The sequence below is a fragment of the Octopus bimaculoides genome, chromosome 24, assembly GCF_046866305.1.
Source record: "Octopus bimaculoides isolate indiv1 chromosome 24, ASM4686630v1, whole genome shotgun sequence".
Classification (NCBI taxonomy): domain Eukaryota; kingdom Metazoa; phylum Mollusca; class Cephalopoda; order Octopoda; family Octopodidae; genus Octopus; species Octopus bimaculoides.
The window spans coordinates 11,045,511-11,117,599 of record NC_142951.1 but is presented as its reverse complement, the minus strand read 5'-3'; the positions used below and the strand labels follow the sequence as shown (position 1 = coordinate 11,117,599).

The 72,089-nt window shown below is 38.9% G+C and overlaps 2 protein-coding genes across 10 annotated transcripts in view; one reads left to right on the top strand and one right to left on the bottom strand.

The window, feature by feature from the left end:
• The window catches only part of LOC106872957 (eukaryotic translation initiation factor 4E transporter), a 117,512-nt gene extending 85,745 nt beyond the window's left edge, over positions 1 to 31,767 (bottom strand). For all 8 annotated transcript variants that reach the window (XM_052976794.2, XM_052976795.2, XM_052976796.2 and 5 more), the window contains exon 1: positions 31,407 to 31,767. The gene's annotated coding sequence lies outside the window, so the exon portion shown is untranslated. The remainder of the gene's footprint in view (positions 1 to 31,406) is intronic.
• An 11,583-nt stretch (positions 31,768 to 43,350) lies between these two features.
• LOC106872956 (developmentally-regulated GTP-binding protein 1) lies at positions 43,351 to 62,939 on the top strand. 2 transcript variants are annotated; one of them, XM_089340909.1, is made up of 10 exons: positions 43,351 to 44,199; positions 48,568 to 48,733; positions 50,945 to 51,075; positions 51,940 to 52,009; positions 54,118 to 54,287; positions 56,055 to 56,240; positions 56,609 to 56,721; positions 58,929 to 59,051; positions 59,738 to 59,881; positions 62,438 to 62,939. In XM_089340909.1, exons 1-9 carry the CDS (start codon positions 44,161 to 44,163, stop codon positions 59,835 to 59,837), a joined length of 1,098 nt encoding a protein of 365 aa, XP_089197035.1. In that variant the 5' UTR covers positions 43,351 to 44,160; the 3' UTR covers positions 59,838 to 59,881; positions 62,438 to 62,939. The 2 variants fall into 2 exon arrangements, with proteins under 2 accessions (XP_089197035.1, XP_089197036.1); XM_089340910.1 differs by having other exon boundaries at positions 43,393 to 44,199; positions 62,441 to 62,500.
• The last annotated feature ends 9,150 nt before the right edge of the window (positions 62,940 to 72,089 follow it).

Genomic DNA, 72,089 nt, shown 5'->3' with positions numbered 1-72,089 from the left:
TAGACTGTCCGACCCATGCAAACATGGAAAAGGTGGCATTTAAATGATGTGATACATATACAAACTAATACAAATGGGGGTTAAGCCCCATTTTTGTTTTTTTTATATCTATGCTGCAACTAGCCCCAGCTCTGAATCCGATCTGCAGTTAACTGGATTTGGTATTTACATATCTACAGTATGCCACCAACATGATACCCTCATGGTTGTTTTAACTCACTATGAACCCCATTTTTGGTATACCCTGTTGATGTGCCTAGATTCTAATGAATTCTATAACTAACCTATCTATATATAGGACCTGGTGCCAGTCCTGCTGCTCCTCAGTTCAAAGATTTGAGCCAAGTCGACTCCAGCATTGGGACCAACTTCAAGCAAGCATGAAAGCACACTGGTAAAACACTCTTCTAAATGGAAACCTTACTGTGGTACAAAGCAAAGCAGGCCTAGCCTTCCACTCAAGGAAACACATAGCAAATGATCCACAAGCACTCAAGCAAACTGAGCCTGCAACTTGTTCCTTTTGCCAAAAGGTTTGCAAGGCACCAGCAGACCTCAAGAGACATTTGCATCCATAGAACATGATTAATGCTTTATTTTACAGAACACTCATTTGTCGTTCACAACAAGAGAATCCATCATGTGTATCAGTGGTTCCCAACCTTTTCACTACCAAGGACCCCAAGGAAAACTCATTTAAACATCATATATATATATATATATATATATAAAATTTTGAATTTGTGGACCACAGGTTGAGAACCACCGAGATGTATCTCAGAATTTGAACCACTTGAAACATCTGGTTTCACCAATGAATAACTGGTTGTTTAATCAACAGGATTACTCATTGAATTGGCACATAAGCAGCCAAGCATTCCACAAACAAATGTGCTCATAATGCAAACCTCAAGTTGAATCAGTATATCTGTGACAAAGCCGGACCTTTGAGTAACAGATATAATCGGTCTGAGAAGCTTCCTCGCTGATTCCATCTTCCAGATTTGACTTGCAAGGTTTGGGACAACACAGGACAATAAAAGGCACTTGCCCCAAAATACAATGCAATGGGACAGAACCAGAGACCTTGTAATTGTGAAAATTATTCAGCCACACTACAGACATACAACTAACATGTTTATAGACTCCATGGTGATCGCTCTGGGAAAACAACAACCTCTACGATTGTTTGATACACTAGAAACAGCAACCAAATCTCCCAGAAATACCCTACAGTTCAGCACTCACTCACAAATTGGATAAACTTTGACTAAAGATTTATTTATTCAGAAATTACTCAAGGTTAATAACTGGTGGTAAAACATGTGAGACTGGTTTCATTTCTGACTAAGCTATTTCCACTTGAGTTATTTCTTGTATCTGATTTCAATCCATGGTTAATAGCCTTTAAAAAAATATCCATGTGCATCAGCCAGGACAAAACCAAAATCTTTATCAGTAACAAAATAACCCCTATCCATCATATGTAAATTTCACAATGCAAATCATAAACACTGTCCCACACCCCACAAAAAAAAGTGACAAGCTTGAGAATTCCTTAAGTGCTCAAGTATCTTGGTTTTCATTGAAAACCCAGATTTCAATGAAAGCTAGCTCCTTTCAATGCCAGTATACCAATGAGCTAGAGAAAGTGCAAAGGGGTTTTGAAGTCCTGTGCACTCAACAAATTTAACTTTTGCAGTGCATTTTGAGATTGGTTTAAGAAAGGTGAGTGCTCATGATATGGTCAGCCCTGGTCTGAATGCTTGCAAAAGAGTTCATTCCACTAAAGGTACCCCACAAAGGCCAAGCTGGTGTTAAACTGGGAAATGTAACAAGTTTGTCACCCCGAAAAAGGTATAATCTGTCTGACAAACTTCTGCATAGTGAGATCAAATCCAGAGCCCCCATGACTGTAAAACAAAATCAAAGAGCCATGATGGTGTTAAAATACATTTTTCAAACAAGAGAACCACCAATACAACAATTACAAAAATAAATTGGGATGAATTTCAATAGGCATACATATAGTTGTGTGATTTGTTGTTGTTGTTGGAACTCCGTCGCTTACGACAATGAGGGTTCCTGTCGATCCAATCAACGGAACAGCCTGCTCATGAAATTAACGTGCAAGTGGCTGAGCACTCCACAGACACGTGTACCCTTAACATAGTTCTCAGGGATATTCAGCGTGACACAGTGTGACAAGGCTGACCCTTTGAATTACAGGCACAACAAGAGTGAGAGAAAGTTGTGGTGGAAGAGTACAGCAGGATTCGCCACCATCCCCTGCCAGAGCCTCGTAGAACTTTAGGTGTTTTTGCTCAATAAACACTCACAACGCCCGGTCTGGGAATCGAAACTGCGATCCTATGACAGCGAGTCCGCTGCCCTAACCACTGGGCCATTGCGCCTCCACTGTTGTGTGGTTAAGAAGCTCACTTTGCAACCATGTAGTTCCCAGTTCAATCCACTGCACAGCACCTTGGACAAGTGTCTTCTACAAAAGTTTCAGACCACCCAATGTCTTGGGGAGTGAATTTGGTAATTGGAAATGTGTAGAATTCCATCATATATATGTATGCTTTTGCTCACTACCACCACCACCATTTGACAACTGGGGTCGATTTGTTTACATGTCTGGTAATAGAGACTGATAGAATAATGTAAAAAACTTAAAAACAAACTACTGGGGCTGATTAGTTCAATATTTCTGGAGTGCAGATATATACAAATTCCTCATTCTTAACTTTTAACATCCAGTAAACCATTCAAATGAAAAAAACAAATCTTGGGAAGATTAACCAAAAATAATAAAGTGATGATTTGTTGCCAACTTAATGTGGCAGTTCCAGGAAAGGGAAGAATGATACTGCTATTTAGCCCCAGGCAACACCATTTCCAGTTGGCTATGTGACACAAGCGTTCTGTGTCCTGATGTTTTCAAACAGGGGAGATAAGCACCTCCACCCAGCAAGAAAAATACAAATTAAGTTCAGCCACAAGAAAAAAAAAAAGAAGTCCAATAGTATGGCTGAATGGTTTAAGACAGTGGTTCCCAACCTTTACAGTAATTCCCAGCCCTTTTATTCATGAGTTTTCCCACAAACCCCTTTTAGTATGCTTGCGTGTGTATACATATATGAGATTTTGAATTGAGTTCACAGACCCCCAGTACAACTTTTACAGGCCACCAGGAGTCTGTGGACCCCAGGTTGGGAATCACTAGTTTAAGAGGCCGATTTACAACCACAATCTCCAAAGTTCAATCCCAGAGAGAGGCATCTTGGGGAAATGTTATTTTCCATAGCGATGAGGTTGACTTATAGCTCGAGTCTACAGAGAATCTTGCCAAGTGAATTGTTCATTTAACCATTTAGCATTCAAGCCGGTCATATTTGACCCAAATATTCTACTGGTTTTATGTTTAAACTAGCCAGTTCTGGTCTCTTACACCTACCCTACAATGTCAGCCTAAAAAATAAATAATCACACCATTAAAATTCCAGAGCTACAGGATAATGTACAATTAATTCAAAATAATCTGAACAAACAAGCATTACATTTGATAGAGTCATCTGAATGCTAAAGGGTTAAACATCCAATTTTCCATGCTTGCATGGGTTAGGAGAAATTTGTTGAGGCAGATTTTTAAAAAAGCCAGATGCCGTTTCCTTCACCAACCCTCACCTGTTTCCATGTAACATAATATTTCTCCATGGACAGATGTTTTCCATGGAAGACCAAAAGAGGAAAACAAAAGATGAGATTCCCTAACAAGAGATATTCCGCTACTATTTCAAGCAGCTACATAAAGATTTTCACCTTGAAAGTGTTAAAGTAGCTATAACATGTGACTAGCAGCTTCAAGAGACAATTCATTAAGAATATTCAGAGACCGATATTAAGTTAATCACTAGAGATGTCAGATATAGTTACTTTCATTTAAGGACAGATCAGCAGTTCTTGACCTTTTTGCAACAAAGCTATCCCTCTTCACTGAATAGTGGTTTACAAACATGAACAGGTTTAACTCTTTGGCATTTAAACAGACCATATCCAGCCCAGATATTCTACCTGTTTTATGTTCAAATTGAGTACATCCAGCATCTTACACCAACCTTACAATGTCATACTAAAAATAAACAAAAACAAATGGGTTAACCCTTTAGCCATATCGAGTCCAAACAGTTTACCTGTTTTATGGTCAGACCAACCAGATTTGGCCTTAACCCTACAAAGTCATTTTAAAAATAAACTCATAGCACTGAAATCTCAAAACTACGAGGTAATGCCAGGATGAGTTCTAAAACAATGTAATGTGAATAAATAAGCATTACATTTGACAGTAACCTGAATGCTAAAGAGTTAAAAATACCTTTTGTTTGAAAAGCATGTTAATCAAAGAGAAGTTAATTTGGGAACTGTGGCTTATTATAACATTAAACTATAGCATCTGCCTTGTCTTGTGCCCCACATGCTAAATTTTTGCAGAAATTACAGTAAAACAAGGTCATAACCCTTTAGTAATCAGATTATCCTGTCAAATGTAATGTTTATTTGCATTGTTTCAAATTTACTATGCCTTATCTGTTAGTGTTGAGATACTGATGTGATTGTTTTTAGAATGACGTGGTAGGGTAGAGGCTATGAGAGGTCGATCAGGTTGGTTTGAACACAAGTAGAATATTTGGGCCAGTATGGTTGGTTTAAATGTTAATGGGTTAAACAAGGAAATTATATTGAACCGTGGTTTTCATCAGTCCTGTCTCCGCTCAACATGTTTCAGCCATAAGTTAACATGTCTAACCATAATTTCAAAGACTTTTTTTTTTGGAAAATGCATTTAAAATATAAGCATTGTGCATGGCTATGTGACAAATGTTTGCTTCCCAACCATGTGGTCTTGGGTTCAAACCCACTATGTGGCACCTTGAGCAAATGTCTTCAGTCTCGGGCTTACCAAGACCTTGTGAGTAAATTTGGTAGATGGAACTACAAAGAAGCCTGTCGTGTGCGTGCATGCGCATATTTGCGTGTACCCTTGTCTAGAAGTGATGGTTGTAAATGAGCAGCATCACCATGCAAGCTAGATTCTTCATTTCCAGTCCCATGCAAAATGTCTAGCTATGGGAAAATAGGTGGAAATAGGTGAGGATTGCCAACAGAAAATCTGCCTCAAACTATCTCACACGTGTAAACATGAAGTAGTTGTTAAATGATGATTATGATGTGCCTGGTTGAAATATTTTATTTCCAAGAAAACTCACAACCGCTTCTAAATACCCAACTTCCTCTATTGAACCTCATTGACATTCCATCTTCTCCTCCCCCATTCTGGTGAGTAAACAATGCTCTCCCCCAACACACACTACCATCCACATTATGATATAAATACACAGATGCAATATTAGCTGGTAAATATTTGTAAACAAAATGCTTCAAAAAGGTTAATTTTACAGTTGTATAATTCTTTACAAAAGAAATAACCCACTCACACAATATGCATTTTTCTGTCATTCAAAACCAAAGTGTCAACTGCCTAATTTCAAATAAATGAAGAACTAACATGTTAAATATTGTTTTTGTCTATGACATACAGAGACAGTGGCTGTGTGGTTAAGAATTTCACCTTACAATCATTTGGCTTCAGGTTCAGTCCCACTACGGAGAACCTTTGTGCAAGTATCTTATACTAAAGTCTTATACCAACTAATGCCCTGTGAGTGAATTTGGTATACAGAAAAAGACCAACAAAGTACCGGATGTAAATAAGAATTTGGGTCAACTTGCTGGACAAAATTCAAGGCAGTGCTCTAGCATGGCCACAATCCTATTATTGAAACAGGGAAAATATAACTAAAAATAAAACTATAATTATTGAAATATTTACACCAAAGAAATGGTACATCAACTACATTTAAATCTAGAACCATTTGTACATGCAGAAATTATCTTTTAAAGGGAAGTGGGGGAGGGGGCTAAATACTACGCTCTTAGGTTTATTTTACCTCAGTTAAAAATAGATAAAAGACCTCGATTCCAGAATACATGGTAATATAGCTGATTAACGCAACATCACCATTCACAATATTTTGGAAGTGGGTTACATGTGAAGCTGGGGCTTGATAAGGAACGTGGAAACCCAAAGGTCAATGGGTCGTATATCATCTCTAGCACAACATTATCAGACCGTATCAAAAGGTTCCTAGACTAGTTATGTTAAATAAAAAAAAAAACATTTACCTTAGTTTTAATGTCATCTCCTTCGAAATAGTCACCTTGCATAGCAATACACAGGGCCCAGCAGTCCTGCCACTTCCGGAATCCGACCTGGAAGTCAAGGACCTTCTGTAATTCACTATGGGTCTTCACTATAGTGTTAAAACAGCGACCTTTGAGCTGCATTTTCATCTCAGAGATCGAAGTCCGCAGGTGCCAAATCTGGTGAATAGGAAGGATGCAGGAGCGATACCATGTTTTTTGGTGAGAAACTCATGAGTGACGAGAACTCTGTGAAGAATCCAATTCTTCATGCTCCACAGATCCAGTTACTTCCACCAAATGCCCTCCCTTAAACACTTCAAAACATCACAGCAGAACTCTCGATGCACAATACCATATTTCCAGGGGACATTCTTCCGCTTTAGAAGCACCCATACCATGCCACTTGAAACATAGTTTACGACCTATTGCCTTGTCGCCACAAGGCTTGCTGAAGCATGCTCAATGTCTCTGTAGCAGACTTCCTAAGTTTAAAACAAAATTTCAGGTTGGCTCCTCGTTCCTGTCCATGACAAAATTGCAGACTACAACATATATGCAATCACAAAAACACAAATTTCACAACTTGAAGTAAGCACATCACATTCAAGTGATGTCACTTGGGCACACTGCCTCATAAAGGTCACTGCTAGCTCTCATTGCACGTGCAACTGTGTTCTGCCATTTGTTGGCACGCTATGGAAATAGTCCAGGAACTTTTTGATACCACCACATGTTTTGCATGAAGCATTCCATAGTGCAACAAAGGTTGGGGCCGGTTGCTTTAATGAGTGCTATTTTCAACTGGTGATTATAATTTATATTAAAATAATTTTTATCATTTTAATGTCCACTTTTCCATGATCACAGAGGTCAGACAGAACTTGTTGAGATGGATTTTCTATGGCTAGATTGCTCTTGTTGCCAATCCTTACCCATTTCCAAATCAGGTAATATTTCCCCATTGCCAGACAGGTTTTCATGGAGGACCAAAAATAAAGGACACCACTTGCATGATGGCGACTTTTACAACTCTCAATGTCAAGACCAGGAAACAACCACACACACAAAACAGGCTTCTTTCTAATTTTGTTTACCAAATCTACACAGGGTTTTGGTAGACACTTGCCCAAGATGCCACATAGTGGGACAGAACCCAGAATCATACAATTGTGAACCAAACTTCTTAGAGTTACACCTGCACCTATTTATATAAAAACCTTAATTCATACACAGCATTTTACTAGTAAATTAACCATTGTATATCAATTTCATTTTTTTAAAAATTAGACAATCTAAGAACACAAAAGCCTTGTGAAACAGAGTAAAGCAGTATTATGAAATTGAATTTAATTAAATATATAATTTAAGAGAATTATTTTTCAATTTTAAAAGGGGAAAAATACTGATTAAACATACAAATTAATAACTGAGCTAGCTTTAGGCCAGGACACTATGGCATTGAATTCTGTCTCTGCACATTCTGAATCAACACCTCAACTGAGAGCAATGGTGTTTATACCTGTAGTATATTAGTTAACTTCAACTACACTGAATATAGGTCACATCAATGTTAATTACAACTAACGAAGACCAAAGCAAACGAACCATGTTAGCAATATGGATTTTTTTTTCCTGTTATTATTAGCGCAAGTAATAAGGCGGCGAGCTGGCGGAAACGTTAGCACGCCAGGCGAAATGCTTAGCGGTATTTTGTCTGTGTTTACGTTCTGAGTTCAAATTCCACAAAGGTTGACTTTGCCTTTCATTGTTTCAGGGTCGATAGATTAAGTACCAGTTGCATACTGGGGTCGATCTATTCAACTGGCCCCCTCCCCCAAAATTTCGGGCCTTGTGCCTAGAGTAGAAAAGATTATTAGTGCAAGTATTGCTATGTGGTCCACCCCTCAATCTACCAGTTGGTTCAACTTCAAGAGTATCTTGCGACTGATTTTCTTGTGATTCCAACCCACACGTCTATAGTACCAGAGCTGTAACCTATCAATGCAGAGAAAAATTGGCTTAACCTAAAGAGCCTCCCCTAATCTCCAAGCCATGCACCCTCTCATGTACCATTACTTCAAGGATCCTTCAGAAGAAACCCCCATTTCAGCCACTTGAATTAGTAATCATATTCTTTCATTACCATAAGTCTGAATACACACGGAAACGGAATTGAAAAGGTTGGTGTTTGTACGAACCTCTCCACTTCTGCAGATCAGATGCTGAAGCTGGTACATAACTGCACCAGCACCTGCAAATTCTAGCATCCAATTCAATCACCATTCAATAATTGTAATTACTCGCTTTGTTAAAAGTGAACTTCTTTGTATGTTGATAGGAAATAATCCTGCAAGGTTCCAAAAATAACCCAACAAGAGAACAATTCATTCTCTAATTAAGATAAAGAATTTATCTACGGAATGATAATTTATCTTTTTACGTATCACTGTTTTGATTTTCTGTTATTTTTAATCATGACGAGGAAATAATAGTGTTGAGGTTCAAATACTGGACTATTGAACACATGACTAAGAGTTCTAACCTTACCAGTGATTACTATTGTTCATTGGAGCAAAGCTGTTGCACTTAGCCTGCTTGATCTGACAAATACAATCTCAATTCATAAGAGCTAACAAGACAATGTAAGCAGGCATTCGGGTAGCTAGAAATAGCAACCAAAAATCTACCTTACATCCTTAGCATTTAAACTGGCCAAATCCAGCCAAAATATCCTTCTTGTTTTATGTTCAATCCAGCCAGATCCAGCTTTTCACACCAACCTTACATCATTCTAAAAAAACAATCACATCATTGATATCTTATCACTCCATGATAATGTATATTTAATTCAAAACAACGTAAATAAGTTTTACATTTGACAGAGTAATCTGAATGCTAAAAAGTTAAGCATTTAAATCAGCCATCATCATCATCGTCGTTTAACGTCCGCTTTCCATGCTAGCATGGGTTGGACGATTTGGCTGAGGACTGGTGCAACCGGATGGCTACACCAGGCGGGCCAAATACTCAACAAGCAGACAGACAGACAGAGCAACAAACAGCTTGTACAAGGTTGTTCAACTTGCCTGAAGTAGCAGTCAAATCTCACAACTATCTTCTAAAGACCTTCGCTAATATATTGTTAGATACATATTATTGGTACAAGTATTGCTGTGTGATTAAGACCGGATTTCAGGTTTGGTTACATGGTGCTGCACCGTAGGTAAGTGTCAACAATAGCCCCAAGTTGACTAATGTCACACAAGGGAATTTGATAAACTACAGGAAGTCCATCAAATGAGTGAGGGAGAGAAAAAAAGGGAGAGAAAAAGAGACCTTGAACATCCATACTTTATGCTTGCATGCATACAGAATCTGTTGAGGCATATTTTCTATGGCTAGATACTCTTCCTGTCACCAACCCTTGTTTCCAAGTAAAGTAATATTCCCCCACTGACCAGACATGTTTTTCAAGGAAGACTGGGAACGAATAACACTGTAAATGAGCATCACTGTTATACATGCATTCATCACATGTCAAAATAAGAGCCTGCACTAACACTAACACTAACACTAACACACACACACACACACACACACTAACACACACACACACACACACACACACACACACACACACACACACACACACACACACACACACACACACACACACACACACACACACACACACACACACACACACACACACACACACACACACACACACACACACACACACACACACACACACACACACACACACACACACACACACACAACTTCCTTTCAGTTTGTCTCCTAAATCCACTCGTAACGCTTTGGTTGGCCAGGGGCTGTAGAAGCCACTACACTTGCCCAAGTTGCTACGCACCAAAAAAAAAGTAAAACACAAAAATTTCTATATACAGAGGGAAAGCAAGCAGGGGCTGCCAGAAAGATACTTGAGACACAGCTGAGAATTGCTGTTGTATGCAGGGTCAGCCTGTGAGAAACAGCAGCCTAATCCCTCTCAAATCATGACCTACTGAACATGGTTAAGAAGCAATGTGTGTTTATGGGAGGGGGGTCATATTCTAGGTTTACCACTGCTTGAGCAAGTGGGGGGGGGGGCTCACATTGACATGATCAATCTTGCTTGAGAGGAAGGGGCAATGTGAAGGGCCATCTGACCACAAAATCCAGTCTCGGTTAACTCTGGCATAGAAAAAAAAAAAAACTGAACAAACAGCTGGAACATCCCCAATCATAGGTTAACTTGGTCAAGGTCATTATGGAACCTAAACACATGAATGACGAGTTTTATTTAGTAACTATAGCTTCATGCATCAGCAATCACTTGAACAACATATGTGAAACTAAACTGTAGTAGAGGTAAAAACTAAATGAAGAGGGGCGCTGTATTTTTCCTGATTGCAATGCATTCGGGAATGCACAAAAGGCCGAAGAAAATTTGACAATGACAATCACATTCATCAATGTTTGGACATCACTATCTTTAGACATGCTGCTCAGAGTCACTTACCCAGTTTCCAAGTGACCAAGATCACAATTATACCAACTGAATGGAACACCAGTCCTACGCATTTACAGCAGAGGGGTCTAAAACAATTGGTGCATCAAAGTTGCATTGTTTTATGCAAAGGTGTCTTGTGAGATTTGATGAAATAAAAAGGAAAACATTCATGTAGTGGGCAGAAGCAATATGAAATGAAGTGTCTTGCTCAAGAACACAATACACTGCCCAGTCCAGGAATCGAAACTACAATCATGTGATCACAAGTGCAACACCCCAACCACCAGGTCATGCACTTTTACTGGCACAACAGCATGATATATAAAAATGAGACAGGGATGAGCAATAAAAATATTGCTGTACAGTATTTCAAGTAAAAGAGAACATTTATGAAAATAATCACAGGTGTAGCTGTGTGGTAAGAAGCTTACTTCCCAAGCTCATGGTTCCGGGTTCAATCCCACTGTGACACCTTGAGAAAAACCAAAGCCTTGTGAGTGGATTTGATAGGCAGAAACTGAAAGAAGACCATTGTACAGATATCATCATTATCCACATATAACGTCCATTTTTCCTTGCAGGCATGGGTTGGACACTGAAAACTGGTAAGCTGCACCATGTTCCAGTCTGATTTTGCATGGTTTTTACCACTGGATACCCTTCCTAATGCTAACCACTCCAAGAGTGTAATGGATGCTTTTTACATGCAACTAGCACAGGTATCAGTTACGCAGCACCAGCACTGGCCACTGCTATGATCTCACTTGGCTTGACAGATCTTCTCAAGCACAGTATATCGCCAAAAGGTCTCAATCACTTGTCGCTGCCTCCATGAGGCCCAACATTTGAACAGTGCCTTTTACACGCCACTGGCATTGGCCACGACTGCAATTTCACTCACCTCGACAGGTTTTCTCAAGCATGGCATATTGCTATATATATTTATATATATGTGTGGCAATATGAATGCCACCCTATAGGCTAGGCAAGCAAGCCAACATTTACCCCCGATCAGAGGGTTAGTTCATCACAGGATGATTACCCATTTATAGCTAAGTGGACAGGAGTCATATGAAATAAAGTGTTTTGGTCAAGAGCACAGTGTGTAACTGGTCCAAGAATTGAACTCACCATTGTGAGTGCAACACACCTAACCATTAGGTCATGTGCCTTCACATGTGAGTGCGCATGTATACACACACACACACACACACACACACTGTATGAGAGATTGGCAGGAAGTTGGTATATCTGTTACAAATATTTCTGCAATTGATAACCAAGACTAGTGAATAATCACAAATTATAAAATATAATGAATAACATATTTGCATAGTAATGCAGCTAAGAAGTTTGCTTTTTCCAATCATGTGGTCTTAGAGGTTCCAAGTCCCACTGCATAGCACCTTGGGCAAGTGACTACTAGGCTGAACAATGCCTTGAGAGTGGATTTGGCAGACAAACGTTAGCACGCCGGGCAAAATGCTTAGCGATATTTCATCTGCCGTTATGTTCTGATTTCAAATTCCACCAAGGTCGACTTTGCCTTTCATCCTTTCGGCGTTGATAAATTAAGTACCAGTTATGCACTGAGGTCGATGTAATCGACTTAATCCTTTTGTCTGTCCTTGTTTGTCCCCTCTGTTTAGCCCCTTGTGGGCAATAAAGAAATAACTAAAACAAGCCTGCATCTGTCTCCTACCACTGTTTCACAACCAGTGTTGCTATGTTTACATCCCTATCACTCAGCAGTTTGGTAAATGAAACAATATCAGTGCCACAGACTTTACAAAAAAAAAAAAAAGTACTGGAGGTCAATTCAACTAAAGCTTTCAAAGTGGTGCTCCAGCATGGCCATAGTCCAAGCAAAAAGATAAAACAAACAGATATCAGTTTTCAAGTGCATCTTCAAAATAGGGTTGAAATACAAACTACTACATGAATGCTTATGAAATATATTGGAACTGAGGTGGAGGGAGGTCAGTGGTTAGCGACAATAGGTCAACAGGATGTTTTGGACCTGTGTGGTGCAGAAACAAAACCTGGCAAGAAACAGATCAGATTACTAGAGGACAGTGTGGTATAATAGATATGTACCAGTATAAGATTGGTTATAAATTACACACAGCAGGAATACAAATGACACATTATGCAAATGGTTTTCAGCTATGTACACACACAAAATAGAAAAAAGCCACACCCTCTTTCAAAGTTAAATGAGCCTTTCAGCTGGCCAACCACAATTAGTTCTTGTCAGTTCTCTCAAGGTAGGCTGTTGTGCATTCACTAGCGCACCAGTTGTTTTGTTGTTATCTAAGTTCTGGCTGTCATCCAGTTAGACCATGGGATCAACCTTTTTGAAATTTGCATCCACATTCCCGAAATGTGGTTGTGTGGAAAGAAGTTTGCTTCCCAACCACATGGTTCAGTCCCATTGCATGGCACCTTGGGCAAGTGTCTATTACAGCCTTGAGCTGACTAAAGCCTTACGAGTGGATTTGGTAGATGGAAGCAAAGAAACTGATCATGCGTGTCTCCCGTCACTATTTGACAACTGGTCGATTTGTTTACATTCCTGTAACTTAGTGGTTCAGCAAGAGAAACCAACAGAATAAGTACCAGGCTTAAAAAAATAGTTAGGTCGATTCATTCAACTAAAAATTCAAGGTGGTGCCCCAACATGGGCACAGTCTATTGACTGAAACAAGCAAATGGTAAACAATGGTTTGTTCTGAGTGCATACAATAGACCAAGGGGCCCCCAAACACTAGGCTGTAGATCATTTGGTACTAAGCCACATAAAAATTGATCTTTAATTTTTATTTCTGTTTTATTGACTATCGCATTCTACAAGGTGTTTTTGGATTAAATATGTAATTAGATACGTGCATGATCCCCCAGTTCATGAAAAAATTGTCCTGCATGAAACTGGCCCATTGATGCGAAAATGGTTGAGAACTGTTACAACAGAGAACTAAGGATCACAACTACAGTGCCCTGTAATAAGCACAGTTCAGCTGAGAAATCCCTAGTGAAAAAAAAAAAAATCTGGCATTCATTTTTGTTTTCAGACAAACACCATATATCCACTTTGTTTCAGTCTTGACATATTTTTGAGATCGATCAATGACAACTGAACTCTCTGACCCGCAACGAGAGCGCTGATACTTTGCCAGTTGTTAAGCATGGAGTTCACTGGAAACATTGTAAAAGCCCAGCGAACTCTTTGTCCGCTATGGGTATCACATATGATACACAGGACATTTTTCCATGCATCATATCTGATGCACATACCCAATTTTTTTTTGGCAGGGGGCACCAGAGTGATTTGGGACTTATACTCTTACTCTTTTACTTGTTTCAGTCATTTGACTGCGGCCATGCTGGAGCACCACCTTTAGTCGAGCAAATCGACCCCAGGACTAATTCTTTGGATGCCTAGTACTTATTCTATCAATCTCTTTTGCCGAACTGCTAAGTTACGGGGACATAAACACACCAGCATCGGAAAGGAAAGTTTTATATTACTCAGAATGCATGAAACCAGAGTTAACTAAATATCTGAAAACAAACATGGACATTCAGGGTAAACTTAAAAAAAAATAAAAAAATAAAAAAATTTAAAAAAAGGGGGCTTACGAAAACTTAGGAAAAGTAATTCTTGAAGCTTTACTGTTTTACCTATCCAAAGAATTTTCACAACTTTGAAAGGTCTGACCAAACTCCCACCTTCCTGAATAGATGGCAGGTGAAAGGGACTACCAGTCATAGCTCTGAATCGGTACCATTTCTGAAATTCACTAGATTTGAATTGGTGCCCATTATTACAATTATTTTTGGCAACTACCAAGCAGTGCAAACACATATTGGAATTTCATCGATTTCATAAATAGCAGTACTGCCCACTTGCACAACTGAGGACCTTTTGATTGTATATATTTAAATACTTACTAGAAAGCCGCATCCTTGTACTTTGCCAAATCTAAATGGATTTATTCTCAACTTTCAGCAGGTGTAGGACAGTAGACCATCATTTAACATCCATTTTCCCCATGCTTGCTTGGATGAGATGTTATTTCAAAGTGTCTGCTCAAAGGTAATACACCTTTATCTGTAACCTTCACATAAATTCAAACTGTTTAGGAATATTTATTCCAGTGCTCAACATTCTTAATATCCAGGCCACATTCAAAACCTGGATTTTTTTCTTAGGCGTAGGAGTGGTTGTGTGGTAAGGAGCTTGCTTCCCAACCACATAGCTCCAGGTTCAGTCTCACTGTGACACCTTGGTTGAGTGTCTTCTGTAGCCTCAGGCCAACCAAAGCCTTTTGAGTGGATTTGGTAGACAGAAACTGAAAGAAACCCATCATACACACACACGGGCGAAATGCTTAGCGGTATTTCGTCTGCCGTTACGTTCTGAGTTCAAATTCCGCCGAGGTCGACTTTGCCTTTCATCCTTTCGGGGTCGATTAAATAAGTACCAGTTACGCACTGGGGTTGATATAATCGACTTAATCCGTTTGTCTGTCTTTGTTTGTCCCCTCTGTGTGTAGTAAAGAAATAACACACACATTTGTGTGTGTCCCCCACCACCATGCCATCACTTGACAACCAATGCTGGTGTGTTTATGTCCCTGTAACTTAGCAGTTCAGCAAAAGAGACCAATACAACAAGTACTAGGCTTACAAAGAATAAGTCCTGGGGTAGATTTCTTCAAATAAAACCCTTTAAGGCAGTGCTCCAGCATGACAAATGACAAAAGAATTTACAGAGGGAAGACCATGTGGAGGGGGCTGCCAGAAGGATGCTTGAGGGCCACATGCAACTCAGGGAGCCACAGTTGAGAACCACTGCTCTATGCAGTCTCAACCTGCTAGAAACTGCAGCCTAATCCCACTCAAATCACAACTTACTAATGTATTTGCTAGTCATCAAGCAGACATTTTTTTAAAGTTATGATTTGTTTAATTTTAAACATTGCAGGTATGGCTGTGTGATGAAGAAGCTCACCATGCAACCATTTGGTTTCAAGTTCAGTCCCACTGCATGACAGTTTGTGCAAGTGTCTGTCTGAGGCTATAGTAGACTATAGCCCCAGGGCTGTAGTCTACTATAGTCCCCACCACTAGACAGATCAATGCTTCTGAGTGAATTTGGTAGATAGAAAATATGTGGAAGCCCCTTCTGTATGCAGACAGAGACATACATTATACATATATATATATATATTATATATACTAGCAGAAATACCCGGCGTTGCCCGGGTTAAAGAGAATAATGAAATCTAAAAACGCCGTCTAGACTACGCATCATCTTTATATATAGAGATGTATATATACACACACGCACCCAAACACACGTATATATATGTATATCAATATAAATATATGAAAGTCAATGAAGTTTCGTAAAAGAAGGTGATCATGTACATACTTACTTGCTGTTGTGATTATAACACCTCATTGTAAACTATGTTCCTTGTTTTCCCTTGTGGAGCATATACAAATAGGTTTTTTGTTGCTGCCCACTCTTGAGCAGCCAACATACAGTTGTCCATGTGAGAAGCAGGGCTCTTCCAAGAGAAGACCAGCTACAGACAGTGTTTGACCCTGATATTTGTTTATGGACATGGCAAAAGTCACACGAAGGGGGAATTGTAGTCTTCTGAATGTAAAAGGAATGTCTGCTCCTGATGGAGTAAGAGGAATTCTTGGAATAAAGACGTCATCCCCTTTTGCACATCCAGAAAGAATGGTAGCCTCGATAACGTGTGACATCATTTTCTAAATAATGCTCATCTGTTATGTTCGGGTTAAAATTTCATCAACATCAAAAATATATGAATTTTCATGGGAGTTATGGCCGTTATGCAAAGAATATAATTTCCAAATTTCATAAAGATCCATTCAGTACTTTTGACGTAGTTTTGGATAAGAAAACAAATGACTAATGTGTGTGTTTGTGTGCATGTGTGTGATGGGTGTATATATGTATAGATATCTGTATGCATGTATATATGTATATATGTGTACATATTACATGTACATCTATATATATATATACATCTACACATGTATACATATACATGTATGTATAGATCTATATATATATATACATATACGTGTACATCTATATGTATACATATACATCTCTCTCTCTTTCTCTCTTTCTCTTTCTTTCTCTCTCTCTTTCTCTTTCTTTCTCTCTCTCTTTCTCTTTCTCTCTCTCTGAAAGTATCTGTCATTACAGTATCGAAATGGTGTACATATACATGTATATGTATACATCTCTCTCTCTCTCTCTCTCTCTTTCTGTCTCTCTCTTTCTGTCTCTGTGAAAGTATCTGTCACTACAGTATCGAAATGTGATTGTTTCAGTTAGTGGAATAGTTTCATTTTTAAAGTGAAAGTATTTGACATGAGTGTTTTTGTTTCACTTTTGACACGTAATACTTAAATAGTGGAGGAGATATTATGTTGCCGTGTGCTCGAACTCTGCAAGAAGTTAATAATTTTTTTTGACTAAAACACAACTGGAACCCTAAGTAAGGCATGTGTAAAATTTGAATGAAATTGGTTGCGTAGTTCTCGAGTTTTAGGGATTCACAGACAGACACACATTCTCATTTTTATATATATAGATATACACACACACACACACACACACACACATGTGTGTGTATCTGTGTGACACTGTCTACACCCCACAAAGCTTGGCAACCAGTGTTGGTTTGTTTACATCCCCATAACTTAACAGTTCAGCAATAGAGACTGAAAGAATAAGTGCCAGACTTAAAAAAGTATGGGAGGGGGGGTTCAACTAAAACCCTTCAAGGTGATGCCTTAGCATGGTCGTTATCCAATGACTGAAGCCGGTAAAAGACAAAAGACTGTCATTGATGGAAACAAAGGGATAGATGTACAAACTCCTTAAGTGTGCCATTAGGCCCAGGATTTGTAAGGCTGGAAATTAACCCAGTTTCCAGATTACACTGCTCTTCTCTGGAAAGGACATTGGTTCACTAAGGAACTTGCTTCCCAGCTAATTGCTGGAACTCATTTACCGTTGAGTGGACTGGAGTAATATGGAAGCGATTTGCTCAAGTATACAATGCACCACAACTGGTCCACGATTTGAAACCATGATCTTGCTATCATGAATGCAAAACTTAACCACCAGGCCACGTCTCATCACACAAACTGCATACACCCTCTGCAAATATCACAGCAAGTGACAAAAATAGAGGAAAAAAAAAATACAGTCAATTGATATTTCATAATTTCCACGTAAGGATGGGTTGGACATGTCTGTTACCACATACTAGCAATTCTCTAAACGACATTTTACAAAGGTTTTACAGAGAGAGAAAAGATAGCATTTTAAATTGAAGTGATTTATTATTCATATTTCCTTATGTTATCCCATCCAGTATGTGTTTCTTTCAAAATATTTGTGTGGATTAGTTATCCTGTGTCCACTTCTTATGAAAATTATTAGAGGCAGAAATTTGGCCAGTTGCTGGTGACATGTAAAAGGCACCCAGTACACTATTGGCGCAGGAGTGGCTGTGTGGTAAGTAGCTTGCTTACCAACCACATGGTTCTGGGTTCAGTCCCACTGCGTGGCACCTTGGGCAAGTGTCTTCTCCTATAGCCTCGAGCCGACCAAAGCCCTGTGAGTGGATTTGGTAGACGGAAACTAAAAGAAGCCAGTCATGTATATGTATATATATATATGTGTATTTGTGTGTCTGTTCCCCCAGCATCGCTTGACAACCAATGGTGGTATGTTTACGTTCCCCGTAACCTAGCGGTTCGGCCAAAGAGACCGATAGAATAAGTACTAGGCTTACAAAGAATAAGTCCTGGGGTCGATTTGTTCAACTAAAGGTGGTGCTCCAGCATGGCCGCAGTCAAATGACTGAAACAAGTAAAAGAGTATTGGCTGGTTAGCATTAGGAAGGGCATCTAGCCAGAGAAAGCAAACCAAAACAGACTGGAGCCGCGTGCAGCTCTCTGGCTTACCAGTTCCAGTCAAACCGTTTAACCTATGCCAGCATGGTAAACGGATGCTAAACAAGGAATATTGAGCCTTTTTACATCAGTCAGGTTTCTGCTCTTAGATAACACACTCCACCTCATAACCACATTTAAAATTAGGTTTAAACTTTGAAAGCAAGCACCGATGTTTAGGTCAAACTTATGCAAATGTGTTGGATACACCAAGGATTAAATGCAATAACTACACAGGATTATTGTTGTTGGCACTCCGTCGCTTACGACGTCGAGGGTTCCAGTTGATCCTATCAACGGAACAGCCTGCTCGTGAAATTAACGTGCAAGTGGCTGAGCACTCCACAGGCACGTGTACCCTTAACGTAGTTCTCGGGGAGATTCAGCGTGACACAGTGTGACAAGGCTGGCCCTTTGAATTACAGGCACAACAGAAACAGGAAGTAAGAGTGAGAGAAAGTTGTGGTGGAAGAGTACAGCAGGGTTCGCCACCATTCCCTGCCAAAGCCTCGTGGAGCATTAGGTGTTTTCGCTCAATAAACACTCACAACGCCTGGTCTGGAAATCGAAACTGCGCTCCTACGACCACGAGTCCGCTGCCCTAACCACTGGGCCATTGCACCTCCACACAGGATTAATGTAGGCCGTAAAGACTGTGCTGGAAAAATTTCCATTCACTCATAACCAGAAGTCCTTTGATCCAGTAAAACTGGTCAGCTCAAATAGGGTTTCAGTTGATGCAAACAGTTCTAAAAATTTATTGTAGGGCATTTTAAAAGACCCCCAAACACTGACTCACCTCTGTAACAGTTAATTTCCTCGTTAGATCACTTGGTGCATATGTGTATTTGTTCAACCTTTAGTTACCATTGGTCCTCCGCATCTATCTACCATCAAAGACTTTCCAACCATAACTTCCTCCTATATTCAGCTTTTGTTTTTATTTAAGGCTGTAATGAAGATTTGACTGCTTTGTCTAGCGAGTCGAGTGAGTGCATTGTTTTTTTTAAATGGCTTGAGAGTGGTTCGGCTTGGTTAATATTGTCACAAAACCAAATTTGTGTATTTGAGTCGTCTCCCCTGGAGAGTGTTTGTCCCAAGACCATTTTGAAAGAATAACTTTCATTTTGTGCAAGTGTATGTATATCTCGTCACTTGCAAGGATCAGATGAAGTGTGTCGAGACTGATTTTTCAATGGTTGGATGCTCTTGCTAACTCACCTGTCTCTAAAAGGTAACACTTCTCAGTAGAGGCCGAAAAAGAAAAATTGGGGATACGTATCATAAAACACATGGATGCCAAAGAATTATGTCCAGTGCGTCCCACACGATACACAAGACAGGTAAGGGACAGCATGTAGTTGCTTTGAAGGAGATGAGGTTGCCATTTCTAGCACATCTAATTACCACACAGAGCAGTGGTCCTACGAGTTACATTCAAAATAGGCCACTATGAAAATTATGAGGGTGAGCCGAAGAGTTCACAGGCTGACTATGAAGGAGTGATGCAAGAGCGGTGATACCTTGCATGCATTAATTTCAACCCTTAACAGATTTTTTTTTTTTTTTTGTCAGGTAAACTGTCATCTGACTGTTTAAAGAAAACTTCAAAGCTAACTAGTAGCAATGTCTCTTGAAAAATGGACAAAATGTGGCACCGTAGTGATGGCCTCGGGTTGTTCGGATGCAAAAGGCATTGTGTTTGACAATCTTCAAAAGGGTCACACCATCAATGAAGAGTACTATGCCAACTTACTGAGACAGTTACAAAAGGCTATCAAGACCAAATGGCCAAGAAAACTGACAAAAGGGGTTTTGTTTTATCAGGACAATGCTCCAGCACACAAGTCCATGGTTTTAGTGGCTGCTGAGCATAACTGGCTTTGAACTGGTAGATCACTCTCACTATCCTCCAGGTTTGGCCCCATCTGACTATCATCTGTTCTCCAAGACACTTGGCTGGTGGGGGGGGGGGACCAGTATCACAATGATGACACATCTACTGTTGGTGACAATTCTGAACAACAGGACGAAAGCTTCTTCACCAATGGAATCCAAGCACTGCAACACCGATGGAAGAAGTCTGGAGCGCAAAAGGGACTATGTTGAAAAATAAACGTCATTCGGTCACATTCCACGACACTATCTTGATCAGCCTATGAACTTTTTAGCTAACCCTTGTACTGTTACAAAACTGGGAAAACAAGTTAGGTAATAAGCATTGTAACTGGAGTAGACACTATTCAAAAATCTGTGGCCCGTGGGAGAATCCATTTAAATAAGGTGGTCCTTTGTAGAGAAACAAAAAAAGCAGGAACCACTTATTTACAGCCTATTATGTTGGCTTGAGGTGAATGTCATTAGTGGTATATATATATTTTTGTTGAGAAAAAATGCTATACACACACACACACTACAGGCATGGCTGTGTGGCAAGACATTTGCTTCCCAATCACATAGTCCCAGGTTCAGTCCCACTGCATAGCACCTCAGGATGACTAAAGACTTGGGAGTGGATTTGGCAGACAGAAACTTGAAGAATGCGTCACCATTGCTTGACAACTGGTGTCGCTTTGTTTATATCCCTGTAACTTAACGCTTCAGTAAAAGAGGTTGATAGAATAAATCCCAGGCTTTACAAAAAAAAAAAAAATACTGGGGTCGATAAGTGCGACTGGAATTCAAGGCAGTTCCCAGTATGAGTGCAGTCGAATGACAAACCTTTAACAGTTGAAATATGTGACAAACATATTTCAACTAACCTAAATTGTGTTTATATGTAAACACTGCTTAGCATATTTACTCCTATATATATATATATATACACACATACATACACACACTTATTTTACTTGTTTCAGTCATTTGACTGCAGCCACGAGTCAAACAAATCGATCCCAGGACGTTCTTTGTAAGCCTAGTACTTATTCTATCGGGTCTTTTGCCAAACTGCTGAGTTACAGGACGTAAACACACTAACCTCGGTTGTCAAGCGATGATGGGGGGGGGGACAAGCACAGATACACACACACACATATATATATATATATATATACACACACACACACATGACGGGTTTCTTTCAGTTTCCACCTACCAAATCCATTCACAAGGATTTGGTCGGCCCGAGGCTATGGTAGAAACATGCCCTAGGTACCACGCAGTGGGACTGAACCCGGAACCATGTGGTTGGGATATATTTATGTGTGTGTGTGTGTGTGTGCGTGGGCATGGCTGTGTGATTATGAAGTTCACTTCGCAACCGGGTTCAGTCTCACTGTACGGCAGCTTGGGCAAGTGTCTTCTGCTGGTTCCAGGCTGACCAATGCCTTTCGAGTGAATGTGGAAGGAAACTGTGCAAAAGCCCGGTATGTATGTCTGCGAGTGGATGAGGGTGTCGATTACCTCATCATCCACTCACTGTTTACATCATTAATTTAAAGGTTCGGCGACAGAAACCGAAAGTACTAGACTTCGAAAGTAAAAAAAAAAAAAAAAAAAAAAAAGACTGGAAAAAGAGGTGGTCAGTTTGCTCGACTGAAACTTTTGAAGACGATGTCCCAGCATGGCCGGAGTCGAATGGTTGAAAGAAAAATATTGTAAAAGATAAAGCTATTAAAAAAAAAAAACCGTGACTATGACGAAATATAAGGCTTCCATTTCGAAATTAAGAATTTGGGGACGACTTAATGAGGGATAAACTAACAGAACCGATATGAGAACCAGTCCAGTTGCTGGAGAGAAAATTATGATGGAAGAGTGAAGACTTTTAAAAGAGTTTTCTTGTCTAAAACACTAGAAGCGGGTTTGATGTTAAAATGGGGCTAAAATGGAACGAAAGAAAAATTATTCATTCTGAAAGAATTTAAAATAATATTCCAAGACGCTTCTGCAAATATTTGCAGCAACGAAAATGATGGATACCCGGTGTTAGAGAAAGAAAGAAAGCGAGAGAGACAAAGAGACAGACAACGAAAGAGAACGAGAGAGAGAGAGAAAAAGAAAGAAAGAGAAAATGTGTGCATGTCTACAGCACACACTCGTTGTTGAAGAACTATGTTGAAGGTTTTAAACAGTTTTAAAAAATATCATTAAGTTTCTGTAAGTTAAACCCGTCGTCTATTCGATCTAAGTTTATATACAAACGGTTTATTAACCATTTCATCCATACCGCTAAACATTTGAGAAAAAAAAAAACACATTTCATATAATAAACACACACCACTTGACTAAAACATGAAAAAAGAACCTTTCTTAAAGACAAGTTTCTACACAGAATTATTTTAAATTTAACAAATGTCTGCAACAAGCAAGCATACCCAACATCCAGTATTCGGCGACTCGCCAAAACTAATTCCGTTGAAATCTTTTAACAAAGATCTTAACTTAGTGGTTTCTTAATTTCAATTATACATACATACACACGTATTAATCAGCTGTAAAGTTATATAAGTGACCTTATTTTTTATTTAAGGGTCGTAAGTTTCCTGCGATGTACTTTTATGCAACTATAATGCAATACATAAGTCAATTACGTAACTTTACAGCCAACACTATATATATATATATATATATATATATATATATATATATATATATATATTTATTATAAGGTTTTTAAACTTTTAAATTTTCATATTCAAAAGAGACAGAGACTTCAAATTCGATATATCGATTCTTATGCTATATTGGTAACGGTTGCTACATCCTCTGGGAAAATTATTATATATATATATATATATATATACAGGTTGTAAAGTTATTAAAATAAAGCTAAAGTGAAGATCGAATTAATGTGTTTAATAGGCAAAAAAATGACCACCCCAAGCATAACATTGTTTCAACAAGATTTCACTTCAAGAATCTTGCAAAACAAATAAACACCCAGTTTTTTTGTTTTTGTTATATATATATATATATATATATATATATATATATATATATAATGGGCTGTGGGCTGGGAAAATTGGTTACCGGCATCTATTCCGGCTCTTCACCTTCTGCAGCATTTCATCTTTTCGGGAAATCGATCAAAATAAATAACAGTTGAGCAATGGGGCCGATGCCATCGACGTAACACCTCTTCCTAAAAAAGAGTGTTCACCTTGAGCCAAAATCGTCGTGCGGGTATTAATCTGAAAAATTACCCGAAAAAGTATCACGCTCAGGGACACAACGTACCTCCGGAAATCGATCTTACGACCTTACAATCGCGAGCCGAATGCCCTAACCACTAAGCCATGTGCCTTCACTAACTCGAAAAACCTACATAAGTAGGTTCCCCTCAATTTTCAGAAGAATGTTTTCGGATTAATTTTTCTACAAATACCTCTCAGATGATGTGAATTACGATTATATCAGATGTATATATCTGAAACAAAAAACAAAAGAGTGAGTGAACACACACACACACACACTCTACATGAAGCTTGAAAAAAAAACAAAAAAACATCCAGTACGTATGCGCTCATCAATTTTTTTATTAACGTTAAATTCCGACATGATCGGAATCTATACCGTGTAAAACGTATTTGTGGAATATTTCATTTTACTGAATGTTATGAGGAAACAAAGTCGGAAGATGCCAGGAAATCGATAAATCAGTAAACACCGAGAGGCATCAACAGAAGAAACATGAAACCCGCTCTTAATGTTCCTCCAGGACCGAAACACCAACACAAGTGTGACTCGAAACTGAAACCGCACAAGCTTTTGAGAAGCAACGGCAATGCTAGTCATGTTATTTATTTACCGTGTGGTAAGAAGCTTGATTCTTAATCACATGGTTCCGGGTTCAGTCCCCACTGCGTGGCACCTTGGGCAAGCGTCTTCTACTATAGCCACGTGCTGACCAAAGCCATGAGTGGATTTGGTAGACGGATATTGAAAGAAGCACATCATATAATATATATAATGTAACCTCGTGGGCATCGGTACCATTTTCCTCTTTCTCCGTTCTTCCATTCTCCAAACTTTCCATCTTTCCGACGAAGGGCTACGCCCGAAACGTCATATACTCTTTCTTTCCTTTCCTGAGCGTCCAATAACACTATCCATATCACGTCCTCACTTTGTTGTTTTTTTGTTATTGTTTTTTTGAACATATATATATATATATATATATATATATATACATACATACATACATACATACATACACATGCACATATGGGGACAGGACGTCACCAAGTCTGTAAACATGAAATACGCAAACAACGAGAGAGAAAAATGGAAAACAGGATAAGTAACAAGGAGAACGACCCTTCATCAGTTGTCAGCTGTCTACTTTCATATGCATGTATGTATGTATTTGTGTGCTTGTTCCCCCACCATCACTTGACAACCTATTTTGGTGTGTTACGTCCCCGTAACCTAGCGGTTCGGCAAAAAGAGACCGATAGAATAAGTACTAGGCTTACAAAGAATAAGTCCTGGGGTCGATTTGTTCGACTTAAAGGCGGTGCTCCTGCATGGCCTCAGTCAAATTACTGAAACAAAAGAATAACTCTACGTATGCATTGTTTCAGTCATTGAACTGCGGCCGTGCTGGGGCAACGCCTTGAGCAGTGTGGACGGACAAATCGACCTCAATACCTGCTTGCTTTGTAAGTCTCATTTTGCCGAATCGCTAAGTATATAAAATGTATATATGTGTGTGTGTGTGTGTGTGTGTGTGTGTGTGTGTGTGTGTGTGTGTGTGTGTGTGTGTGTGTGTGTGTGTGTGTGTGTGTGTGTGTGTGTGTGTGTGTGTGTGTGTGTGTGTGTGTGTGTGTGTGTGTGTGTGTGTGTGTGTGTGTGTGTGTGTGTGTGTGTGTGTGTGTGTGTGTGTGTGTGTGTGTGTGTATATAATTATGTATATACTTATATAAGATATGTAGATTCTATTCATTTGTCCCCCACCATCGCTCGACAACAGATGGTGAGTTTACGACTCCGTAAACTAGCGGTTCGGCAAAGTAACCGGCCACAGTCAAACAAGTGAAAGATTGAATATACACATTTTATATACATACACGTCCCTCTGTACGTATGTGTGTATATACATACACAAACACATGCATAGTTCGTGTGTTATGTAAACGTTCTGAATCCGTAATTGTAGAGTTATTCACACATAACATTACACACACACAAACACAGTTCCATTTGCACACACACGTGAGATAATTTATATACTGAAGAATGTTGCGAACAGTCAGATTAATGCTTATATATACATAGCAAAATGTGACAGTGTTTATATAATCACACGACTATCCTTCGGTATTAGTACATGACGTCATTCACCCACACACCTCAAGATATAAAGAGATTAGGCTGCAGAGGTGGGGGAATTACGTCGTCTCACACCGACACACTGTAGACCAATATCGAAGGATAGCTATACACAGTGAGAGAGAGAGAGAGAGCATATAAAAATAAACCCAAACTTATTCTAAAATATTTGATTGTTCTACAGACAAGACTATAAGAAAGCTACGAGAATAATGGAGTCATTCCTTATTTTATGGACGAATGCCTGACTAACTTGGTTTTACCGAAAACTGCTGACCAGTGACTGAGTCATGGAAACAGGCTAAGTGTGAGGTTCACTGATGTCTTAAGGATATAGAAAAATAAATAAAAACAAAACGATATATTAATATTCTACATGGGGAGAAACACACAGACAGAGGGCAAGACAGACAGAGAGAGAGAAAGAGAGACGGCAGGAGAGAGACAAAGCGAGGGATAGAGAGCCAAAGCGAGGGAGAGAGAGAGAGACAGAGAGAAAGAGACACACAGAGAGACAGAGAGAGAGAGAGAGAGAGAGAGAGAGAGAGACGCAGACAGAGACAGAGTGACTGACAGACAGACAGATTGACACAGAAAGAGAGATAGAGACGCAGAGAGACAGAGACACAGACAGAGAGAGACAGAGACACAAACAGAGAGAGATACAAGACAGAGAGAGAGAGATAGAGAGAGTGACAGACAGACAGAGACAGACAGACAGACAGACAGACAGACAGACAGACAGAGACAGACAGAGACAGACAGACAGACCGATACGGAGATAGAGACCTACACGGAGGCAGAAACACAAAGCGGAGGGGGTTCTAGGGATGGCTTCTGCATAAAGAATACGTTTACGTTATCCCTCCACGTGCCCACGCCTCGTTCTTACGTCTTGAAACGGTTGACAGTTGGCCCCAAGAAAAACAAAAATCTATGATCAAAAGTGTACAAGACTAAAGTTGCGTTCGTTTTTCAACCACGTAGTCTTCAGTTTAGTTCCCCCTGCGCGGCACCTTGGGCAAGCGTTTTCCGCTATAACTCTGGTTCCGTAAGTGAATTTGGTAGGGTATTTTAAGCACCCCATGTAACTCCTCATAACTTTATTTCTCCGAATTTTCAGTAAATTATTTCGAATTTGTGTCCTACCCCCGGGAATTCACACCGTTATGCAAAAAATAATCTTTTGTGTGATTTAAGAGCGACTTAGCTGGTGATTCTAGCACATCTCACGACCCACCAGACGCATTCCACGTTTCTTTGTCATTCTGATATGAGGGTTTTCAAGATTTTCTCCCCATTATATGAAATAACGCACCCAAGATTGATCCATTGCTGGGATTTAAGCAAAAAATCAGGACTGTCCGTATTTGAAACGGATTTTTTTTTTTTTAATTCAGAAGACCAGAAATTAAGATTTATGGGAGAACGGTTTAAAGATTAAAATCTTTTTTCATAATTGTATGAATTCCCGTGTGAAGAATACAAATTCAAAAATTTTCTGAAAATTCCCCCCCAAAAAACAGGAAAGCTATGATGGGTTATATGGGAGTTCATAAACCAAAATTCTCCCTTTGGTAATTGTTTACATGGTAGCCTGGCATATATATATATGTATATATATATATATATATATATTATACACACACACATTCACGTGTATACATACGTGTCTTCCCAAACGTCGCTTGACAAGCGGTGCTGGTTTGTTTACGCTCCCGTAACCTAAGTTCGGTGAAAGAGAACGGTAGAATACTACACTTCAAAAAGTACTGGGGTCGATTTGTTTGACTAAACCCTTCAAGACGGTGCCCCAGCATGGCCAAAACCCAGTGACTATAACACTATTTGTATGCTAGTAAATACGTTATCCAACTGTGTCCTTCCTTTATGACAGTTGTTTAAAGGGGGATTTTGCTGTTATTTATATATATATATATATAGATTGGCTGTGTGGTAAGTGGCTTGATTACCAACCACATGGTTCTGGATTCATTCCCACTGCGTGGCACCTTGGGCAAGTGTCTTCTACTATAGCCTCGGGCCGACCAAAGCCTTGTGAGTGGATTTGGTAGACGGAAACTGAAAGAAGCCCGTCGTATATATATATATATATATATATATAAAGTTGACCAGTGAAGTGGACATTTAATATACTAGAAATAGATCACATGTGTCTACTAAGATCTAGTAGTTCTCAAAAGAAATTCTCAATATATATATATATATGTGTATGTTTGTCCCCCCCCCCCAACATAGCTTGACAACCGATGCTGGTGTGTTTATGTCCCCGTAACTTAGCGGTTCGGCAGGCAAAAGAGACCGATAGAATAAGTACTAAGCATCCAAAGAATAAGTCCTGGGGTCGACTTGCTCGACTAAAGGCGGTGCTCCAGCATGGCCACGGTCAAATGACTGAAGCAAGTAAAAGAGTATATATATATCTATATATATAAGGTTGAGGAGGGTATTGGATTTAACCATGACATGCTTTTAAGAGTTACTCAAGAGCCTACGTACACATATCCACACGTCTAATGACTGTCTTAGCTTTACCAACATTGTGTACAAAGCATTTTATATGTGTGTGTGTGAATACACAATGTGTATATATAATTTAACGATTGGTTTATCGCTTTTAGCATTGAACAGCAGTTGAGTAACATTTCGGTGTGTATATACACACGATTTTGTGTCTACATACACATATATATATATAAAATGCTTTGTACACAATGCTGTTGGTAAAGCTAAGACAGTCAGACGTATGTATGTGTACATACACAGGTCCTTGAGTAATTCTTAAAGTATATAACAGCGTATATGTGTATATATACACACCTAAATTTTACTCATCTGTTCAATATTAAAAGCTTTAAGCCAATAGTCAAATTATACATACAGATATGCAGGCACATATACATAATTCTTTTACACATTTGTTATACATACATACACCTGTAAAGGCAAAACACAGTTTTTCCTAAATTAATGTAACTACAATTAAGAACCATATATATATATATACATCATGTATATATATATAAGGAAATGAGGCACATATATACAACCGCGTCGTCATTGTCTACATACATCATTTAGACCCTTTAAACATGGCTCACCAGTTCAAAAATAAACTGTCTTATACATAGCTTAAAGGAGAGTATTGGACGGGTGTGTGTGTGTATGTGTGTGTGTATATATGTGTAGTTATGAGAGGAAACCATGGTTAAAATAAGATTTTAAACTCTTATGGTAAACATTAAATTGTTGCTGTCTACAGTACATATATTTGTAAACACGTCATATATGTATGTTGAGTGTGTGTGTGTGGTTCATAAATCCGAAAATAAGGACAATAAAACTAATAAAACTAATACATAGGTTACAGTCGGTCTATATAATTATATATACATATATATATATATATATCGTTTATATGAAGAAAGATCATTAAGTTCTATATTTCAGTATTGTGTGTGTGTGTGTGTGTGTGTATGTATGTATACAATGTGGAGGTGCTTGTATACTCACACCCACGTTACATGACGTATATGCGTGCATTTATACACCCACCCACACCAACACGTTGAGAATGCCATGTGTACGCAAATACACCACTGTAATGCGTATTTATACATGATATATACATCTACACCACAAAGAATGACAATATATATACACAGACAAACAGTATGACATACAACATATATATATATATATATATATATATATATATATATATACACACACCATTCACTATATATATATACACATACACACACACATTCACTATATATATATATATATATATATATATATATATACACACACACCATTCACTATATATATATGCGCGTGTAGATGCATATACAAAAACTGCTTATATTTTGTGTTCTGGTATCATAAATAGGTATTTTAGACTGCACAAGCTAAATGAATCCCCCCCCCCCTTTTTTTTTACATACCCTGTAGCTTATGTGTGTATGTTGTGGTGGATTATGCGGGTTAAAACTAAATAAAGCCTACATCTATATAATTTCTTATAGCTTACAGCCACTGCTGAAAAAAAATATATATATCAGCCATTATTTCTCCTTTAAAAAATAATTACTAAAGAGTTGATATAATTCCACATACCAAATATGGCCCCCACAGAGGAATATAAAAAACATTATACACAAAATTCTTTTTTAAAAACCCTAAAGGGTTATCTTTTGTGTATGTGTGTTTTGTATAAATGTTTACTAATAAGGAACCATTTTAAATATATATATATATATTTTAAATGGTTTAAAATATTTTAAGGTGGTGCCCCAGAATGGCAGCAGTCTGACAAATAAGTAAAAAAAATATAGAGAGAGTCGGTTGTGATTAATGGCTATGAAATTGATTTGATGGTTATGTATAAGGGTATAAAAATATATGTGGCATTTGTAACAGAATTTCTTTCGCAACAAACTGTTGTAGTTTTGAGAATGAAGAGGGGGGAAACCCAAGAGGAAAAAACGTCAAAGAAAATTGGATTAAAGAAATAATATATGATGTATATATGTAGAGAGAGAGAGAGATGTATATATAGAGAGAAATATAAGGTATCGTGTATGGTGTGTGTAATACATATAGAGAGAAGAGGAAGTACATAAAAAAGGTGTGTATAAATATAAACAGAAATAAAGAGCTTGCGTGTATGTATGTATATGCCATATATGTAGTCTTATGTCTTAATCCTTTACTTCTCTATAGAGACACAACATATCTTAAATGCGTGTGTGCGTGTATATCGAGATAAGGGTAATATGTGCACATATACACACACACACACACACACATATATATATATAGAGAGAGAGAGAGAGAGAGAAAAGGGTAAAGATATAAGGAGAAATAAATGGTATGCGTAACAGAGGATGATATGCATAAAGATGGGTGTATAAAAATATGGTTACATACAGAGAAACACATATAGAGGGAGGAGTATCTATACAGGAGATAATTGTGCGTGTGTGTGTATATAAATATATGTATAGAGAGAGAGAGAGAGAAAGAGTAGTAAATATAGAAAGAGACCGTGTATATGCACATATTTTTGTATATATTATACTTAGAAAGACTGTGTGTGTGCATGAATACGTACATAGATGTATATATAGAAATATATAGAGAGAAAGAAATATATAAAAGATAAGCTGTGTATACATTCATATACCCATTTCTGTATACATAATATACAAAGGTTATGTGTATGTGTGTGTATATAGTCAGAAAGAGCTGATGTGACTTATACTTGAAACAAATGTTGGATAATATATAACAGAAAATATAAACTTACTGGTTTTCTGTTGGTACTGTTGCTGTTGCTATAACTGGCCTTCTAATAATAATAACTATTATTATTATTATTATATCTTGTTACTGCTGTTTAGTAGTGGTCTCTTATTCTTGCTGTTAAAATGATGATGACAATAGATATTATTATTATTATTCCAATAGGGTTTGTTTCTCTCTTGCTGCTATGTGCTAGAATTTGGTTCGGTTCGGTTTCATTTGAGTTTTGTTTTGTTTTGTTTTATCTTTTTCTTTTTTCTCCGCTTTTTTTTTTTTCTTTTTCTCTTAGTTTGGTTTCATTTGGTTTTGGTTTGGCACGGACATAACACACACACAACACACATACTAAGGGGGAACACGAACACAACGACCCGGATCTTAACCATGCGCAAGCAAAACATTTGACCTATCTCATTTGCATAATAATAATACAGTACCGGACCGATTATCCGGCAAGCTTGGTACCGGAAGTAGCCCGGATTTCTGAAAATTTCCGGTTTTCTGAAGACAGTTATAAATATATACTTAAATATTGGCAGAAGGCCAACAATTTTGTGGGGGACGGTTTAAGTCGATTACATCAACCCCCTTGCTCAGCTGGCACTTTTTTTTCTTTTATTCCAACCTACCCCGAACGTATGAAGGGCAAAGTCGACTTCGTCGGAATTTGAACTCAGAACCTAAAACCAGACGAAATGCCGCTAATAATAAAGTATTAAATGTAAAGAACTAAATTGTATTTTACAGGTTCAAATTAATGCGTTTGTAAAGCAGGGTCTCATTGATATTTACTAATCTGTTTAATATCATTAATATATTGATTAAATGAAGAAACGTCGGCGCTTTTTAGTTTTCTTCCCATCACTTAAATATTTTTTTAAATTCTCAATGGATTGTTGAACATTTTCTGAGTAAAATTTGCAGTGGGAAAGAAACAAAAATAATCCGAAATGTAAATAACATTAGGTGCAAATTAATACAATTCTAAAGCAGTATATATTTAATCTATAGGAATCCACTTGAGAAAAATAGTAAAGAACAAAGCTATTTTTAACATGCCGTTTACAAATTAACCATCTTCAAAAACAAAGTCTGTTTACTAAATAGTAGATGCAGTAATATTATACGGTATTATAAAGTATTCCGGATTTCTGGAAGACGGAAAAGAAGTCCGGTACTGTAATAGCTAATAAAAAATAAATAAATAAACCCTAACTGATAATAAAATTATTATCAATCTAAAAATTACAAGTTAGAATTATTAATTTTTTTCGTGAATATTCAAATATATATTTTTATTATATATATTGTGTTTATATTAGATGCATAATAATAACTAATAAAAAATTAAACCTAAATTGACAATAATAACTTATCAATATAAAAATTTGATTTTTTTTCAGGCGTGTGTTCAATACCTAAATTTTTTTAATATATATTATGTATCCATTTTGGAACAAATGGAAAACGTTTTTTTTTTATATTAATTTTTACTAAGTATCATTAAATTTTTTTTCTCATTATTTTTCTCGATCATTCTTATTCAACAATAACTTGATTACTTTTTTTTTATTAATATTCTTTTCTCCAAGCACTTATTCACTTCATATCTTTTTCCTGTTCAACTCCTTTTCTTTCTTTTCGCTTGTTGCAGGTCCGCAGTCAATAAACTATGACCCAACTCATTTGCATTGATATGCTAAACAACTGCAACATTTTAGTTTCGTACTTGATATTTCAACTATTTCCGTCTCTTACTCTATCTTTCATTCTGTCCTTTATTTACTAATGTTTATTTACATACAATATAGCATCTGTTAATTTAATTTAGAAAATAAATGACTATAAGAAGCTTTTAATGCATTGTCCTTCACTTAAACGTTGGACTAATATAATACTTTATTACATTAATTGACGTAACGAGTTCAAATCCCAACAGAAGTCGATTTTGATTCTCACATTCTAGGTTCGATGTAATAAAGCACTGGAATCGATTTATACCATTCTACCAAATTTCTAGTCTTGTGTTTATGTTATCTTCGCTATCAATAGTTTACAAAAACAACACACACACACACACATATTCTTTTACTTGTTTCAGTCATTTGACTGCGGCCATGCTGAAGCACCGCCTTTTAGTCGATCACATAGAACTCAGGACTTATTCTTTGTAAGTCTAGTACTTATTCTATCGGTCTCTTTTACCAGCATCGGTTCTCAAGCGATGTTGGGGGGGGGGGGCGACAAACACAGACACACAAACATATACACACACACATACATACATACATACACACACATACATATATATATATACGACGGGCTTCTTTCAATTTCCGTCTACCAAATCCACTCACAAGGCTTTGGTCGATCCGAGGCTATAGTAGAAGACACTTGCCCAAAGTGGCACGCAGTGGGACTGAACCCATAACCATGTGGTTGGTAAGCAAGCGACTTACCACACACCCACTCCCGCACCTGTAAATCTATATACAGACATATATGTTTGTTTATATTTGTGTTTACACACACATGTATATGTGTGTGTATGTTGATATACTGGGATGGCCATAAGTCACTTCACTCTTCTCTTTATTATTATTAGAAATGTGTAGAGCGACTTATGGCCATCCCTGTATTTATGTGTGTGTGAGTGTTTATGTATATATATATATACACATACACTCGTTCTCATCCACATATTTACCGTGTATTGTTTGTATAAGAAATATTCAACAATTTGTTGTTGATTGTAATTAAATTTTCTCTTTCAACAAAAAAATTATTATCCTTATTTATTAGTTTCTCTAATTTTATTTGCTAATAAAATTGGCAAGCAATATTTATCTTTCAAAAATTCAAATAAATTGAATATTCGGAATATATAAAAGCAAGTTGACAATTGAATGCAAACAGTAAACTTCCGGTCAAACAAAGTTGACGAGCCGGTTTCGAATACCAGTTGATCTCCCTTTTACAACTTGCTTTTATATATAATTTTTTATTCGTTTTTTTTTTTATTTAGTGTTTTATTCCTTTTGTTACAGCTTTTCCCTTTTTGAATTTTTTCCTTTCGCTGTTTCCTTTTCGATGCCAGGGGTTTTCTTATATTTATTTTTTTAGTTCTAGTCACATATCACCGATTAATGCAACAGAGACTACGAGCCACCCAGGGTGGTTCCATTATTTACCAAAGTTTATTTATAATTAGAATAACCTGTTAATTTCAATTAGAAAAAATATATGAAGAGAATCGAGGCGTATTCCCCAAAAGGATTTTTTTTTTTCTTTTTAATGGGGAATGTATCGTGGTTTATTTGAAATGCCAAAACGAAAAAATGAAATATTGTTTACTATATACAACTTGAAATTTCTCTCAACTTTCATACACCATTACTAAGTATCATTATATTTAAGATGCGTTTTATCAAAGTGGTATTTTCTCTTGTAATACGCATGATTTTATAATTCAAGTATATCCTAAGGTTATACATTCATCTTAAAATTAATTTATTTTAAGGGTAGTTCTAAATTGATATTTAAAAATACCCTACAGTTGTGATTTGTTTGTTTTTTTCTCCTCTTAATACAAGTACATTTGAAATGAAAAATAGTGAACTGCGCAAACTTAAAACTGAATTACACAAACACAGAGACATACATATGTGAGTGTGTGGAGACACCTGGTTAGTGGTTTGGGTATTGACCTCATGATGGTAAGATTGGGGTTTCGATTCCGAGACCGGTTGAGCGAGTGAAAATAAATAATAAGGTGGAGTTGGGACAGGCCTGGCAAACGGGCGATGGATGATGGACCTGCTCAAAAGACCAACAGAAGGAAGGGACTGACGGGCCATAGACCCATCTTGGACTTGGGTATTAAAGCCAGGCTTTTTTCAGTTACCATTCATCTATAAAATCCACTCATAAGGCTTTGGTTCCCCTGGGGCCAGTAGAAGACACTTATCTGAGGTGCTATGCACTGGGACTGAACCCAAGATCACATGCTTGGGAAACAAGTTTTCCAACCACACAGCCATTCTTGTGCCTGTCTTTATAAAGAAAGGGCTGGTTAGTCTACAAAAGCTGATCTTTTACATAGCTTTGCCTTCACTGACAACCTTTCTTTTCATTGTATCATTGGTTTTAATATCCATGTAATGAATACTTGTACCTTGGGCAAGTGTCTTCTACTATAGTCCTGTGCTAACCAAAGCTTTGTGACTAGAATCGGTAGACGGAAACTGGAAGGAGTCAATCATATATAGATAGATAGAGGGCATAATTATAATCCTGGCTATCATACAGATCTCCTAAACCAGAAGGAGATCTGTAAGGCATCAATTGATATTACAGGGAGCACTACACAACTCCAAGGTAAGATTCAGTAAGTTTAATAAGCACTGCAGAGTGAACAATAAAAGTAATAATTTAAATGAAAAAAACAAAATTCAAATTGATATAACTGTTTCTATAAACAGTTTAGTGAGGCAACATGACTTGCAAAAAATACCAGTTCTATTATTTGGTAGATATTTAACATCATTACTGATAAAAAAAAGCAATATGAAATTTCATTTCACAGTTCAAGTGTTAATGGGGGAAAGAACAGATCTTAACAACATCATATTGTACATGGGTGAGATTAATTGTACAGGGGAGGATTACAGAGTAATTCTGGTTGGAATAGTGCTGGTTTCACTTACAGTGTAACAGTATCTGGTTAACAGAAAGTAAGACATTCTTTTATTTCTGTTTTCATTTTTATTGGTTTTGTAGCTACAAAGCTAGCAATTTTGGAGGTGAGGGTGAGTCGATTACATCAACCCCAGTAACTCAACTGATACTTATTTTATCAACCCTGAAAGGATGAAAAGCAAGGTTGACCTCAACAAAATTTGAACTAAGAAAGTAATGAGATAGATGAAATGCTGCTAAGCATTTTGCCTGGCGTGCTAATGATTCTTCCAGCTTGCTGCCCGAACTACTTCAATAAATTTTATTGACATTGTGAAGAAAGAAAAATGGAACGAAATGGTTTTTTTGAAGAAAGGGAGCTAACTCAGTCAGGAGTCCAACAAGATATTCTCATTCCAGGCACCATTTTTTTTTTTTTTGTTCAGTTAAAGAATTAACACATTTCACTGACCTGGATTAATAGAATAACATATATCCAGTCTCGATCTGTTGCTTAGTTTAATACCACCACCAATATCTGGCCTTTCAATGCTTCTAGTGGAGTTTCCTCTGTTGCAAATATTCAGTGACTGCTTGGTTATATACACATGAAGCCTCATGTGAATGATAAAACAACATCAAATAATATTTAACCGTTACTTTTATTTCCCTGTGTAAGTAATATCTAAGTTGGTCATGAATTATGAAGTTTCAACAACAAGTCAACACAATTGAAGGAATTATTCTGTAGCATTCATAATATAGCAGTAAAACATGAACACTGGCAAAGAAATTAACAAACAGGCTAAATGGATGCTATACAAGGATGCTATGAGTGGCCCTGAATGGGAAATGGCCGTAGCATATGACAAATGAATACCTCTTTATAGAGACCTACTGAAAGTTAGGGAGAAGATCAGGCAAAGACGACTGCGACTATCTGGTCACTGCAGGCATCGTCCTAAAATGGAAGCATCCAAATTAGTCTTGTGGAATCCATTTCATGACAATGTAAGAAGAGGAATATGTTGTCACACATACATCAACAACTTGATTGCAGACACTGGCTTAGAATGTATCCAGGACCTCGAGGCTGTGATGATGGACCAAGAGGTGTGACGAGTGGTGGATTTTGCTGCTGCGGCTCAGGTGCGAACCCAGCCATAATAATAATAATAATGATAATAATATCATCATCATCATCATCTGGGTTGGACGATTTGACTCAGGACTGGTGAACCAGATGGCTGCACCAGGATCCAATCTGATTTGGCAGTTTCTACAGCTGGATGCCCTTCCTAATGCCAACCACTCAGAGAGTGTAGTCAATAATAATAACAATAATAATGATAATAATAATAATAATAATAATAATAATTCATAATTGGTTTGATTACAAAAGCTCTGTACTAATGTTGGGGAGAATTAACTTCATACTTCATATGTATATATATATATATATATATATATATATATATATATATATCATCATCATCATCATCATCATCGTTTAACGTCCGCTTTCCATGCTAGCATGGGTTGGACGATTTGACTGAGGACTGGTGAAACCGGATGGCAACACCAGGCTCCAATCTAATTTGGCAGAGTTTCTACAGCTGGATGCCCTTCCTAACGCCAACCACTCAGAGAGTGTAGTGGGTGCTTTTACGTGTCACCCGCACGAAAACGGCCACGCTCGAAATGGTGTCTTTTATATGCCACCCGCACAAGAGCCAGTCCAGGGGCCCTGGCAACGATCTCACTTGGCTTGCCGGGTCTTCTCACGCACAGCACATTTCCAAAGGTCTCGGTCAGTAGTCATCGCCTCGGTGAGGCCCAATGTTCGAAGGTCTTGCCTCACCACCTCAGCCCAGGTCTTCCTGGGCCTACCTCTTCCACAGGTTCCCTCAACTGTTAGGGAGTGGCACTTTTCACGCAGCTATCCTCATTCATTCTCACCACATGTCCAAACCAGCGCAATCGTCTCTCTTGCACACCACTACTGATGCTTCTTATGTTCAGCTTTTCTCTCAAGATACTTACCCTCTGACAGGTATGCACATTTACATTACACATCCAGCGGAGCATACTGGCTTCATGCCTTGCGAGCTTATGCATATCCTCAGCAGTCACAGCCCATGTTTCACTGCCATGTAGCATGGCTGTTCGTACACATGCGTCATACAGTCTGCCTTTTACTCTGAGTGAGAGTCCCTTTGTCGCCAGCAGAGGTAAGAGCTCTCTAAACTTGGCCCAGGCTATTCTTATTCTAGCAGTTACACTTTCAGCGCACCCACCCCCACTACTAACTTGGTCACCCAGATAGCGGAAGCTATCGACTACCTCTAGTTTTTCTCCCTGGAATGTGACAGAAGTTGTTTCCTGTTTGTTTACAGTGTTTATTGCATCTGAACATCTGCCACATACAAAAACTAACTTCGTAGTTAATCTGCCTTTGATATTGCTGCACCTCTTATGTGTCCATAGCTTGCATCGGGTACATCTTATAGAGTTATTACCTACTCCTTTACTGCATACTGAGCAGGGCCATCTACCTGAAGGGGTTTGTGTTTTATCTACCTTCCTACTTATTAGGATTTTGGTTTTTGCTAGGTTGACACTAAGGCCCTTCGATTCTAGTCCTTGCTTCCACACCTTAAATTTCTCCTCTAGTTCTGATAGTGACTGCGCAATTAGTGCAAGGTCATCAGCATAGAGGAGCTCCCAGGGGCAACCTGTCTTGAATTCCTCTGTGATCGCCTGGAGGACTATGATAAATAGGAGGGGGCTGAGGACGGAACCTTGGTGGACCCCTACCTCTACCCGGAATTCATTACTGTACTCATTTCCAACCCTCACCTTACTGACAGCATCTCTGTACATGGCTCGCACAGCTCTCACTAACCATTCTTCTATCCCAAGTTTCCTCATTGACCACCAGATAAGGGATCGGGGGACCCTGTCAAAGGCTTTCTCCATGTCAACGAAGGCCAGGTACAGAGGTTTATCCTTGGGTAGATATTTCTCCTGCAGCTGTCTCACTAGAAATATGGCATCAGTGGTGCTTTTACCTGACACGAACCCAAACTGCATCTCATCTAAATTGATTCGCTCCCTAATTAGTTGGGCTATGACCCTCTCCGTAACTTTCATAACCTGATCTAACAGCTTGATGCCTCTGTAATTATTAGTATCTAAAGCGTCACCTTTACCTTTGTAGCAGTTTACTATGGTGCTGCTACACCAGTCATTGGGTATGACTCCTTCGTGTATCACCTGGTTCGTAATACGGGTGACTAGGCTGTAGCCAACACTGCCAGATATTTTGAGCATCTCTGCAGTGATTCGTGATGGGCCTGGGGCTTTCCCTGTCTTCATACTCTTAATTGCTTTATATATATATATATATATATATATATATATATATATATATATATATATATATATATATATATATATGAGGGGCTACTGAAGAGTTTCTGGCTTAAGGATATCATGAAAGGCCTGGTTGGAGGCCTAACCTTCCAAGTTCTTTTGTAGGGCTTAGAAAAACTGAAGGACCACTGCAACAAGTGTGAGAATCTTAGACGGAAATATGTTGAATAAAATCATAATTAACTGATCCTCCTGGATTTTTTTTACCCAAAGCCAAACACTTTTCACCTCTCCCCACTCCTCATATATATATTGCAAAACTGATTGTCCTCTTTGAGGTGCAAGCATGGCTGTTTGGTTAAGAAGCTCACTTTCCAGTGACGTGGTTCTTGGTTCAATCTCATTGTGTGGTATCTTGGGCAAGTGTCTTTTACTATAGCCCTGGGCCAACAAATAACTTGTAGGTGAAATTGATAGACTGAAAGTGTGTGGAAGCTCGTGTATGTATATGTGCCTGTGTGTGTGTGTGTGTGTGTTTGTCTTCCCCTTCATTGCTTGGTGATTATGCAGGTTTGCTACATCCCCATAACTTAGTGGTTCAGAAAAAGAGACTGATAGAATAATACCAGACTTATAAAGTAAAGTAAGTATTGGGATTAATTTGTTTGTTTAAACCCTTCAAGGTGGAGGCCTCTGTATAATTACAGTCAATGAATAAATCAAGTAAAACATAAACAATGAAAGATGTAAAAAAAAAAAAAAAAAAAAGGTTTTTCTGTTGTTTCTTAAGGCGGCGAGCTGGCAGAAGCGTCAGCAAGCCTAAGGTGAACGAGCTGGCAGAATCGTTAGCACGCTGGGCGAAATGCTTAGCGGTATTTCGTCTGCCGTTACGTTCTGAGTTCAAATTCCGCCAAGGTCGACTTTGCCTTTCATCCTTTCGGTGGTCGATAAATTAAGTACCAGTTATGCACTGGGGTCGATGTAATCGACTTAATCCCTTTGTCTGTTCTTGTTTGTCCCCTCTATGTTTAGCCCCTTGTGGGCAATAAAGAAATAAGAATCATTAGCAAGCCTGATAAAATTCTTGGTGGCATTCTTTCCATCTTCACATTCTAATTTCAAATACCACTGACGTTTATGTTCCTTTCATCCCTCCAGGATCAATAAAATAAGTACCAGTCGTGTATTGGGTTCAATGTAATTGATTAGTCCCCACCCTCAAAATTTCAGGCCTTGTGCCTATGGTAGAAAGAATAATTTTTTCTTTTTGCATTTTACTAGGAGTTATGTATTTGGGCAAACAACAGCAGTAATGTTATAGGAGCACAACGACTCCCTGTAAAACAAAAGACCAATGGTCATCGTCTGACCAGCCATAACAATAAACCTTCTAAATGGGTGCAAGTAAAAGTACCCATTACACTCTTGGAGTGGTTGACATTAGGAAGGGCATCCAGCCATAGAAACCATGCCAAATCAGACTGGAGTCTGGTGCAGCCTTCCAGTTTGCCAGCCCTGGTCAAACTGTCCAACCCATGCCAGCATGGACAACAGACGTTAAATGATGATGATGATGATAATGAAGTTTTTATTACTGCATGAAATTTCCAAGGAAGCTATCAAAAAAATTTTTAAGCATCTATATATATATATATAAATACACAGGTGTATATATATATATATGTGTTTGTTTGTGTCTCCTTGTTTTGACAGCGTGTGACAGTTGTAAATGAGTGTCACTGTCATACAAGCAGTGTCATTCATTTCCAATCTTCTGCAAAAACATGTCCGGTCATGGGGAAATATGACCTTGCATGGAAACAGGTGAGGTTTGGTGACAGGAAGGGCATCTGGCCATAGATAAATCTGCCTCAAGAATTACTGTCTGACTCTAGCAGGCAATGGAAAGGAGACAGTTAAAATAATAATGATGATGGGAATAACACTGTTGCTGTATAACCATCCAATGAATCATCACCATAGCACATAATGAACGTAATTTATTTGTAGGATAAATAGGAATCTCTTCCTTTGCTATTCATCTTTATTATCTTTTATCTCTTACTTGTACTAGTCATTTGGCTGCAGCCAAATCGACCCCAGGACTTATTCTTTGTAAGCCTAGTACTTATTCTATCGGTCTTTTTTGCCGAACCGCTAATTTACAGGGACGTAAGTACACCAGCATCGGTTGTCAAGTGATAGTGGGGGACAAACACAGACACATATATATATATCTATATATATATATATATATACGACAGGCTTCTTTCAGTTTCCGTCTACCAAATCCACTCACAAGGCTTTGGTCGGCCCGAGGCTATAGTAGAAGACACTTGCCCAAGGTGCCACGCAGTGGGACTGAACCCGGAACCATGTGGTTCGTAAGCAAGCTATTTACCACACAGCCATTCCTACACCTATGCAAAGAATTTCGATAATCTGATATCTTTTATCTCTTACTTGTAGCAGTCATCTGGCTGCAGCCATGCTGGAGCACCACCTAGAAGAATTTTTAGTGAAATGTATTGACCCCAGTACTTATGTTTTTAAAGCCTGGTACTTATTCTGTCATTCTCTTTTGCCAAACCGCTAAGTTACAAGGGACGTAAGCACACCAGCACCGGTTGTCAAGTGGTGGTGGTTGACAAACACAGACATAAAGACACACAAACACATGCATGCGCAGTGGTGGGCACATCTTCCTCATCCTTATTGCTGGTGGTGCTGCTGCCCACCTCATTGGTTTTCATTAGGGTTGTCTCTACAATGGTCTCCATGGTGTTCATTACTCTGCTACCTTGGCTGTTATTACACTGCTCCAGCTAGAACAGGTAAAACTTGGCGTGGAAGGTAGCACCAACCTTCTCTTCAATGCGTCCAGAATGCTGTCTGCTACCACTGTGCCGTGGCTCTATCGATTTTACAGCCACTGTACCTTAGACATGGCCCTCCTGTAGGCTGACTTGAACAAAGCGCTGTCAAGAGCCTTGTCAGCATCCACGTTAGTTACCAAGTTGAATGTATGGGCTGTGCACTTCATGTGCACTGGCAGGCTTAGGCTCAGGCCACTGGACTCATCAAGGATGGCATCAACAGAGATCTACTCAACTTCATCCACATCTCCAGCCTTGATATCCATGTCCAGGTCTACGTCCTCTATGCCCTCCACATCCAGATCGGGAATGCCTGGCAAGAAATCAGCTTCTGTACCAAACTGCATAAATGCTTTAACAAAGTTTTTGCCATTGTCTGTCATGATCCTGGTCACCTTGTCGTCTTGCAGACGGAACTTGTAAAGGATGTCCACCATGGCCTGGGTGAGAACATCAAAAGTGTGATGTCCTCTGAGCCAAGAGCAGGCCAGGGCAACGTGTTGTCTCATGTGAGTCTTGGGGTCCAGCCAGTGTGCAATCATCACCAAGTAGGACCATGTTGTGGGCCAACTAACAGTCTATGGTGGTTGCCACCCAGGGGACATCCTTGAGCAATCTGTAATCAAAAAAATGTTAAATTGTAAAGAGACATAAGTTGTAAAGTTAAAAACTCAAAATTATATATAATCCAGCTGTAGAAACTCTGCCAAATCAGATTGGAGCCTGGTGTAGCCATCTGGTTTCACCAGTCCTCAGTCAAATCGTCCAACCCATGCTAGCATAGAAAGCAGACGTTAAACGATGACGATGATGATGATGATGATGATGTATATATACCAAGATAGCTAGCAGCAATTTAAAACCAACAAGGAAATAAATCACCACCACTAAGAGTAACAAGGATGCAGTGAGCACTAGTAATGCTAGAAATAGGAGTCGTAGACTCTTTAGTCACAAAAGCACATGGTCTCATTTTATTTACAGGGGAGAAAATCCTCCCCACTCTGAGTGAGATGTATTAGATTAGCATGCTAATTTCGTATGGGAAATTAATACTCCTTAGTATTGCTCATTCCATCACAGGTGGTAGAGGCCAAATTACCATCAATATTATGGAGAATGGCATTGGAGTCAGTGATTGATTTCACAAAATGGTTATGTGAAATCTATAAAATAATCATAGTGGCTAGTAGCAATTTAAGACCAACAAGGAAATAATTCACTGTCAGTATATATAACCTGACACAGAGTGACCAAGGCCTACTAAAAAAAAAACACAAAACAAAAAACTAGCCTCTCAACCACATCTCCACACAAGCTAAAATGTTTTTTGTGAGAACAATCTCATTGATGGTCAATTCGGTGTTATGATGATGATGATGATGGCGCTGAAGGGGGGATAATCGATCTTCAGCCAATGTAAGCTTCACAAGTCTTTAGTACGCGAAGCAGCAGCACTAACTTTTAAAATTTCTACCGGCATACGGTACTCCATGTATTTGGACAGCGGGAGAAGACGGACGGACCGAAGTGATTGTCCACGAGATCGAAACCTTATTTTTAGAGAAAACTATATATGATGATCGTAATAATGATAATGATAATGATGATGATGATGATGATGACGAGGTCGCTAAAGGAGGAAAAAATAATCATAACCGGAAGTGACTCTCTAGTGTGCGGAGCGGCGATACTTCCGGTAAAATTTCTCCCGGCATATGGTTCTTTGATCCATGTATTTTTCTAGTCAGGTCTTTGAGAGAAAGAAAAAGAACAGAAGCTTATTAATTACGTCCTCTCAGGGAAACTGAATTTAATTAATCTGTCACAATGGGTGTACTAGAAAAAATTGCTGAAATCGAAAATGAGGTAATATATTAGATTATATTTTTCATTATAAAACTTTTTCTCTCATTCACTTTTTTTTTTTGTATTTTTTTTTTAATAAATATTATTACGATAGAAAGTAACTAAAAATTACTCCTTTAATCAATTTTGGATGTGTTATAGGAAGACAGTATGTCCTTGTTTTGTGTATGCCTTCGTTATATATATATATACGTACATACCTATACATACACATGGATATATGTATGTGTGTGGTGTACATGTATGTATAGGTATGTACACACACACACACACACACACACACACACACACACACACACACACACACATATATATATATATATATATATATATATATATATATATATACATACATACACACACGTACAGATCTGTCTGCACGATGTTGTCAACGACTGATTCTTTAATACGTGGTCTGCTAGAAATAGCAGTCACATTTCCTACTTTTCAGGAATAGGGAAGGACAGACATTAAATAAGTTGTAGAGGGGCCCTTAAAAAAAGAAATAATAAAAAAAGGCGGGATAGGTAGGACTGGGACCTTTGATCATAAATCTCCTTGTTCAGTGCTGACATAAGACTAAACAACAACGTGTCTAATTGGCCTGCGAGTGTGAATTTCAGCTACGTGGTCGTTCGACCTGCTTGTAATAGCAGCTAAATCTTTTGTCAAAACATACCCTGTTGGCTTTAAAAAAAGGGTGGGGAGTGGATATTGTGCGCGGGCACACACAGAAAAGGACTGGTTGTTCACGGTTGGAGCACCTTTAATTAAAAGTCGTTTCCATTAACGTAGCTAAACATCGTATTTGCGAATCTTACCTGGTCGATACTGTTTTTACCTCTCGAAAGAATTGATATTTCACTCCATTCTCATTTATTTCATTTGGTTTACCAAATCAAATGTGTAAATACCCCCCCCCCCCCGACTTTGTTTTCTCATAACGTCCAAGAAAAAAAATGGATGTATTTTTTGGTGAAATTGTCTACAAATATGGGTAAATTTTCAGATTAACACCCGCACGATTTTCACTAGGGGGTTAGGGTTACGGTTAGGGACGGAATTCTCTAACCCTAAAACTCTAACCGTAACCCTAACCCTGACCTTAACACCCTAGTGAAAATCGTGCGGGTGTTAATCTAAAAATTTACCCAAATATGCTTCTGATGGTTAGGTTACTGTTATATCGGAATTTGTTGTAAGAAAAAAAAAAAAAGAAAAAAAATTCTGAAACTGGGTGGAGGAGTTTCGGAAAATTCACAACAGTCGGCTTTGTTTCCTCATAACTTTCAGAAAATTGTGTATTTTTTAACGAAACTTTGTACAACTACCTTTCAGATGGCGTAGATTACAATTATATTGGATTATTATATATAAAAAAAACAAAATCGGTGGGCTTGCAGACATACACACATCACTTATATCAACTCCTTAAATTCTGATATAATCGTAATTTACATCATCTGAAGTGTATTTGTAGGAAATTTCACTAAAAAATATTCATTTTTCTGGAAGTTAAAAGGAAGCAAAGTTGGTGGAGCAGTTGCCTTAGTGGTTGGGATATTCAGCTCATGATAGTAAGGTTGTGATTTCAATTCCCAGCAGTGCATTGTGGCCTTGAGCAAAACACTTTATTTCACATTATACCAGTCCACTCTGCTAGCAAAAATGAGTTGTATTTGTTGTTGAAAAGGGCCAGCCATGTCATATTCTGTGTCATGCTGCTCATGAGATTAACATGCAAGTGGCTGAGCACTCCACAGACTCGCATACCCTTAACGTAGTGCTCAGGGAGATTCAGTGTGATACAGACTGTGACGAGGTCGGCCCTTTTGAACTACAGGTACAATTCATTTCTGCTGGCTGAGAGAACTGGGGCAACATGAAATAAAGTGTCTTGCTCAAGAACATAATGCACTGCTGGGAATTGAATAGATGACCTTACGGTTGCGAATCAAATACCTCTAACCATAAAACCATGCCAAACCACTGGCCAAAAGTCAGAAATTTTGTGAGAAAGAAGGCAGTTGATGATCTAGTCTGGTGTGTCCAGTAGATGCAAGCTTGGCTGTGTGTTTGTAAGGTTTGCTTCCCAACCACATGGTTTTCAGGTTCAGTCCCACTGAGTGGCAACTTGGGGCAAGTGTCTTCAACTCTGGCCCTGGGCTGATTAAAGCCTTGTGATTTAGTAGGTCAAAGGACTACCTCACATCTGAGGCCATTTTGTATCTCTATCAGTCCACAATCTGTCCTTATATGGAATACTGTTGTCATATCCTTGGCTGGGTTCAGAAACGAGTCCCCAATTTGACTGATTCTTCTCTTGCTTCAGAAACCCATGTCACATTAATGTGGCTTTGCCAGTCTTTGTCTTTTCATCATCATCATCTAACGTCCATTGTCCATGCTGGCATGGGTTGGACGGTCTGACCAGGGCTGGTAAGCTGAGGGGCTGCACCAGACTCCAGGCAGGACATTTATAATGAAATAGTCTTACAGCTGTTTCTGTGATATTATGGCTATCCCTTCATCAGAGACGGTGTGAGAAAATATTTGAGTTCAAATTATTGTGGAAAAGGAGGAAATAGGGAATATAGAGGGAAATAAGAGAATGAAAGTAGAAATAAGATATATAAAGATGTTGTAGTTGCAGTTCAACAATTTGAGGAATATGGTGCATATAAGTGGTAAAAAAGATTCCTGTACATGGTATGTAAGTTCCAATAGCAGTTCATGTTTAGTCATTTCAAAGTATATATCAATGCACACGTATTCATATATAAATACACACACACACATATACGTATTTCTCAGTTTCTGCCTACTAAATCCACATACAAGATTTTGATCAGCCCTTGGTTATAGCAGACAACACTTACCTAAGTTACCTACCATGCTGTGAGAGTGAACACAAAACCATGTGGTTAGGATACAAACTTCTTACCACACACAGTCATCAGTGTTGGACTGAATGCTTTGGCATATCTTCAAGCTCTTTACTTTCTGAGTATAAACCCTGCAGAGTTGGAGCGTTACTTATCATTTCTTTGGGTTATGATAAGATAAAGTACCAATAAAATACTGGGGTTTACTTAATCAACAAGGCTTCTCCAAATTTGAGGCTTTGTGCCTTCTTTTAGAAAGTAAATATTATTGATTTAAACCAGTGCTTCTTAAACTATGGGTTGCGAAAATTAAATTCAAACACTTGAATTGAAAAGCATAATTGTAAAAATTTAATTGCAACAGTTATTAGAGACCACTTAAATACCCTAGAAACACAGTTTCGCAAATACTTCATATCGAATTTTAATTTCAAAAAGTTATCATCTTGGATTCAGAAACCATTTTCAGTTGACATTGATGATATTAATCATCTACCGTATAAAGTCCAAGAGGAATTCTCTGAGTTATCAAGTGACTCAAATTTGAATTTACCAAAAAATCTTTGACTGAATTCTGGATCGGAGTTAAAACTGAATTTCTCACAATTTCTGAAATGGCATTACGTGTTCTTTTGTCATTTAGCACCGCATACCTATATGAAACAGTTTTTTCAGCCTTAACCTTTATTAAAACCAAATATTGTTCAATGTTGAAAAACATAGAAGATGCTTTACGTCCAACAGTGTCAAATATTACACCAAGGTTTAATTTGTTATGCAACAAGAACCAAGCATACCCATCACATTGGTTTTTTTCTTTGGTTTAGTTTTGTACTTGAAGCAAATCCTAAAATTACTTTTATTTTGACTACTTTTTTTATTCTTTTATTCTTTTACTTGCTGGAGCACCACCTTTAGTCGAACAAATTGACCTCAAGACTTATTCTTTGTTAGCCTAGTACTTATTCTATTGTTCTCCTGCCGAACCGCTAAGTTATGGGAACATAAGCACACTAACATTGGTTGTCAAGTGATGGTGGGGGTGACAAACACACACACATGTATGACGGGCTTCTTTCAGTTTCCGTCTACCAAATCCACTCACAAGGCTTTGGTTGGCTCCAGGCTATAGTAGAAGACACTTGCCCAAAGTGCCACATAGTGGGACTGAACCCGGAACCATGTGGTTGGTAAGCAAGCTACTTACCACACACCTATATTATATGTATATTGTTCATCAAAAAATAAATGATTTATGTATTTGTATGTTTTATTTCATATTTCATACCTAGGGTCACAAAATCTCATGATGAAAAATGAGGTCTGGTACTTTATTTTATCGACCTCTAAAAGGATGAAAGGGAAAGTTGACCTCAGCAAGATTTGAACTCCTAAAACAAAACCCCAGATGAAATACAGCTAAGCAATTTATCGACTGCACTAATAATAAATAACATTAATATTATGCTTGTTTGTTATTTAGATGGCCAGGACTCAGAGGAACAAAGCGACCATGGGTCACTTAGGGTTACTAAAAGCCCGTCTGGCTAAACTGAGACGTGAGCTCATTGAACCAAAAGGCGGCGGTGGAGGTGGTGGTGAGGGCTTTGATGTCGCCAAGACTGGAGATGCTCGAATTGGTTTTGTAGGTTGGTATCTCTCTTTTTTTTTTTTCTATTTTGTAGTTTTTAAATGTGTCTGATAAAGGGCAGAACTATGAGTTGTTGCAAATAGTACCCAGCCTGAGTCTGAGGTCTGTCCAATCAGCCATGTTCAATTTTTTTTTTTTCAGTTTTATCAAAAAATTCTTGGACTAGTCCTGTAGCACACCAACAGATGGCAGCACATGGTTACATGCACAGTGAGAGCTAGCAGTGATCTTCATGAGGCAGTGTGCTGAGTGACATCGCTGTGTTTACTTCACAAGTTGTGAAATTTTTGTTGTTGTGATCACGTGTATGTTGTAGTCTGTGATTTTTTCATCGGCAGGAAGTTGGAACAAAGAGCCAACGTGAAATTTTGTGTTAAACTTTGGGAAGTCTGCCACAGAGATATTGAGCATGCTTCGGCAAGCTTACAATGACAAGGCAATGGGTTGTATGCAATGTTTCGAGTGACATGGGCACTTCAAAAGCGGAAAAGCGATTTGGAAAACCTGCCCTGAGCATCACATCCAGAAATGTATTGTGGATTGAGAATTTGTCCTCCAGGACCAGACTGTCAATCGAGAATTCTACTGCGATGTTTTGAAGCATTTCAAGGAAGCCGTTCGGCAAAAGCGACCAGATCTGTGGAGCATGAAGAATTGGATTCTGCACTGAGCTCCCCTCACTCATGAATTTCTCGCCAAAACCAACATAGTATTGCTTCCGCACCTGCTATATTTGTCAGATTTAGCACCTGTGGTCTTCCATCTCTTTCCTAAGATGAAAATTTAACTCAAAGGTCACCATTGTTGAGATCCAGAGTGAATCACAGTAAGTCCTCGACCTGCTTGCGGAAAATTACTTCTAGGCCAGATTCCAAAAGTGGCAGGAACGTTTGGACTGGTGTATTGCTGTGCAAGGTGATTATTTCAAACGAGGTAATATTAAAACTTAGGTGAATAAGTTTCACTGCAGTAACCACTCCACTTTGTGGTTCTCATTTCTCTGGCTAGCCATTGTTATCCCTATTTTGCAGAGGAAATCAGTAGTATGAGATCCTAGAACACTTGAGTTCTCGACGGCAACTGGCACAAGCTGGTAGTGGCCAGTCAGCCTCCTGTATTTATTGATTTTATTTTCTCTTTATTTTTTTTCTCTTCATTTTGTAAGTCTTCCAAGCTGGAATCACAACTTGCTGAAGCCATATCGGTAATTACAAAAATAGTAATCTTCACTTCAAATGTTGCCAAAAAACAAACAAAAAAAAAAAACCATGGTCTGTTGAAAATTTCACTGTATTTACACTTGTATTTAGGCAGGAATTGGTTTATCTCATATTGTCCTGTAGCTTTGAGATTTCAATGATGTGATTGTTTATTTTTAGAATGACATTGTAGGGTTGATGTGAGAGGCTAGATCTAGCTGGTTTGAACATAAAGCAGGTAGAATTTCTGAGCTGGGGCCGCTTTTGCCGAATGTCCTCCTTGAAATGCTTTAAAAGATTGCAGTAGAATTCTCGATTGACAGTCTGGCTCTGGAGGGCAAATTCTCAATTCACAATACCACATTTCTTGGGGTGATGCTTGTGACAGGTCTTCCAGATGTCTCTTCTGCTTTTGATGCACCTGTGCCACTCGAAACAATGCACACAACTCATTGCTTTGTTGTTGTAAGCTTGCCAAAGCATGATCAATGTCTCTGTAGCAGACTTCCCAAGTTAAAAAAATCTCATTCGGCACATGCCAACATGAAAAAACCCCCCCAAAAAACGTAGAAACAACATCATCGTTTAACATCCGCTTTCCATGCTAGCATGGGTTGGACGATTTGACTGAGGACTGGTGAACCAGATGGCTGCACCAGGCTCCAATCTGATCTGGCAGAGTTTCTATAGCTGGATGCCCTTCCTAACGCCAACCACTTAGAGAGTGTAGTGGATGCTTTTATGTGCCACCGGCATGAAGGCCAGTCAGGCGGTACTGGCAGCAGCCACGCTCAAAATGGTGTATTTTACGTGCCACTTACACAGGAGCCAGGCCAGCAGCACTGGCAACGATCTCGCTCGAATGTCTTTATACATGCCAGGAAGGCGATGCTGGGCACAGGTACCGTCACGATTTCGCTTTTTCTGGTGACTTTCTTTCTTATATTTTTCTCTTGCTTTCTTATTATCTCCTATTTTTTCTCTCTCTATCTCTTTTCTTTGCTTTCTAGGTTTTCCATCTGTCGGGAAGTCAACATTATTGAGTAACTTAGCTGGTGTGTATTCAGAGGTAGCAGCCTACGAGTTCACCACCCTAACAACGGTACCAGGTGTCATCCGCTACAAAGGTGCCAAAATTCAGGTGGGTTTTATTAAACGCATCTCTCTCTCACTCTATCACTCTTTTATTCAACAAGGGAGCCTTTACATCATCATCATCATCGTTTAACATCCGCTTTCCATGCTAGCATGGGTTGGGCGATTTAACTGAGGACTGGTGGACCAGGTGGTCACACCAGGCTCCAATCTGATCTGGCAGAGTTTCTACAGCCGGATGCCCTTCCTAACGCCAACCACTCAAGAGTGTAATGGGTGCTTTTACGTACCACCCGCACAGAGGCCAGTCTGGCGGTACTGGCAACGGCCACGCTCGAAATGGTGTATTTTACGTGCCAATTCAATTTGCTAGAAACAGCAGCTAAGTCTCTCTTGCATTGCAACTCACTGTTTAAAGAAGAAAACAGGAAAAATTCATTGGTGTGCCAGGTAACTCGGCCCTTTGTGGTTAATAAAGGAAATTGTTATTATCTGTGCTAGAAAAAATGCATAGTGACATTTCTTCTAACTTTACATTCTGCCGTGGTTGACTTTGCCTTTCATCCTTTTGCGGGGTCGATAAATGAAGTACCAGTCAAATACTGGGGTTGATGTAATTGACTGAACCCCATCTGAAAATTTCAGGCTTTGTGCTTATAGTAGAAAAAATTATTATTGACAGCATTGTTAATGAGTTGAGAAAAATGGTTCTGGCTTAATGATGGTCAGAGTTCAAATCACCACCAAGGGCAACTTTGCCTTTCATCCTTTTGAGGTCAATAAGTACCAGTTGAACACTGGGGTCGATGTAATTGACTTACCCCACCTCCACCGAAATTGCTGGCCTTGTGCCATAAATTTGAAATCATCATCACCTTCATTGTTATTATTATTATTTTTATTATTTCAGTTATTAGATTTACCAGGTATTATTGAAGGTGCTAAGGATGGAAAAGGAAGAGGAAAACAAGTTATTGCAGGTAACAGCAGTGCTATGCTTTTTTATATTAATTTTAATTTATTTATTTATTAGCATTTGCTTTTATTTTACTTTTCTCACTCTTAGTTGGTTTTCTTTTTGAACCATAGGTGCTGCCATGAGTTTTATAGTTAAGAAGTCTACTGCCTCAAACTGACCACTGTCTTGAGGGTGGTTTTGCAGCTTTTACTACAGCTATTTATATATATATATATATATATATATATATATATACACACACACACACACGTCTTTTTTCAGTTAAATGCAATACAAAGTCATGATAATTACCATTGTCTACTGACATGTCTCTTTAAATCACTAATAGAAAAAGCAGTTGCCTCTGATAAGGACCTCATGGAAGCGGTGTCTAAGGATTCTGCCTTCAATGTCTTCTCAAGCACAATATATTTCCAAAGGTCTTGGTCACTAGTCATTGCCTCGGTGAGGCCTAATATATCAATCACCTCGGAAGGTTTAGTTGAATAATCTGACCCCTTTTTATAAAAATTTTTCTTAAAGGTTGATATTTATTCTGTTGTCCCCTTTTTGCTGAACAGCTAAGTTACAAGAATGTAAACAAACCAACACTGGTTATCAAGCTGTGGTGGGGAGAAACGCACATTTTTTTATACACGCTCACACACACAGACACGCGGCACATTTTTGCATATTTCTCTTTACCACATTCATTCATATACCATTGCATTGCTTGACCTGGGGCTATTGTAGCATGTCTGTTTGGCTAAACCTGAAATGGGTCTTCTTCTATGTAGTCAAATCAATGTCATCTGCTTCAGATCTGTTTTCACTGCTTCTCTCTTCCACAAATTCCATTTACTTGGAGCATACAACACCTTTCGAACCCTTTTAGCATTCAGATTACTCTGGCAAATGTAATTCTTATTTATTCACATTGTTTTGAATTAATCATGTATTGTCTCGTAGCTTCGAGATTTCGATGATGCAACTGTTTCTTTTTAGAATCACATTGAAGGGTAGTTGTAGTGGAAGCGTAATGGCCCAGTGGTTAGGACAGCGGACTCGCGGTCATAGGATTGCGGTTTCGATTCCCAGACCGGGCGGTGTGAGTGTTTATTGAACGAAAACACCTAAAGCTCCACGAGTCTCCGGCAGGGGATGGTGGCGAACCCTGCTGTACTCTTCCACCACAACTTTCTCTCACTCTTTCTTCCTGTTTCTGCTGTACCTGTAATTCAAAGGGTCAGCCTTGTCACACTGTGTCACGCTGAATATCCCCGAGAACTACGTTAAGGGTACACGTTTCTGTGGAGTGCTCAGCCACTTGCACGTTAATTTCACGAGCAGGCTGTTCTGTTGATCGGATCAACAGGAACCCTCGATGTCGTAAGTGACGGAGTGCCAACAACGAAGGGTAGTTGTGGGAGGCCAGATAGGCTGGTTCAGTAAAAATTAAAACCAATTAACTTTGCTTGAAACAATGATCTCCCTTGGACATTAAACTGTTGCACTTTGTTGTTCTGGAAGCTTATTCTTGGACAGTTAGTTGTTTATTACAGTGTAACAAGATCTTTGTCCTTGGGTAGGAACTGTTCATTCCTATTTGCTTACCCCTAGAGAGTATGAAAAATGGCTAATATTTCCTTCAAACTTTGCTTTTGTTACATTTATTCAAACCCTAAAGAATCCCTCTCAACTCATGGCTATGATGCTCCTCCACTACTCCTGCTCATGATCAGAGATGCATACATTGTCAGCAACTGACAAGCATTTCTTTGGTATTGGGCAGAATATTTGCTATAATGATAGTTCTGCTTCAGCAACTTAGATGCTGAATCTGTCTGAAATGTAATGGAAAATAGGTCAGTTTCAAAACATTGATGTCCAGGTCACAAAAGCAAAGTTTGAAGGGAATAGTAGTCATTTTCTTTGATTTCTAAATAGAAGCAAATAGGAAATAACGCTGACCAAAGACAAAAAAAAAAAAAAATTTTTCTAAGTGTTATTCATAGGTAATTAATGATCCAGTTATGCTGACACCCACTCAGGTGTGTTAACATTGTATCAGATTTATTTACTTATCAATCATTTGATTTATTTAATTATATTTAATTATCTCTTACCTAGTGGCACGAACCTGCAGCTTGATTTTCATTGTTCTCGATGTACTAAAACCTTTACAACACAAGAAGCTCATAGAATATGAATTAGAAGGATTTGGCATCCGATTGAACAAGTCTCCACCAAACATCCATTTCCGGCGGAAAGACAAAGGCGGCATTAACCTTACATTTACGGTGAGTTTGTAATTCCAACAAATGTTTTTTTTCTTTTGTAGTGCCAGTTGTAGGGTGATCTATGTATATATTTTTGGTAAGGTAGGATGGTTAAGAAGTTAACTTCACAACCTCTTTCCAGGTTTTGTTGTAGCCTAGGATCATCCAAACCCTTGTTTTTAAAATTTGACAGATGAAAACTACAAGAGCTGATCAGATCTCTGTGTGTGTGTGTATATATCATCACCATCATGGCTGTGTGGTAAGAAGCTTCCTTCCCAATTGCATGATTTCAGGTCGTCCCACCTGCATGACACTTGGGTAGTTGTCTTCTACCATAGCCCCTAGCTAACCAAAGCCTTGTGAGTGGATTTGGTATGTGGAACCTGAAAGAAGTCCATCATACACACATAAGTGTGTGTGTGTGTGTATATATATATATATATATATATATATATATATATATATATATATATACACACACACACACATATTGGACTGGCTCCTGTGCAGGTGGCACGTAAAAAACACCTTTTTGAGCGTGGCCGTTGCTGGTACCGTGTGTGACTGGCCTACGTGCCGGTGGCACGTAAAAGCACCCATTACACTCTCGAAGTGGTTGGCGTTAGGAAGGGCATTCAGCTGTAGAAACTCTGCCAGATCAGATTGGAGCCTGGTGCAGCCTGCTGGCTTGCCAGTCCTCAGTCAAATCATCCAACCCATGCTAGCATGGAAAGCAGACGTTAAACGACGATGATGATGATGATGTCTTTGTGTCTATGTTTGACCCCCACCACTGCTTGACAACTGATATTGGTGTGTTCAAATCCTTGTATCTTAGTGGTTTGGCAAACTAGACCAATAGGATAAGTACAAGTCTGCAAAACAAAAAGCACTGGGGTTAATTCATTCAACTGAAATTCCGCAAGGTGGTACCCCCCACATGTCCACAATCTTACTTATGATGGGGATGAATACTTGGGAGCAGCAAGCTGCACAATGTTCATGAAGCTGATTGTAGTAGTGTGTTCAAAACATCTTATTCCATCATACACTCTTTGGTTGATTACTGCAACTGAATAAGCACTGACCTTTCTTGGTTGTCCACAGCAATGTTGCAGGGTTTGAAATTGGATTTCAAAAACCTCCTTGTGGCCCTTATCCTGGTCTTTTTGTGTGAGCCACTGGTTTTTGGATAGTTCCCTTGAAAAGGAAGCTTTTAGCCCTTAGTATTCAGATTGCTCTGTCAAATGCATTGCTTATTTATTCACACTGTTTTGAATTAGTCATGCATTATCTTGTAGCTTTGAGATTTTGATGAGGTAATTGTTTATTTAGTCATTGTTGGAACTCCTTTGCTAATAGGGCTGTCTAATCAGTAATACTTGGGGGCTGAAGCAACAACGATAGCAGCAAAGATAACAGGGATCATCAACTTCACCACCACCACCATCACAAAAACAACAGTAGAAATGAGGGATCCTCTATGGAGTCATACGATCTGTTAGAAATAGCAGCCAAGTCTCTTAAATCACAGGAAAGGATACCCATTAGATAAGCTCTTAAGGTTCCTTACATATAGGAACGAGATGAGATGGTCATGGTTGAAACTCTTTTGTTAATCGGGCTCTCTGATCAGCTATGTTTGGGGCTGAAGCAATGACCCTAGCAACAATGATTACTGTAGTAACGACAACAACAACATCAACAACTGTAGTGACAACAAACTTTGATCTTCATTGAGTTTATTTTTTTCATGCCTTTATATGGTTTTTTTTTTTCTTTCAGGCTTCTCAATCAGAGTTGGACTTGGATACTGTAAAGACCATCCTTGGAGAATATCGAATCCACAACGCTGATATCGTGTTGCGCTATGATGCTACAGCAGAAGATCTGATTGATGTTGTCGAGGGCAACCGAGTCTATATCCCTTGTATTTACGTACTCAATAAAATTGATCAAATATCAGTTGAGGTAAGCTAGCCACATGATTACAGCAAGATTTTCCAAGAATCTCTTTGTGTGTTCCGTGTTGAGCCGCTACTTGGCACACTGCTGCCATTGGCGGAGGTTGTGTAATAACATCCCACACACACACACACACACACACAGCCTGTCTGCTGAAAATGTACAGTGAGGTAGATGTAATCAACTACACTCCTCTCTCAAAATTTCAGGCCCTGTTGCCTATAGTAGAAAGGATTAGGATTATTATTATTATTATTATTATTATTATTATTATTATTATTATTGTTATTGTTATTCTTCTTCTTCTTTCACAAATATATATCTTTTTAAAATAAAACTTATTTTTATTATTATTTCACTTCTTCTATTTCCAGGAATTAGACATTATCTACAAAATACCCCATTGTGTACCATTATCGGCTCACCACAAGTGGAACTTTGATGATCTCCTCGAGAGACTTTGGGAATATTTAAAACTGGTTCGAATGTTAGTTCTTCTTTTTTTTTGTTTTGTTCTTTCAATGTAAGTTCTCTTCAAGTTGTTTCTTGCAGGTGTCTGCTCAGAATTTTGATAGCAAAAATCCCTACAAAATCACACTTGGTAGAAGAATTCTCTGCACAGGTGTGGCTGTGTGGTAAGAAGTTTGCTTCCCAGGCACATTGTTCTGGATTCAATCCAACTGTGTGACACCTTGGGCAAATGTCTTGTATTATAGCCTTCAGCCAACCAAAGCTTTGTAAGCAGGTTAGGTAGACAGAAACTGGAAGAAGCCCGTCATATATATATGTGTCTGTGTTTGTCCCCACCACTACTGCTTGACATCTAGTGTTGGTGTGTTTACATCCCTGTAATTATTGTTTCGGCAAAAGAGACTAATAGAATAAATACCAGGCTTTAAAAAAAGTCTTGGCGTTGATTCATTCAACAAAAAATTCTTCAAGGCAGTGCCCCAGCATGGCCACTGTCTAAGGACTGAAACAAGTAAAAGATTAAAGATATGTAAGACACCGCAACATGCCACAAAATGTCTTATCAGATATGTAGAAGCATTATTGTATTTCTGAGTCAATATAAATAAACTGAGAAATCAGTATTTGTACAACGGTTAATCAATGTCTATGTAATGATTGTGAGGGTACATAGCCTAGTGGTTAGGGTGTTGTACCCATGATTGTGAGATCTTGGTTTCAATTCCTGTACAGAGCAGTGTGTTGGTGTTCTTGTGCAAACCACTTAATCTCGTTGTTCTGCAATCACTTTGATACCTAAAGTATGATGCGCTGTGTCCCTTTTCAAGCAATGTCAATTTGATGGAGGTAGCGAGCTTATGTATAGTGCAAACATTTGATCACTATAAACAGCGAAAGCGAAATCATGATGGCACCTGTACCAGTAGATCACCAAGAGCACCGTCCGAGCCTCATCGTTGCCAGAGCACCATTTGTCTGGCTTCTGTGCCGGTGACACGTAAATAGCACCATTTGACCGTGATCGTTACCAACGTCGCCTTCCTGGCACTTGTGCCAGTGGCAAGTGAAAAGACGTTCGAGCGAGTCCATTGCCAGTCCCGCTGGACTGGCTCCTGTGCAGGTGGCACGTACCTGACTGGCCTTCGTGCCGGTGGCACGTAAAAGCACCCACTACACTCTCGGAGTGGTTGGCGTTAGGAAGGGCATCCAGCTGCAGAAACTCTGCCAGATCAGATTGGAGTCTGGTGTAGCCATCTGGTTCACCAGTCCTCAGTCAAATCGTCCATCCCATGCTAGCATGGAAAGCGGACGTTAAACGATGATGATGATGATGAAACAGAATTGAGATCCTAAAGCCAAGGTGCCACATAAAATGCATTGGTGTGGGTGCTGGTGTCGCCTATGAGGCACTGATAATGGTGTCGCATAAAACCACCCGGTACACTCTGTGAAGTGGTTGGCATTAGGGACGGCATCAGTCCATAGAAACCTGGCCAAAACAGACTATGAATCTTGGTGCGGTCCCTGGCCTTGTCATCATCATCATCGTTTAATGTCTGCTTTCCATGCTAGCATGGGTTGGATGATTTGACTAAGGACTGGTGAAACCAGATGGCTACACCAGGCTCCAATCTGATTTGGCAGAGTTTCTACAGCTGGATGCCCTTTCTAATGCCAACCACTCCGAGAGTGTAGTGGGTGCTTTTACGTGCCACCGGCACAAAGGCCAGTCAGGCGGTACTGGCAACGGCCATGCTCAAAATGGTGTGTTTTACGTGCCACCTGCACAGGAGCCAGTTCGGCGGTACTGGCAACGATCTCGCTCGAATGTCTTTACACGTGCCATCCGGCACAAGTGCCAGGAAGGCGATGCTGGGCCCAGGTGCCATTGACAGTTTCGCTCACCCAACCCATGCCAGCTTGGAAAACAGATGTTAAATGTTGATGATGATGGTGGAACAGATCAATTTTTTGTAGGTTGTTTAGCAAGAAATTATAGAATGTCTTTCCTGGACTATGACAAACTATAATCATATTGTAATTGATTGGTGTCGTTATAACAATGAATGTCTGAAAAATGGTATCAGTAGTTGCAGGCGTGGCTGTGTGGTTAAGAAGCTTGCTTCCCAACTACATGGTCTTGGGTTCAGTCCCACTGCACAGCATCTCTTGTCGTTTCCCCCTCTTTGTACTTATGTTTCTGTTTGTTGTTGCCTCTTGCAGCTATACTAAACCGAAAGGCCAGCTCCCAGACTACCGTTCTCCAGTTGTTTTGAAACAAGGCAAAAGCAGTGTGGAAGATTTCTGTGACAAAATTCATCGGAACATCATGAGAGAGTTCAAACAGTATGTATAACAACTACAGCAGCAGTGCTTCTGCTGCCCCTCCTCTTCACATTCTTCTTCTTCTTCTTCACATTCCTCTTTTTCACATTCTTCCTCTTCACATTCTTCTTGACATTATTCTTCTTCACATGCTTCTTTTTCTTGACATTCTTCTTCTTCTTCTTCTTCTTCTTCTTCACATTCTTCTTCTTCTTCTTCTTCTTCACATTTTTCTTCTTCTTCTTCTTCTTCTTATTCTTCTTCACATTTTTCTTCTTCTTCTTATTCTTCTTCTTCACATTCTTCTTCACATTCTTCTTCTTCTTCTTCTTCTTCTTCACATTCTTCTTCTTCTTCTTCTTCTTCTTCTTCTTCTTCTTCTTCTTCACATTCTTCTTCTTCTTCTTCACATTCTTCTTCTTCTTCTTCTTCTTCTTCTTCTTCTTTTTCTTCTTCACATTCTTCTTCTTCTTCTTCTTCTTCACCTTCACATTTTTTCACATTCCTTTTCTTTACATTCTTCTTTTGTTTTCTTCACATTCTTCTCCTAATGATTTCAAAGTTTGGCACAAGGCCAGCAATTTCAGTGTGTGTGTGTCGGTGCCACATAAGAGAAACACTGGTAGCAGCAGTGCCACAGCATGTAGCCATATTTCCAGTGACCGAAACAAGCAAAACATAAAAGACGTATTTACTTTCACTTTCAGTGCCTTGGTATGGGGCTCATCCGTGAAACATCAGCCTCAAAAGGTTGGCAAAGACCATATCCTGTGTGATGAAGATGTCGTTCAGATTGTGAAGAAATAAAGTCACCTACTGGTCTACCACCTCCTTTCTTCTATGGAGAAATGGTCAGTTATGTTTGTGTTTTTCTCTCTTTCTGTTTGCTTTCTAATTCAGAGCCTTTTGTTATATTATCACAGCCTTTTTATTTTAACATTGCATTTCATAGGCACTGGCATGGTTGTGTTGTAAGACGCTAGCTTCCTAATCGCAGGGTATGGATTTAGTCTCACTTCATGACGTGTTGGGCTAGTGTCTTCTGCTATAGCCCCTTACTGGATTTGGTAGATGGAAACTGAAAGAAGCTTGTCAGAGGTGTATGCTTGTGTGTGTGTTTGCCTCTGTGCATGTGTGTATGTGTCTGCTTCTGTGTGAGTGCGTGTGCTTGCTTCAGTGCATGTGTGTGTGTTTACCTCTGTGTGTGTGTTTTCCTTTGTGTGTGTGTGTTATTGTCTCCTTGCTTGACTTCACATGACAGTTGTAAGCAAGTGATTGCATCATCCAGGCAGTCTCCTTCGTTTCTGATCTTCCATAAAAACCAGTTTGGTCATAAGGAAAACATTACCTTATTTAGAAACAGGTGAGTGTTGGTGACAGGAAGGGCATCCAGCTGTAGAAAATCTGCCTCAATAAATTCTGTCCAATCCCTGCGGACAAGGAAAAGTGGACAATAGTGTTGTTGGTGACAGCCAGATCAAAGTTGGCTTTGGGTTCATCAACAATAACAAGGCTGTACCTTCTCATGCTACCAGTTTACTGCAGGGTACTGCACCATTATGAAGGCGCATGGCTCAGCAGTTAGAGCGTCAAGTTTACAATTGTGAGGTTGTGAGTTCGAATCCAGGACTGGGCTGAATGTTGTGTTCTTGAGCAAGACACTTTATTTCACATTGTTCCAGTTCACTCTACTGTTGAAATGAGTTACAATGTCACTGTTGCCAAGCTGTATTGATCTTTGCCTTTCCCTTGAATAACATCGGTGGCATGGAGAGGGGAGGCCGGTATGCATGGGCAACTGCTGGTCTTCCATAAACAACCTTGCCCAGACTTGTGCCTGGGAGGGTGACTTTCTAGGTGCAATCCCATGGTCAGTCATGACCGAAGGGGGTCTCATCAACTGCACCATTAACTGTCAGATGTCTAATTAGGACAGAATATTGCCTTTGGATTGATAACCCTCTCAGACCTGGTCTCCTGTGTTTAACTTTATCCTCCACCTGGGTTCCTAAGCAAAAAAAAAAAGTAGTTGCATGCATGGTTGAAGAGTAATGATTGCAGGTAAATTAATGGACTGAATCTCAGAAACGTTCTGGGCAATAACAGTAATAGGCCTCTCTCAATTTATTGTATTTGTTCATAGTAGGCAAAATAATGGACAGAATCAGAAAAACATTCTGGAGAACAATAATAGGCCTCGCTCTCAGCCAACCTTATCTATTCATTGCAGGCAAACTAATGGACAGAATTATAAAAAAAAACATCTCAGAATAACAGTATCTCTCACCTAATTGCTACTTTCCTCATCACTTTCATTAGTTTGATTGTCCAGATCACTCTCATTACCTGCATATGGGTAAACTTTTTGCCTGAAGAATAAATGTCATCAATACTTTCTTCAACTAATGTTTAGTCCTTGCTTGTTTACCAGATGCAGTGCTGGGTTCATCACACACTTATTTCATTGCTAAAAAAGTCCATCTTTTTTTTTTTTTCCAATTATAAACAAAAGTAAACAACAGCTATGGGGGATGTCATTAACAATTAGTCATAAACACACTTGACTACAAAGCTGCAACATTGATCACTTTCCTAATTTTAGTATTTTCTTTCCTTTTTCTATGTGTGTTATTCATTACTGCTTTAACCCTTTAGCATTCAGATTTCTTTGTCCAATTTGTCGCTCATTTATTACCTCTGCTTTAGCGAAGGTGGAGGTATTGTTTTCAGTTGTGTTTGTTTGTTTCTTTCTTTGTCTATGGACAAGATATCTCAAGAACTGCTGGGTGTATTCAGATGACACTTTCACGGATGTTTGGCCTTGTGACTGGCACAAACTGATTAGATTTTGGGATTGATCTGGTACCAGACAAGGATTCTGGATTATTTTCCCGTTTTTCTTTTTACTTAACTTTTGAGAGCGGTTGGGTTCATTTTTAGTATTCTTGTTTGTGAGAGCAGTCGAGTTTATTTCAGATATTCTTATTTTAAAAATCATCTCCGGCTAATCATTGAGGGGACATTGCTGTCACCCTGGCAGAGGTTTCTGCTCTCTGAGTACTCTTGTTCACATTATTTTGAATTTATAAGGCATTATCCCATAGCTTTAATATTGCAATGATGTGATTGCATATTTTTAGAATGACATTGTAGGGGAGGTGTGAGAGGTTGGATCAGGTCAGTTTTAGCATAAAACAGGATATTTTTGGTCGGTTATGGCTGGTTTAAATGCTAAAAGGTTAACGAGAATCTGATAGAGATTACATTTAGGTTATTCCTGCTATACTAGGAACACAATGTGATAAGGTTAATGAAACTTCGATTCATTCCACCATCCACCCCACTTGTGTATTTCTTCCTATTATTTTATTTTTCTATTTTTTAAAAATGAATTTTTATTTTTACAGCAGCAAGCAAGCAAGAACAACAATGATAATGATGAGAAAAATAAATAATTATTTACAGTGGAATGTGGAATGTTTTTTGTTTTTTTAAAAGCATCGCAGTAAATGGTTTGAAATTGAAGGTTAAAGGGGGAAAAAAAAATCTTCAGTGAGACACTTTAAAAATGAAGTGGATAAAAGGATTAAAAAATAAATTAGGGAGGAAACAGTGAAGTGGTTATTGATTGAGATAAGAAACTAAATAAAATCAAAAGAAAAAAAATAAAGAGAGGAAGATGCAGAGATAGATGGAAAGAAAATTTTGAAGAAATTCTTTTCTTTTTGACACTGGGTACTAAAAAAGAAAAAAAAATGGAACAGCAAAAGTCAACCAAAAGCAAAAGTAAAAAGAAAAAAACCTCAAAAAACCTCAAATATTTCTTTCTCCTCTTTTCTTTTCTCTTCCTGTCAGAAGAATTCTTTCTGAAATTTGAGATATTCGAAATAATAAAAATGTGATATCGGACCAATATTTGGTCGTTATTTTAATGGACTGTCATGTTCTTTGATCATTACCATAGCCATTGTTCATCTTTGTAATTTCATCATCGTTGTCATCACCACCCCCACCACCACCACCACCTTCATGTATCCCAGGTCCACTCATTGATACCTCAAACGTCTTTGATCTTTTTGTCACCTCCATACTTAATGTATTCTACATAAATGTCTTTGTATCTATTGTGCCATCTAACTGCTGTCTCACTGAAAATACCTAGTTCCTGGTTCAGTCGTACTGTGTGGCACCTTGGGGAGCTATCTTCTGCTACAACCTTGAGTCGATAAAGCCTTGTGAGTGGATTTGATAGCAGTTGAAAGAAACCTGTCATATATATATATATATACGCACACAAACACATACACACACCCACATACCGGTTGGGTCAAAAGTCATGGACAGAAGTTCAATATGTTCCTGTATTGTGAAAGACATGCTCCAATTTGTCTAAAACTGAATAAAATAATTTCAAATTTTTGCCTCATGAGCAGCTTGTGGGAGGGGGATTAAGTCGATTACATCAACCCCATTGTGTAAACGGTACTTATTTTATCAACCCTGAAAGGATGAAAGGCAAAGTCGACCTCAGCAGAATTTGAACTCAGAACATAACATTCCCCCAAAACTTAGCAGCTTAGCAAAAGAAACTGACGGAATAAGTAATGGGCTTAAGAAAGAAGTACTGTGGTTGATTTGTTTGAGTAAAATTCAAGGCCATGCTCCAGCTTGGACACAGTCTAATGACTGAAACAAGTTATAGTTAAAAAATATGGTGCAAGCTATGGACACATAAGAGGTGCAGCAACATCAAAGGCAGGTTAACTAGCAAGTTAGTTTTTGTTTGTGGCAGATGTTCAGGTGCAATAAAGACTGCAAACAAACAGGAAACAACTTCTATCTCATTCCAGGGTGAAAAACTAGAGGTAGTCGATAGCTTCCGCTATCTGGGCGACCAAGTTAGTAGTGGGGGTGGGTGCGCTGAAAGTGTAGCTGCTAGAATAAGAATATCCTGGGCAAAGTTTAGAGAGCTCTTACCCCTGCTGGCGACAAAGGGACTCTCACTCAGAGTAAAAGGCAGACTGTATGACGCATGCGTACGAACAACCATGCTACATGGCAGTGAAACATGGGCTGTAACTGCTGAGGACATACGTAAGCTCGCAAGGAATGAAGCCAGTATGCTCCGTTGGATGTGTAATGTCAATGTGAATACCCGTCAGAGTGTAAGTATCTTGAGAGAAAAGCTGAACATTAGAAGCATCAGTTGTGGCGTGCAAGAGAGACGATTGCGCTGGTATGGACATGTGGTGAGAATGGAGGAGGATAGCTGCGTGAAAAAGTGCCACACCCTAACAGTTGAGGGAACCCGTGGAAGAGGTAGGCCCAGGAAGACCTGGGCTGAGGTGGTGAGGCAAGACCTTCGTACATTGGGCCTCACCGAGGCGATGACTACGGACCGAGACCTTTGGAAATGGGCTGTGCGTGAGAAGACCCGGCAAGCCAAGTAAGATCGTTGCCAGTGCCCCTGGACTGGTTCTTGTGCGGGTGGCACATGAGATGCACCATTTTGAGCGTGGCCGTTGCCAGTACCGCCTGACTGGCTCCTGTAGGATTTTCGAGCGAGATCGTTGCCAGTGCCCCTGGACTGGCTTGTGCGGGTGGCACATAAAAGACACCATTTCGAGCGTGGCCGTTTTCGTGCGGGTGACACGTAAAAGCACCCACTACACTCTCTGAGTGGTTGGCGTTAGGAAGGGCATCCAGCTGTAGAAACTCTGCCAAATCAGACTGGAGCCTGGTGTTGCCATCCGGTTTCACCAGTCCTCAGTCAAATCGTCCAACCCATGCTAGCATGGAAAGCGGACGTTAAACGATGATGATGATGATGATGATGAACACCCCCCTACAGCTCTCAGCTTATGTCACTTTAAGGTAGCTAACTGGTTCAAACCTCATTAGTTTTGTGCCAACCGCCCTTGGCAGAATGCATCACTCTTGACTTGTGAAATAACGATTAGCTCCGTGACGAAACATTTTCTAGGCATATCCGTCTACTTGCGCACACATCATCAACAATATCACCATTTAACGTCCATTTTCCATGCCAGCATGGGTTTGACGGCTTGACAGGAGCTGGTGAGCTGTGCCAGGTTCCATAGACTGTTTTAGGTCATGGTTTATACAGCTGGATGCTCTTCCTAACGCCAACCGCTTTACAGAGTGTACTGGGTGCTTTTTCCCATCCAGTGTCCCGAGCCCCTCAAGTTGTACTCATGGAAATTCCACTACCAACACCACTTTGGCTGCAGAGAATATTGATTTCAAATTTTGACACAAAGCCAGCTATTTAAGGGGAGTGAGTGAGTCGATTATATGGATCTCAGTACTCAAGTGGTACTTATTTTATCCACCCCGAAAAGATGAAAGGCCAAGTCAACCTCGACGGAATTTGAACTCAGAACACGACTGCCGAAATGGCCGGTTGGCGTTTATATAAGAAAGTTTTCTCTGTTTTGCTAATAGTGGCCCTAATCGCCAAGACAGCATAAAAATAGAGGAGTTTTCAATGAGTTCAAGCCTTACACTGAACTCCACAAAGAGACGATGTGAGGTGGCAAAAAGCAAACGAAATGCAGAATACTAGAAGTTAACCAAAAATTGTCTCTCTTGGAAAGTTTTTAATGTGAAGTTACCTCCCCTAAGTTTAAGCTGAACGATACGTCCCTTTTTATGTTTTCATGTTCTCTTCCATTTTGCAACAGCTAGACTTTATTTGGTGGAAATTTGACTGATATTTCTAGTAGACAAAGGGATAGCTTAAACCCTCGTTGTTGGTGGCTGCCTCCTCCCATCCCACTCAGTAACGATACAGCTTATGTATAATCAAATACGTTCCAGTTCTGTGACTGTCACACCGTTAAGTAAGGCATACATTTTAATTGTTTCGGGCGCTGGATTGCGGCCAAGCTGGGTTTAATCGAATAATCGGCCCGTCTATTTAATTTTTATGTCTGGTACTGATTTTATTGGTCAACACTGGTTTCAAGCGGTGTGGGGAGAAGATAGAATACATACATACATGCATGCATGAACAGGAGATTGCCACAAAGTACCTGGTGAATAAGAGAGACAGTGACATTCTTGTAAATTCCAAGGTGCAACCGCATGTGTAGGCTGTGTCATGTTTCTGTGGAAGACATTACGCATGTGATTACCAGCTGTCCTAAAACGTCGTCACGGTACTACCTCCCTATGCGGCACAATGTTGTTGCTAAAACAATTTACAATGACATCTGCAAAAAAGGCTGCCCTGAAATAAACTTAGAAAATCCTATGTTATGGAATATATTCATAAACACCAACTCAAAGAATAAGGAATTATTTCCATCAAAACGTCTGTCAAATGTAAGCATAACAGGCCGGGTATTGTTGTTTGCGACAGAGGGGCAAAGGGATGTACCATGATAGAGGTTAGCCGCCCTGCAGATATAAATATCTCTTTGAAAATCAAAGAAAAAGAGGATATTTACGGACAACTGCTTCGAAACCTCCAGTTTCTATATCCAGACTATGAATTCATGTTCATACCAATGATAATTGGAGGACTAGGTTTTGTTAGTAAATATTTAAAGGAGAATCTGGATAATCTGGGATTTTCAGGAAGAGAAATTGACTGGCTGATTCATACATTACTAGTGCAATCTGTGAGTGGAACAGTAAAAATATGCAAGACTTTTCTCAAGTTCCAAATGTGAATTTGTCTAAGTTAACTACATCCCAAAGATGGAGACTTGTATCTTTGTTGGAAACCGGCTCTCAGTGGAAGATTTCTAATAATTAGAAAATAGAAGAGACATGCATGCATGTATGAATGCAGTGCGCCTGACTCTACAACGTTAAGAGTATTTTTACTCTTATTTTTAGCAATGTAGGTACTCCAGGATCCTTAGTCACACTTAGCGACTTTTCCTTTATGGTATCACATCGCGGAAGCTTGCTTCTCAGCAGCATGGTACCAGGTTCAGTCTTACTACGGAGCATCTTAGGCAAGCGCCTTTTACTATAGCTTCAGGCAAATCTTGTAAGTGGATTTGGTAGAAGGAAACTGAAAGAAGTCCGTCATTGATATGTGGCTGTGTGCTAAGTAGCTTGCTTATCAACCATATGGTTTCGGGTTCAGTCCCACTGCGTGGCACCTTGGGCATGTGTCTTCTACTATAGCTTCAGGCCGACCAAAACCTTGTGAGTGGATTTGTTAGACGGAAACTGAAAGAAGCCCGTTGTATATATGTATGTGTGTATATGTGGTTGTGTGTCTGTGTTTGTCCTCCCAACATCGCTTGACAACCGATGCTGGTGTGTTTACGTCCCCGTAACTTAGTGGTTCGGTAAAAGAGACCAATAGAATAAGTACTAGGCCTACAAAGAATAAGACCCGGGGTCGATTTGATTGACTAAAGGTGGTGCTCCAGCATGGCCACACTCAAATAACTGAAACAAGTAAAAGAGTAAATATATACATATATATATATATATATATATAACTCTTTTCTTTATTAACCAAATAGGACATTTAATTTCCGCCAATGATCTGCAAAGAAGCCCACAGATCTTGCAAGTATGAGGAATACAAGTCAGTACAGGTGGTATATTTGTAGCCGTTTTTCTTCTTTGCCTTGCACCCCGAAGCCTGTTAATGCTGGTTGCAACAAAGTTTTTAATACCATTTTCGCACAACGATCTCCATTTTTTTCGCTCCATGGCTTTTCGCTTAAAAGTGTTGTGAGCTGTCTTCATCTCTAAGAGGTTACTCTTCAGCTTGTCCTTATATCTGAGCCATGGTCGACCAACATTCCTGTGCCCACTTGTAAATCGCATGTGCCTTTTACTATAAGACATTTGTACGAAAGGTACAGGGTGCTACGCGGTTGTTAAGCGGTGGTCGGGGATAAACACATTCTCAAAAAAAAACACACGCACACACACACGTTCACGCACACACGTATAGGACGGGCTTCTTTCAGTTTCCGCATACCAAATCCACCAACAAAGCTTTGGTCGGCTCGAGGCTATGATAGAAGACACTTGTGTCAGGTGCCACACTGTAGGAACCTAGAACCATGTGGCTGGGAATCAAACTTCTTACCACAGAGCCATCTACATACATACATACCTACCTACCTACCTACCTACCTACCTACCTACCTACCTACTTACCTACCTACCGGGGACGTGCCGCCTAGGCAGGCAAGGTAGGCAGTGTCTACCCTGAATATAATAGATCGGTAACAACATTTTCCTCTAATGGCAGACTTCCACAAGTCAAATTCACATACATCTTGAAAAAGGTCTTTTACTCCCTCACTACGACTATTTCGTTTCCTATACCTATTCATAACATCTTTAAATATGTTTCTAACCAGTGGCTTATTTTGGTTGCAATCTATTAATGCATTGTATTTTAGCCGACCAACCGTGACATGGTCAGGTGGTAGACCGCCATCTTATTTTTAGTTCTGAAACTGCTTAATATATATAGGGGGAATTGACGAAAAAACAACAGACGAAGACAGGTGGTGTAGACAACAAATGGATGTATTAGTATAACACTCGGAAATAGAGAAAGTTTTTAACGTTTCGAGCCTACGCTCTTCAACAGAAAAGAACACAGAAAGAAACAAGGAGAGAAAAAAATGTGTGTAGTGGTCAGCGATCTATCATGGTGGTGGTGGTGGTGGTGGTGGTGGTGGTGTGTGTGTGTGCATGATGGTGCCTGTACAGCTACATCGAAAGTTCTGAGTCCAAGACATGACACACGCGCGCGCACGAAAGAATGCATGTGCGGTTAAGAAGTTCCGGGATCATCGGTTCCACTGAGTGACACCTTAAGCAAGTGTGTTCTACAATAGCCCGGTTCGACCAATGTACTATGAGTGAATTTGGTCCATGGAAACTGTGTGGAAGCCCGTTATGTATGTATGTATGTATGTATGTATGTATCCTTCTCTATATATATGTGTATGTATCTGTTTGCGTTTGTTCCTCACTACTGCTTGATAACCTGTTTATTTATATTCCGTTACGAAGCGGTTCAGCAAAAGAGACCAATAAAAAAAGTACCCGACTTTAAGGCAAATAAGTACTGGGATCGATTTATTCAACGAAAACCCTACAAGCCAGCGTGTGTCCGCATAACTGCAGGCCAATCATCAAGACAAATAAAAAAAATGGAAGATCAGCAAAAAATTTAATAGCGAAAGGTACCGATTTTAAAGGGAGATAACTGGCACATATTTTTGAGGCAGTTAATGTTCTTGAAGTAAAGTGTACGGCCTCACCTTTAGAAAATATTTAATTTTCTAACTTTCTACAAAAGTAGTATCAGATTTGAAATAACCACTTTATTACATTAATTAATTAATTATTGTTATTATTATTATTATTATTTAAATTAAATCTGATGCAGCACTTTGTGGAACAGGACCATTCTCGCGTGACGTACGTTAGAGTTGAGACAAATGAAAATATTTAAGCTATTTAAGCATTCTGTTAATTTATTATCACACTAAAGTTTGACTACACTGGCTTGTATTAAACAAAGCCTTTCTTACCTGCAATGTAGGCTGAATCGTTTATCTACCTACCTACCTACCTACCTATCTATCTATCTATCTATCTATCTATCTATCTATCTATCTATCTATCTATCTATCTATCTACCTGTCTGTCTGTCTATCTGTCCGTCTGTCCGTCCGTCCGTCCGTCCGTCCGTCTATCTATCTGTCTGTCTGTCTGTCTGTCTGTCTGTCTATCTATCTATCTATCTATCTATCTATCTATCTATCTATCTATCTATCTGTCTATCTATCTATGTGTGTTTGTGTGTATGGTCTAATTTCTTACTCTTCCAATAGTTTCAGCTATAGGGGCTGTGGCCATGCTGTCAACTACGGAAAATTATGAAATTGATTATCAAAGAAACGAGATAGTTATTAAAATTTTACTCAGTAAATCCTCAAATTAACGGACTAATTAATGTGTGTGTTAGAGCAAAAAATCCATAAAATCGAGGTTAATCGAACGGTTGTAATTTACAGTTTTTAGTGTGAAAAACAAAGCACAGCAAAATCTCTAATACGTACAATATATTAGTGTAGAATATGAAATTATTAAATAAATATAAAGATTAGGTAATTATTACTTTTCTTTTTGAAAGTGTGGTTTACATGTTTTTAAAACCACCACCACCACCACCAATACCACCACCACCTCCACCACCACCACCAATACCACCACCACCTCCACCTCCGCATGCCCAGCAGAGTTTAAGGTCAATCTGTGTGCAATTCAGTCTGTGTATTTTAGCTTCGTTACTATAGCAACAGTCCGGATACTTACTGATCAGACCACGCGTATGTGTATGTATATACATACATATATATATATATATATATATATATATATATGTCTGTGTGTGAGAGTACGTACATACATACATACATACATACATACCTATGTGTATGTATATAAATACATACATACGTGCGGACATATATACATACACGACTCTTTCTGTGTGGGTGTGTGTGTGTGCTTATACACACACACACACATACACGTGTATTTATTTATCAGTATAGATATACCCATACATACATACATACGTTTATACATATATATATATATACATACATGCACACATATATACACACACGAGCGCACGCACGCACACGCACACATATATTTACATATACATGCATACATAAATACATATACATATACATTCATACTTACATAATACTTGCATACACAAACACATACACACATACACACATACACCCCCCCCCACACACACATATCAGCAGCAACGTGGACTTGACTTTTACTAGCAGCGACACAGAAGCGATGTCGTCTGGAACAGATCAGAGATTTCCCTCTCCTTACGCGGAGTTAATAAATTAACCAAATTTCTTTTTGACATAGTCAAGAGATACCATTTTCAGGTTTACACTGTCCACCAAATCTTACAACTCGTAATCTAACTTTATTATGAAGGCACCACTGGAACAGAACTCTCACAAGCTGAAATATCGGAAAAACCAATACCTCTTCCACGAATACTGAGAAGCAAGGAGACATATTTGCTCCAGTGTTTTTTAGTATTTTTTTTTTACCGAATTACATATCATTTTCCTCGGCGAGAGGCTTTAGCCTTTTGCCTGTCCAAAGCGTCTTCGTATGTAAGTTTGTCCTAAACGTCCATGATATTTTTTGATCTTTTTGTTATTTGAGGTTAATATGTGCTTGTACTATATTAGTCGCTGGCTAATATATTTCTTTTTTGAGACATTAGATTATTGGTTCAAACGCTCTAATCGCTGACAGTAGACTTGAGCATTGGTTGTTGCATTAGGTGGTAACAATTCAAAGTGAATTACTCGTTTGCAATCCCATCAGATAGAGAGAAGAACCTTTTTCTCATGAAGTTCCCTTCTCGGTTGTGCTTGAGCTTTTCCCCTTTTACCAAGCCACTGTTTACGACGTTTAACATTTCGATAGAAGATCCATTTTCGTCACCAGTCACAAGTCTATCCAAAAAGGGTGAAATTAGTTCGCGAGAATGGAGAGAAGAGCAGATGTCAACTCGTGATCTGCGGTTGCTTTCGGAAATTCATGAGGCACCTATTTTCCAAGTTTAGGAACCTTTCCAAGTTGTTGAAGATGACGATGAACAGTTGTATGGTTTGAACTAAGCTTTATTGCCAGTTCTTCAACTGATAAAGCAGGATTTTCATCAAGTAATGATTCAAGGAGCTTATCATCAAACTCAACTGGATGTCCTGTCCGATCCTCATCTTCAAGGCTGAAATCTCCATTTCTGAATTTTGCAAACCATCTTCTGCAAGTTCTTTCATTCAAGCATTCTTTCCCATAAACTGAGTGTATGTTTCGAGTCGCTTCGGCTGCAGAGTTTCCTTTTTTGTACTCATAAAGCATTATTTCATGTTAGAAAGGGTTTTAATCAAATAAATTTTTATTCTATTATTCTATAAAATAATATTTAACTAGTTTAAATGTACACAAATGCATAAAAATAATTTTAAATTCCATTAGACA

Bases quoted from the DNA above. Each gene is read 5' to 3' on its own strand.
- LOC106872956 (XM_089340909.1), top strand. From the start codon at position 44,161: ATGGGTGTACTAGAAAAAATTGCTGAAATCGAAAATGAG. The intron at 56,241-56,608 runs GTAAGCTAGCCA...TTCTATTTCCAG, and splicing joins TTGATCAAATATCAGTTGAG to GAATTAGACATTATCTACAA. The intron at 59,052-59,737 runs GTATGTATAACA...TTTCACTTTCAG, and splicing joins ATCATGAGAGAGTTCAAACA to TGCCTTGGTATGGGGCTCAT.